Consider the following 72089-nt stretch of genomic DNA (forward strand, 5'->3'; position numbering starts at 1 on the left):
ATCACTTCTGGATGCTTTTTTACTTGTAAGGATACGGATTCCAAAACCTTCCTTTTTGGCAAATTCTTTGTAAAAAGTTTCAACATCATCAAGGGAGTCAAATTGCATTCCGACATATGGCTTGGATTTCAACTCACAATCACGAAAATCTTCAAGCGGTAACTCTTGCTCTGATGGTCTCGAATTGTTTGGAACATCATCACATTCCATTTGCGATTTAGTAACTATAAGAACCAATACAAATAATGAACACAAATAAAAAATACGCAAACATTTTAAATAAAAATGTTTAAAACGACAAAGATATAAAAATGTACACAACCATAATCAAACACTCAAATTGACTTGAAGTTGTAAATAATGACAAAGATATAAAAATGTACATAATCATAACCAAACACTTAAATTGACACTCAAATTCAATTTCAACTTTGAAAACATGAGATTTTTTAAATGATAAAAAAAAGAAAAATATTCCATCAGTCTAATTACTGATTTGGAACATGAAAACAAGATATTTCTACTAGATAGTATTTTTTATTTATTTTTGCTGTTTGTCCATTATTATATCATTATCGGCCACCTATATAAGTTCATGTCTCTTTCTCGCAAAAGAAAAAAGAATTAATATGTTCATGGCTAGCTTCAGTGATTTGTTTTGTTTATCAATTTCTTCAACTATTCAACACTGTAAGTCACAGTGTAAGTTTTTTTTAAGAGCACTCACAACTTGGGAATGTAACTAGGGAACTACCAACGATGTAAGTCAGTGTAAGTTTCTCTAAATTTACTACACATACAATGGTTTTATATTGAATATGTATTTTAAGTTCTAACAAATCTGTATTGCCACATGATTCTTTGTGAACCATTTACTGTGTTCCAGAAAAGAAAAAGAAAAAACAGAGCACACACAATAGAAAAGAAAGGAAAAATAGAAACAAAGTACTCACAATGGTGGAGCTTTAATGCAATTTGTACTTACAATAGAAATAGAGTCACAACACGTTAATGCAATTGGTGTCTTTTTTTTTTTTTTTTTTTTTTTTTTTTTTTTTTAAATTTCTGGCAGCAACCTGGAACAATGGTGGAGCAATGTAGAGAGTCAACCCAGATAAAGAATTACATTAAAAAAAAAAAAAGGAAAAACAGTTGACCTTGAGAGAGAAAGAAAGAGAACCAACCTGCAATTGCTATGAGCTAAAATAATGGTGACCCAAGAAACAGAGTACTCACACACACCACAGTGCTTGGTTTCCACTGTGACTTGGTTTTTTTTTTTTTGGAACAATGGTGGAGAGCGATTGTATCAAATAGAAACAAGCACTCACAACACGTTAATGGATTTTTTTTTTTTTTTTTTGGCGGCAACCTGGAACAATGGTGGAGGAGCATGTAGAGACTCAGACAAGACAAAGGATTGAACACAAAGTAGAGAGAAGAGAGTCAACGTTTTCTTTTGTTGGGTTTAGGGATAGTGAATGCAATAAATAAGGGAATTAATGAGATACTTGTAAGAATTTAGCATTAATGAGGATAATTTTTTAACCGTTGATTTACTTAAATCTAATGCTTAAAAAAGTGTAACTCTTTAGAGTACACCAGGTGTAACTTTAAATTTGATTTCTTTGGTTCATTCCGTTTTTATTTATTTATTTAATAAAACGTTGTTTTCTTTGTGATTTTATGTATATATATATATATATATATATGAGATATATATATTAGGCTTTTTAAATCAAACCCACACGTGATTCCATATTGTTTTCAAAGTATGATATATTTCTTTTATTGTACATTAGCATAGATTATGGTTGATCGTGTAGTCATTCAGCAGGGAAACTTTTAATGTGGGAGAAAAAAAGTTTAAAAGGTAAAAGTTGAGAGGTTTAAATTTCTTTTTTATCTAATGTTTGAGATTAAAAGTAAACTTTCAATTTCAACTCTTAGGGAAATTTCATGGGTACAAAGTCTTGTTGGTTATTGGCTTGCATCAAATCTCAACCCATGTATATACGCATCAAAATTAATTGAAGTTTACCACTCTTAATTATGGTTTATTTATGATGTGCGCTCTAATTTTTTTAAAAAAATTGCAACCTACACCCAAATTCAACATTTGAAGTGAATTCATCATCATCCAAATGAGTTCATATATACCATATTAATGAGCAAATTAATCTCAAATTAATGTACTGGTTGCAATATTTTTTAAGTTTAAGTTCTCATTATAATTTCTCCCATGGGTTAGAGTAGGTAACTATATACAAATTAATTAATTTAGATACTGATTTGAATGACGGTCCATTCGATCCAAGTCTGTCAACTTATGTTCACTTTGGTCAATTTCTGTCTAGTTCTTTCCATTTTGGTCAATTTGATTCAATTTGGTTTCATTTAGTTCATTTGGTTCAATTTGGTGCATTACAATCCATTTTGATGCACTTGAGAATGGAAAAAGATGTTTCTCAAAAAAAAAAAAAAAAAGAAGGAAAAAGATGAGTTAGAGTTGAAATTACCTATTCTAAATCTAAATTTATTAAGAAATATAGATGACAAAATGTAATATTATTATTGTAGGGTCAATTTTTGTTGCCTAAGCCCAAAGGATATGGGTTAAAGCCCAACGAACCCAGAACAATGAATTTATAGAGAGTGGATCGAAAGAGCTGGGCTGGATATGAAGCACAGAACAGTTGGCTAGGTTACGTGCAGTGATGATAACATGAACTGAAACTTAGATAACTCTATGAATGAATGTCCGAAGAGGCGTTTTATTGAATGAACCGTGATCACAATATTCAGAGTTACAGTAAAGCTTTTCTCTCTTGATAAGAATGAACTTTGTCAGTGATGTTTGTCGGACGGAGCTAATCCCTTCTCCTTCCCTGTTGTACACACCGGTGTGGTGCCTGCCACAACGCCTCCGATGCCAAAGTTAGAATATAGGATTTTCTTTGTAGGAAAAGTAAAATGAACAAAAGCGAGTAGAGTAAGCAATCTCTCTTTCTTCTTTTGCTTCGTATTCTCCTCTGACCTGCCCAATTATTACTTTTGAATCGTTCTGGACTATTAGGTTCTTGGCCCAAGCTCTCTTCCAAGCCTCAAACCTGTTAAAATCCCTTCATATTCAGCTTCGTTGTTGGTCGCCGGGAATCGTAGCTGTACCCCGTACTTCAGTACCTCACCCTCGGGAGTGGTTATGACAACCCCTACTCCTCCCCTTTTCTGTGTAGACGAACCGTCAGTCTGCACCATCCATAATTCACCCCCGGTGGCAGGACTCGGCTCGTCTGGACAAGTAAACTCGGCGATGAAGTCAGCTAGAGCTTGTGCTTTGATGGCCGTCCTAGGATGGTATTCCACGTCGAATTGGCTGAGTTCGATCGCCCATTGGACCATCCGCCCTGCTGCTTCGGGCCTGCTCATAGACTTCTTGATGGGTTGGTCCGTCATTACCACTATTGGGTTTGCCTGGAAGTATTGCCTGAGCTTGCGCGAAGCTACTATCAACGCAAACGTGATTTTCTCGATCTTTGGGTACTTGAATTCAGCCCCTCAGAAGGCTTGACTAACATAGTAGACGGGGAGCTGTTTTCTGTTTTCTTCTCGTATTAAGGCTGCACTGACGGCCGTGGAGGAAACGGCCAGGTATAAATAAAGGTTTTCACCTTCTTTGGACGGGCTCAAGAGCGGTGGGTTGCTGAGGTAGCGCTTCAGCTCTTGGAAAGCCGTTTCACATTCGTCAGTCCATTCGAATGCCTGCTTCAAGGTCTTGAAGAATGGCAAGCACTTGTCGGTTGCTCTGGACACGAACCTGTTAAGCGCTGCAATCCGTCCTGTCAGCTTCTGGACTTCCTTGACGGACCTAGGTGATGCCATATTGAGTATGGCATGTACCTTTTCAGGATTTGCTTCTATTCCTCTCTGGGACACCATGAATCCGAGGAATTTTCCGGAGGCGACACCGAAGACACACTTACCGGGGTTCAACTTCATTTGGTATCGCTTAAGGGTGTCGAATGTCTCCTTAAGGTCGTCCAGATGCTCCAGTTCTTCCCTGCTCTTGACGAGCATGTCGTCGAAGTAAACTTCCACATTCCTGCCTATTTGTTTGACGAACATTCTGTTTACTAACCTTTGATAGGTTGCTCCGGCGTTCTTCAGACCAAAGGGCATTACCTTATAGCAGTAGAGTCCCTGACTGGTGATGAATGCGGTCTTGTCCTGATCCTCGTCAGCCATCTTTATCTGGTTGTATCCTGAGAATGCATCCATGAATGTTAACAATTTATGCCCGGCCGTAGAATCAACTAGTTGATCTATCCTTGGGAGCGGGAAGCTGTCCTTTGGGCAGGCCTTGTTCAAGTCTGTGAAATCCACGCACATTCTCCATTTTCCGTTTGCTTTCTTTACCAGGACGACATTGGCCAGCCAGTCTGGATAGTATACTTCTCTGATAAAGCCTGCGGTCAGGAGTTTGTTTACCTCGTCAGCAATTGCTTGGTCCCTTTCTGGCGCGAAGGTTCTTCGTCTCTGCTTGACGGCTCTTTTTTCGGGGTCTACATTCAGTTTGTGTTGAATAACTTCTGAGGATATACCTGGCATGTCGTCATGATTCCAGGTAAAAACATCCAAGTTCTCCCTGAGAAATTGAATGAGTCTCGTCCTCATTTCAGGACTTAACATCGTCCCTATTCTGGTTGTTTTCGTTGTCTCCCCTTCGATCAATTCCACCACTTCCAGTGCTTCCGCTTTTTCTTCCTCTTCTTCTTCTACGACCCACGTGTGGTTCTCCTTAGCTGCTAGGACAGCTTGATAACATTCTCGAGCTAGAACTTGGTCTCCTTTTACCTCACCAACACCGTCATCTGTTGGAAATTTCACCTTCAAGCAGTACGTGGATGTGGATGCCTTCCACTTGTTGAGTGCTGGCCTTCCGATGATGACATTATATGATGACGGACTATCAACTACTAAAAAGTCTACCTGACGAGTTAATTGTTTTGGGTCCGTCCCTACTGTGACCGTCAGCGTCACTATTCCTCTAGGATACACCCTGTCACCGCTGAAACTGACGAGCGGAGAGTCAAATGGACGAAGTCTGTTGGGATCCAGATTCAACTGTTGAAATGCGGAAAAGTAAATGATATCAGCAGAGCTACCATTGTCCACGAGGACCCTCCTTGTGTTGAACCCTTCTATAGTGAGCGTTATAACCAAGGTATTGTGTGGCTGTTTACTCCTCGGGGTCACTTTCGTTGAAGGTCATATCCTGACAGTTCGTCTCTGCTTTGACAGATGTGACACGTGGACGCTATTCACTTGTCGTTGATGTGTTCTCTTGAGCGACTTGAATGAGCCCCCAGTGGTAGGTCCCCCGGCGATCGTCTGTATTTCCCAACTATGTTTTGAGGTGGCTTGTGACTGACGACCGTCGTTTCTGGAGGAGGACCCTGTTGGCATTTGTTTTCTTCTCCGAATTTGCTGTGTTCCCCCTTCTTTACGAATTTCTGCAGCTTCCCCCTCCGTATCAACTCTTCTATCTGCTCTTTGAGATCCCTACAATCTTCAGTGTAGTGGCCGTGATCTTTGTGGAATCGGCAGTATTTACTTTTGTCGCGAACGTTGGGAGATGAGTGTAGTGGTCGGGCCACTTAAGATAATGCTCGTCCTTAATCTGCGCTAAAATTTTGTCAACAGGCATGACAAGAGGGGTGAATTTCACCGTTCTTGGATTTTTGTCGTCCTTCCTTCTGACTCCGTCACTGATTCGACGATCTGGACGGTCTCGCTTCTGCCCTCTGCGATCATCTTCTTTTCTTTCTTTGTCCCTTGGTCTATCTTCGTCCTTGATAGCAGCTAATGCATCTTCGGCGTTCATGTATTTCTGTGCCTTGAGGAGCATTTCAGCCATCGTTTTTGGGGGGTTCTTTGCGAGTGAGCTGACGAGATCCCTGGACCTCAACCCTGCCTTGAAGGTCGTCAGCTGCACCATATCGTCGGCTTCGTCTACTTCCAGTGTTTCCCTCGTGAAACGTTGTACATATGACCTCAAGGTTTCTTTTTCTCCCTGCCTGACGGTGAGCAAGTGGTCAGCGGTCCTCTTGGTCGTTGCCCTCCAATAAAGTGGCGTAGGAAAGCGTTGCTCAACTGCTCGAACGTATCGATTGACGATGTTGGCAACTTTGTGAACCACTCTCGGGCAGCCCCCCTGAGTGTAGTAGGGAAGGAGCGACAAAGATTTCGTCTGGGGCTGTTAAAGTCCCAGGTCGTCTTGAAGGTGTTTAGATGATCTTGAGGTCCTTCAGCCCGTCGAAGGGCTCGAGCTGAGGTAACCGAAATTTCGACGGCACTGGGCAGTCGAGAACCACTGTTGTAATGGTGAATCCGTTGCCCGGACCATCCGGTCCACATCCGCTCTGTTTTCTCTTTGATGGCGATTTCTTAGTTCGTCCATCTCTTTCCTCATCTCCCGAAGGATATCTGAATTTTGCTCGACGGGAGTGTTAGGCCTTCGATGGTCACTTCTTCTGTTGCTATCTCCCTCATCTTCCTGATTTCCCTTCGAACGATTATCCTCTTGCTGAAGTCGTGATCTCAATTCTTGGTTTTGCTTAGTTAGTTCTTCAACGGTGGCTGCAAGGGTTTGAACTTGCTGAGCCAGGGTTGCAGCGTCCTGATTAGACTCCATCTTGGAAAGAACAAGAACAGGGAACTACTATTTCGAGTCTGAACACGAAAACAATGTCGATTCCCACAGACGGCGCCAAACTGATAAGAATGAACTTGTCAGTGATGTTCGTCGGACGGAGCTAATCCCTTCTCCTTCCCTGTTGTACACACCGGTGTGGTGCCTGCCACAACGCCTCCGATGCCAAAGTTAGAATATAGGATTTTCTTTGTAGGAAAAGTAAAATGAACAAAAAATGAGTAAAATAAGCAATCTCTCTTTCTTCCTTCTTTCGTGGGAGTGTATGGGTTTTATATCTACTCTCATCGTTCCTAGCCGTTGGAGGAGTTATGGAGGTCTTAATGCTCCATTGAGCAACGCCTCAAACCTGAGTAATGAGGTATCAATGTCTTCAAACGGTTCGCACAGCTGGAAGTATAGCTGTTCAGTCGACTGCATTAAAGGGACTGAAGATCCTCGTCAGTACCATGATCTTCTGCGCTGCTCGTCCTGTGGATTTTCTCGTCCGTACCAGGACGATCATTCTCATAGATGGATTCGTCAATGCTTATTTACCTCGTCACTGAAAATTCTACTTCCCTCTGTTATAGCACCTGTAGATGAACCAAGGTCTATTTCTTGGTTATGTCTGCTAAGTGTTTGACAAAAGACCTCTAAGAGAAACTGGTGTTACTCGGTATTTTTGCATCTATGTTAGTTTACAAGCCTGTATAGGTGTTGGGATAATAGTGGTCATCATGAGAGGTAAGGTATTTCGTAGTTACCTAACCACACAATTCCTTAACTAATATTTATTTTTGCAACGTAGTAAATTATATGTTTTATTTTTGCAACATAGTAAACTCTCACATGCTTTGTTTATAAATAATTCTTTATCATAAATATTCACATGATATGTTATATGTAAATAAATAATCACGTGTGTGTATCTATATATTGGATAAAAAAAACTATAACTTTATTAAGAAAGATCATCTATATTGGCTAAGATTGTAGTATTGAGATGCAAAGGAACATCTTTCATCCACATTGAGAACTTGATAACATGTCTAGCAAGGTTATAACCAGTAGAGCAGTAAAGTTTTCAGCTAAACATTTTGCCTCATCAATCAAATGACCATAAGACACCAATGAGACATCCTTACTCTTCAACAGGGACGGAGCCACTGTTGGACTAGGGGAGCCATTGCCTCCCCTAATTTTTTTTTAAAAAAATATATTATTATATATATGTGTACTAATTTTAGCAATTTTATTCTATAAATTTACATTTTGTTCCTCTTAAACAAAATCATTGATTCTTGTAAGAGTAATACTATACTTATAAATTTTACAACTTTTTGATTAATATTGATTGTACAAAATCTTTTCCAAGTGTGGGCACAGCCAAAGGGCATGAATTATATTGATTGTACAAAATCTTTTCGAAGTGTCAAGTATCTAATTTTTTCTCTAAAACGTTAATACTAGAAATAAAATTAAAATGGATACTGTGGGGGGTAAAAACCCAAAACTACTTAGTGGGCATAGGGCCCCATGTTGAGGAGTACTGTATTTCCGAATAGTAATAATTGGTTGGGGCAGAGTCCATCTGAAGGCAAGAAGCCCGGAAGTGGAGGAGGAATATAGTCCGAAGAGGTTACTTTTTGTCCAAAGAGTCCTTACTCCTCAGATACGTTTAGTCTAGACCAAACAAGCATTGGGAGAGTCCGAATGACCTTCCCAACAATCCCAATGACAAAGATAAACTCTGGGCATGTTAGGGGATGATAAGGACAAAGAAATATCTCAAGGAAAAGTTGTTGCCACCGTATTTAATGCATTGTAGCATCTTTTCTGGCCGCATTTATGTGGAGAAGACTCCTGAGCAGTGCAACCACACCTACCGCCACTCCCAAAAGCTAGAGAAGATGCTTGATGTGACTCATACTCAAGTAGGTACGCAGATGAGGGACAAGTGGACGGCAAGGATGATAAGGGATAAGGCTATATAAAGAAGAAGAGCCCCTGAAAGGAGGGAGAGAAAGGGGAGAGAAAAAGAAGGAAACAAAAACTTTACTGTAGCTCTGAGTATTGTAATTACTGTTCATTCAATAAAACATCTCTTTGGACATTCTTTCATTGAGTTTTTCAGGCACTATTTCACGTTATTTCAATCTTAAATGCCTTAGCCAACTATTGTTTTATTCATAACCGGCCCAGCTCTTTCGCCCACTCTCTACAAATTCATTGTTCGGGGTTCGTTGGGCCTCTAATCCATACCTTTTGGGCTTGGGCTACAAAAACAGGCCCCACAGATACTATCCTTTGGATCAATGGTGTGGGGTGCTTAACACTTTCCCCACCCATAATCGAACTTCCGAGTCCAAAATCTTTGGTTCGAGACTTTGGTTTACTTTAATTAATCAATTACCCTTGAATTGGTTTTTAGTTAATTGTATATATAACTAAAAAAAATTAGACAAATAGGTGATCAATCACATCAATACAAAAGTAATAGTTAGTGGCAACTCGTAAAAATAAAATAAGAAAAAAAAGACTCACACATACACCTTACCCTAAAAACACAAGCATACAAGAGAGTCCGTTGCCAAGGACACAATATGCAACAAACTGAAAGCTCTTTTTAAGTAGTTTTTAGGCATCACCTTTATTTAATGTGGCTTAGCTAGACCAGAATATTTATTTCTATTTTTAAAGCACTTCTCTGAATTAATTTCGAATATGTGGCTACAAGTGAATTGTAACATTAGTTGTAATGGAACATAACTTGCATGATACCCTGTTATTGGATAAGTAAATATAAAAATATATGTGATCAATCCAAATTAGTATAATGTGTATCCAATAATTGACCGGAGTTTAGGAGTTAGGGCTAATATATATATATATATATATATTAGTTTTTTTTTTTTTGCTTGCAAATGCTCTGTCCGTGTATCTCTTTTTTCTTTTTGGTGTGGATTGTAAGCTTAGGCTGCCATAAACAACCCCACCTCTTTTGCACGTGATGTGAGTGTGAGATTTATTTAGTATTTTTTTCTTTTTATATCATCCTTATATTTTTGTTTGCACTATTTGTTTTTATAATTGACTTTTTTAATTTTGAAGGGCATTTTTTTGGTCCTACAAACTTATCCAAAATTTATATTCTTTAATAACTCTTGCTTCGACATTTTTTAAGTGACCATATTTTTTTGTTGTTGAAAATTTCATATTTCAAGAATTGCATGTGTGGCTGTTTGAGGCATTGATTTATAGAGTTCCTTTTGTGAGATCTTTTGCATTGTATTGTGGTGTTTGGTGGGTCAGAAAACACTTTAGTCAATGGTGATAATGGAAAGATTTAAAATTTTATTAGAGTTGGACTAGATGTTTCTTGACCAAAATCTTGGAGAAGAAGTCTAAGAATTTGTAATTAGTTCAAGATTTTAATAGTAAAATATGGGAGAAGAAAATTGTAATAGCATGATAGCAACCTTTGTCTTCTTGGGGAACAAGAAATTAAGTCACTTTTTTTGGGGAACAAGAAACAACATGATAGCAACATATGTGTTCAATGTTAGGAACATATGTCACTATTTTATGTAATTGACTAATCCTTTGACAAAACGCACTTTACTAATAATTTGGTAGATCTAGGATGTGTTTAATATTTCAAGGAACATTGTTTCAAGTTCAAGTGTTAAAGTCATGCAAGTCTGTCCAAGAATCAAGTCAGAAAGTGCAGGATTTTAAAACTCGACAGCTAGCATCTATCGAGATTTAAAGAGAGTTGTTTTAGCTCGAGGCTGGATAGCTGCTCGATAGATAGGGTATCTATCGAGGTTTATGAAGTTCAGTTTTTTAGGACTGTTTTTCATCCAATCCGTGAGTATGTGTTTAGACTTTCTTTTCTCACAACTCCAAACATATATAAAGATTATTTTAATGGCCGTAAAAGATGACACAAGTTGCACAAGAAAATTCCACAAGTGTGAAGAAGAGTGTGACCGAAAACATAGTTTGCCCTAGTTCTTTAAGAAGCTGTTGTGTTTGTACACCGTAGGGTTTTGTGACTAAGCAATTTTATGATCTTCATTGTCTGGATGAACTGAAAAACTTTGTAGCCAACATCCTTCTCAAGTTGTAGGTTAGTATAAGGTATTGAGATTTCTTTACTTGTAATCACTTGTTTTAATAATAGTGGATTCTTGAGAGTGGTGACTTTAAAATCACCTGGTGGGGTTTTTGCCTTGGAGGTTTTCCCCGTTGGTAAACAAATCACCATGTCAATTTATTTTCCGTTGCATACTTAGTTTAATTGGTGATTTGTTTGTGCTACCACGTGCTTTGTATGTTAATTTGATTAATTAATAAATTTGGCTAATTAATCAATTAATTCATCACAAGGGGTTAATACGTTTTTAGCCTATCAAACACCTTAAGCAATTGGCTTGAGTCTTCAATGGCTTTCTAACTTTCCTTGTCTTTGGACCCGAAGATGATGTAGAAGCTTGGCACAATCTGATAACGCAAAATGCTTTTGTTAGCGTTTGCACACAAAAGCTACATAATTGGTATAAGTATATCAAATCAACAAAGAGGAGGATACAATTTTTCATTTTTTTAAAAAAATTTAATTTAATTTTTATTGAATTAGTTAACCAAGAGGCAAGGCTTTCGTCCAATGTTTTAGTGCACTGAATTGGATACAAGATCAATGCTTGAATATTAATTTTGAACATATGTCATGTTCATATCGTGTTTAGTGCACCGGAGCACTAGAATTGAGAGAGAGAACTCACCTTTTGATCATAATAGTTGGCCCAAAAGCGGAGTTTTGCCCTTTGGTAAGGATCCTCAGGCAATAGTTTTTGGGTGGTATTCCAGCACTCTTCTATGTATTCAAGGATAATGAGTGACTCAGCAATGGATTTCCCATTGTGAACAAGCACAGGTACTTTCTTGTGCACTGGATTCGGCCTAAGAAATAACTCACTTTTGTTTGTCAAATCTTCCTCCACGTACTCATAGGGTATGCCTTTTATTTGGGGGCTAGCTCAACTCTAGTGCAGATCATGCGTTGGCCCATGTTCCAAACAGGACAATTTCACCTTCCTTCTCTTCCTCCATTCTCTCTCTCTAAACAGGACAATTTCACCTTCCTTCTCCTCCTCCATTCTCTCTCTCTCTCTCTCTCTCTCTCTCTCTCTCTCTCTCAGTTGGCTTTCTTTTAGATTGTGAAAAGCCTTAATTTAAAGAGTTCATATGAGAAATTTCATTCAATCATCTTTATCTTTTAGGTCAACTAGTCGCTAACCCGTGCGATACACGAAAAAATTACTGAAAATGAAATCTAATGAATGCAATTATGCAAAATACAATTTAAATTAAAAGACAAATATTAGTAAATGTCATTATCCTTTGCTGTTCATTATCCTTAGCTGTTTGTATTGTATCTAGAGTTTCATATCTAAGTTACTACAATACTACTTGCAGCCACTAAAGCTCACAATATAAGTATATTATATAAGGCCAAAACTTATATTATCTTCAAGCTCCCCTTAGCCTTACAGAGTCCCTAACAAAATTTCTTTTGTATTGAATTTGATTTCAAAGGACTTATTCAAAATTATTTGAATTAAACCTCACAAATTAGAAGAAAAAAAAAATAAAAAACATTACAACATTGTAGCTGATTAATATACAAATAAACTACCAATTTAACATGATAAATTACTATTAGTAATTTAGAAAGCCAAAATTAACAAAATTAAAGCTGTTACCCACTTAACCTAAACCTTTTCATATTCTAAAGTTGTCAAACAACTATTGATATAAAATATTATGTAATTACTTTAATACCGCAAGTTGTTCATGCTGTAAAAAATTTGAGAGAATAATATAGCAAGCATCTTAAACTCTTTCTTGCTTGGATCCTACAAAACAATATATATATATATATATATATATAGAGCGATGGAGACAAAAAATGCCTTTAAAGAGACAACCAATTACGATAGTGTTGGTGGCAAAGTAAAAGATTAAAAAAAAAAAAAAAACTGAAGAAGCAAGTGGTTTGGCTAGCATACCAGCTAGTTAATTTATAACAAAAGACATAAAAATCTTACAATCAAATAGAATCCAAAAGTAAATAAATACGTGTGGTAAAATCAGATAAATAAAAGGTTTGTCAAGATGATCAAGCTTGGCAATGAAGAAGATGCAACAGCTATTGATAAGGGTAATCTCTATCTTAAACTTGTGATAATGATGAAGATGCAACAACTACTAATTATGCAGATCTAGCTTAATCTTATTTTGATTCAACTACAACAAAATGACGATAATTACCATAAAAAATTATATAAAAAAACAGTTTTTTATGATATAGCCAAGAGTACAATCAAAGCTAATAGAAGAAATTTTAAATCGATTTCAATGATGAAGAAGTGATTCACTTAAATGAGGAGACTAAGAAAAAGGAGAAGTATTGTGTTCTGAATATAGTATTGAATTTTAAACTCTATAATTCAATTTGCTAAGGTATTTTAGTAGTTAGCAAATTGAATTTCTTTAGGCACGGATTACATTATTTAATTGAATTTCTGCAGGCATGATAGTACTAAAACTCTATCATTCAATTTTCTAACTACTAAACTCTACCACACGGATACTACAAAAACTCTATCACACGGATTACACAATATAAACCAATAATGTTACTGTCTCAAACATTTAAAAAAAAAAAAAAAACAAATCAATTTTAAACGTAGAAACAAACAATCATCTATCAATACAAATACCCAACCTAAATACATATAAACTCATATATGACCCACAACACAAAAGAGGTAGTAACAAAATTAAAAAAGAAAAAAAATCAATAAAAAAGAAAAAACGCTATTAATTAAAAAGAAAAAAAAAATCAATAAAAGGAATAAACACTATTAATCTAATCCTTACATTGAACTATTATGCAAGCAACTACAAGAATAGAGGTCAAGAGCAACTGAGATTTAGAGATACCTAAACTAAATCATCCAGCTTTTCAGTATTAATATAGTGTGAGGAGAGGAAGAGATGAAGGAGTTAGAAAGCCAAAGTCTAGTGTTAGGAAGCTGAAGGGTTGCCGTTTGAGATTGTAACCGTTGAACACGAAGGGTTGCTATTTATAATTGTAACCATGGAACACAAAGGGTTGTCATATAGAATTGTAACCGTGGAAGACAAAGGGTTGGTAATTATTTTCTTTTTATTAGTATTTTTAAATTAAGAAAACTTATTTTAATTGTAGGACAAATTCAGGAAAAAGAATTGTAATGACATGGCAGCTGATGTGGCTCAACCTGAACATAGCAACATTAAATGCTACGTTTCAGCTTTTAGTAATATATAGATATAGACTAGTTTTTTCTACTTGGTTGAGGAAGCTGACCAAAAAATTGATGAGGTTGACCCATTAGAGATCTAGGATCCATGTGTTATACAGTTTTTATAATTAGAAAAAGAAGCAGGAAAAATGTATAGGCTTACGCAAGATTATTGGCCTTCAGCATCACAATTGTTATAGTAGTAAAGATGAGCCAGGATATAATGTGAATGCAGTGGAAGTAAACTAAGGCCTTCGTCCAAGCTATTAACTGAGTCTACAGTTTCCACTCAGCCATATGGAGTGCTCTTGACTAGGAATGTTTATTTATTTTTGGATCACGCACGTTCATATAGGTATTTAGTAGGGGAGGGGATAGATATGGAGTACTACCCAAAAAAAAATGTCATTATTACTAAACTGTCAATTGAAATACACCACAAGCTCGAAGAGTTAAAACTTAAACTATATCGTAACAATGAAATGCCGATGTCAAGAATTTACCTAATTTAGCAGCTCATACTTTAGCTAAATGGTATTTTAACTGTAATGTTTTTGGCTCTTTTGATTTGAGTGGCTACACCTCCTGTTTGAGTTTGTTATCAAGAATGAGGCTTGTTCCTCTATAGTGTTTTACTTTTTCTCTTGTTAATAAAGTCTTTTATTTATTAAAAAAAAATTATACAATAAAAAGTGGCTTTTTTACATATCCATTATTCGATAAGCACCATAGGATATTCATTACCCTCTCATTTAAGTAACTAGTATATTAAGATTTCCTTTAGCCTAAGGACCAAACAAGGATATTGGCCCAAATACTTTTCTCTCATCTTATCAACCAACTTGTCATGAGGTGGGAGCATTTCCTTCATCAATGGATGGTTTTTTAGAGCTTTCACCCATGCCATGATTAATGGGTTTTTTCAGGGCTAAAAACCACAGCAACAACCTCATGAAAAGCTTCGTAGTTGCATAAAGTTGTGCCCACAACAATATCAAGATATCCCAAGGTCTTGCCTTCAAAGAAAGGAATTCTTCTGGAAAATCCTTACTGATTCCTTCTTCAAACACCTTTAGCAACTCGTTGAATTCTTTGATTGCTTTTTCTCTCTCTACGCCTCTGGACATGATGGGTAAGAGTCTTGCCATAATCTACTAACAAGTATGTCATTAGTATTTACTTAACATCATAAAGAGTGCCCAATTTTTCAATAAATAATAGTTGAAGTTATACAAGCTAGGCTCCTTTTTGTGTATATATATATATATATATATACACTCTTATTGTTGTGTAAATCCCACAATTATACAAGTGTGTAAGACCTACACATTATGTGAGAAATTATGCATACATATAATTGATATGTGAGATACTTTCCCCTTTAGGAGGACTTGAGACTTTCTATTCTTATATTGAGTATGCTCAGAACACAGAGAGGGGTGAGAGAAGANCGGTCCATTCGATCCAAGTCTGTCAACTTATGTTCACTTTGGTCAATTTCTGTCTAGTTCTTTCCATTTTGGTCAATTTGATTCAATTTGGTTTCATTTAGTTCATTTGGTTCAATTTGGTGCATTACAATCCATTTTGATGCACTTGAGAATGGAAAAAGATGTTTCTCAAAAAAAAAAAAAAAAAGAAGGAAAAAGATGAGTTAGAGTTGAAATTACCTATTCTAAATCTAAATTTATTAAGAAATATAGATGACAAAATGTAATATTATTATTGTAGGGTCAATTTTTGTTGCCTAAGCCCAAAGGATATGGGTTAAAGGCCCAACGAACCCAGAACAATGAATTTATAGAGAGTGGATCGAAAGAGCTGGGCTGGATATGAAGCACAGAACAGTTGGCTAGGTTACGTGCAGTGATGATAACATGAACTGAAACTTAGATAACTCTATGAATGAATGTCCGAAGAGGCGTTTTATTGAATGAACCGTGATCACAATATTCAGAGTTACAGTAAAGCTTTTCTCTCTTGATAAGAATGAACTTTGTCAGTGATGTTTGTCGGACGGAGCTAATCCCTTCTCCTTCCCTGTTGTACACACCGGTGTGGTGCCTGCCACAACGCCTCCGATGCCAAAGTTAGAATATAGGATTTTCTTTGTAGGAAAAGTAAAATGAACAAAAAGCGAGTAGAGTAAGCAATCTCTCTTTCTTCTTTTGCTTCGTATTCTCCTCTGACCTGCCCAATTATTACTTTTGAATCGTTCTGGACTATTAGGTTCTTGGCCCCAAGCTCTCTTCCAAGCCTCAAACCTGTTAAAATCCCTTCATATTCAGCTTCGTTGTTGGTCGCCGGGAATCGTAGCTGTACCCCGTACTTCAGTACCTCACCCTCGGGAGTGGTTATGACAACCCCTACTCCTCCCTTTTCTGTGTAGACGAACCGTCAGTCTGCACCATCCATAATTCACCCCCGGTGGCAGGACTCGGCTCGTCTGGACAAGTAAACTCGGCGATGAAGTCAGCTAGAGCTTGTGCTTTGATGGCCGTCCTAGGATGGTATTCCACGTCGAATTGGCTGAGTTCGATCGCCCATTGGACCATCCGCCCTGCTGCTTCGGGCCTGCTCATAGACTTCTTGATGGGTTGGTCCGTCATTACCACTATTGGGTTTGCCTGGAAGTATTGCCTGAGCTTGCGCGAAGCTACTATCAACGCAAACGTGATTTTCTCGATCTTTGGGTACTTGAATTCAGCCCCTCAGAAGGCTTGACTAACATAGTAGACGGGGAGCTGTTTTCTGTTTTCTTCTCGTATTAAGGCTGCACTGACGGCCGTGGAGGAAACGGCCAGGTATAAATAAAGGTTTTCACCTTCTTTGGACGGGCTCAAGAGCGGTGGGTTGCTGAGGTAGCGCTTCAGCTCTTGGAAAGCCGTTTCACATTCGTCAGTCCATTCGAATGCCTGCTTCAAGGTCTTGAAGAATGGCAAGCACTTGTCGGTTGCTCTGGACACGAACCTGTTAAGCGCTGCAATCCGTCCTGTCAGCTTCTGGACTTCCTTGACGGACCTAGGTGATGCCATATTGAGTATGGCATGTACCTTTTCAGGATTTGCTTCTATTCCTCTCTGGGACACCATGAATCCGAGGAATTTTCCGGAGGCGACACCGAAGACACACTTACCGGGGTTCAACTTCATTTGGTATCGCTTAAGGGTGTCGAATGTCTCCTTAAGGTCGTCCAGATGCTCCAGTTCTTCCCTGCTCTTGACGAGCATGTCGTCGAAGTAAACTTCCACATTCCTGCCTATTTGTTTGACGAACATTCTGTTTACTAACCTTTGATAGGTTGCTCCGGCGTTCTTCAGACCAAAGGGCATTACCTTATAGCAGTAGAGTCCCTGACTGGTGATGAATGCGGTCTTGTCCTGATCCTCGTCAGCCATCTTTATCTGGTTGTATCCTGAGAATGCATCCATGAATGTTAACAATTTATGCCCGGCCGTAGAATCAACTAGTTGATCTATCCTTGGGAGCGGGAAGCTGTCCTTTGGGCAGGCCTTGTTCAAGTCTGTGAAATCCACGCACATTCTCCATTTTCCGTTTGCTTTCTTTACCAGGACGACATTGGCCAGCCAGTCTGGATAGTATACTTCTCTGATAAAGCCTGCGGTCAGGAGTTTGTTTACCTCGTCAGCAATTGCTTGGTCCCTTTCTGGCGCGAAGGTTCTTCGTCTCTGCTTGACGGCTCTTTTTTCGGGGTCTACATTCAGTTTGTGTTGAATAACTTCTGAGGATATACCTGGCATGTCGTCATGATTCCAGGTAAAAACATCCAAGTTCTCCCTGAGAAATTGAATGAGTCTCGTCCTCATTTCAGGACTTAACATCTCCCTATTCTGGTTGTTTTCGTTGTCTCCCCTTCGATCAATTCCACCACTTCCAGTGCTTCCGCTTTTTCTTCCTCTTCTTCTTCTACGACCCACGTGTGGTTCTCCTTAGCTGCTAGGACAGCTTGATAACATTCTCGAGCTAGAACTTGGTCTCCTTTTACCTCACCAACACCGTCATCTGTTGGAAATTTCACCTTCAAGCAGTACGTGGATGTGGATGCCTTCCACTTGTTGAGTGCTGGCCTTCCGATGATGACATTATATGATGACGGACTATCAACTACTAAAAAGTCTACCTGACGAGTTAATTGTTTTGGGTCCGTCCCTACTGTGACCGTCAGCGTCACTATTCCTCGAGGATACACCCTGTCACCGCTGAAACTGACGAGCGGAGAGTCAAATGGACGAAGTCTGTTGGGATCCAGATTCAACTGTTGAAATGCGGAAAAGTAAATGATATCAGCAGAGCTACCATTGTCCACGAGGACCCTCCTTGTGTTGAACCCTTCTATAGTGAGCGTTATAACCAAGGGGTCATTGTGTGGCTGTTTTACTCCTCGGGAGTCACTTTCGTTGAAGGTCATATCCTGAACAGTTCGTCTCTGCTTTGACAGATGTGACACATGGACGCTGTTCACTTGTCGTTGATGTGTTCTCTTGAGCGACTTGAATGAGCCCCCAGTGGTAGGTCCCCCGGCGATCGTCTGTATTTCTCCAACTATGTTTTGAGGTGCTTGTGACTGACGACCGTCGTTTCTGGAGGAGGACCCCTGTTGGCATTTGTTTTCTTCTCCGAATTTGCTGTGTTCCCCCTTCTTTACGAATTTCTGCAGCTTCCCCCTCCGTATCAACTCTTCTATCTGCTCTTTGAGATCCCTACAATCTTCAGTGTAATGGCCGTGATCTTTGTGGAATCGGCAGTATTTACTTTTGTCGCGAACGTTGGGAGATGAGTGTAGGGGTCGCGGCCACTTAAGATAATGCTCGTCCTTAATCTGCGCTAAAATTTTGTCAACAGGCATGACAAGAGGGGTGAATTTCACCGTTCTTGGATTTTTGTCGTCCTTCCTTCTGACTCCGTCACTGATTCGACGATCTGGACGGTCTCGCTTCTGCCCTCTGCGATCATCTTCTTTTCTTTCTTTGTCCCTTGGTCTATCTTCGTCCTTGATAGCAGCTAATGCATCTTCGGCGTTCATGTATTTCTGTGCCTTGAGGAGCATTTCAGCCATCGTTTTTGGGGGTTCTTTGCGAGTGAGCTGACGAGATCCCTGGACCTCAACCCTGCCTTGAAGGTCGTCAGCTGCACCATATCGTCGGCTTCGTCTACTTCCAGTGTTTCCCTCGTGAAACGTTGTACATATGACCTCAAGGTTTCTTTTTCTCCCTGCCTGACGGTAAGCAAGTGGTCAGCGGTCCTCTTTGGTCGTTGCCCTCCAATAAAGTGGCGTAGGAAAGCGTTGCTCAACTGCTCGAACGTATCGATTGACGATGTTGGCAACTTTGTGAACCACTCTCGGGCAGCCCCCCTGAGTGTAGTAGGGAAGGAGCGACATAAGATTTCGTCTGGGGGCTGTTAAAGTCCCAGGGTCGTCTTGAAGGTGTTTAGATGATCTTGAGGGTCCTTCAGCCCGTCGAAGGGCTCGAGCTGAGGTAACCGAAATTTCGACGGCACTGGGCAGTCGAGAACCACTGTTGTAAATGGTGAATCCGTTGCCCGGACCATCCGGTCCACATTCCGCTCTGTTTTCTCTTTGATGGCATTTCTTAGTTCGTCCATCTCTTTCCTCATCTCCCGAAGGATATCTGAATTTTGTTCGACGGGAGTGTTAGGCCTTCGATGGTCACTTCTTCTGTTGCTATCTCCCTCATCTTCCTGATTTCCCTTCGAACGATTATCCTCTTGCTGAAGTCGTGATCTCAATTCTTGGTTTTGCTTAGTTAGTTCTTCAACGGTGGCTGCAAGGGTTTGAACTTGCTGAGCCAGGGTTGCAGCGTCCTGATTAGACTCCATCTTGGAAAGAAAAAGAACAGGGAACTACTATTTCGAGTCTGAACACGAAAACAATGTCGTTCCCCACAGACGGCGCCAAACTGATAAGAATGATGATGGGATTAGCTCCGTCCGACGAACATCACTGACAAAGTTCATTCTTATCATCTCTCTTTCTCTTTCTTTTTTCCGATCCCCTATTATCAGGGACCCTTCTTCTTTATATAGCATCCCTTCCTATCATCTCCATCGTCCACTTGTTCTTCATCCACGCATCCACTCGAGTGCATGTCACATCGTGTGTCTACTTTAGTTCTTTGTGAGTGGCGGTAGCTGAGGTTGCACTGTTCAGGGGTCTTCTCCACATAAATGCGGCCAGAAAAGCTGTTGCAGCGCATTAAATACGGTGGTACCAGCTTTTTCTTCAGATATCTTTTAGTTCTGATCATTTTCGGATCCACCCAGGGTCTGTCATTGCCGTTGGGACCATTGGGAAGATTGGTCGGACCCTCCACACGCTCGTTTGATCAAGGCTCGTCATAGCCGAGGAGCAAGACATCCTCGGACCAATGGTGACCTCTTCGGACGATACTCCCCTTCTGCTTCTGGGCTTCCTGCTCTAGATGGGCTGCCCCAACCACCTATTAATCCTCGGAAATGCAATAATCCTTAACAGGCGGTTCCGGGCCTGTTAGGTAGCTTTGGGCTTTTTCCCCCCACAATTATTTTTAATAGTTTAATTTAATGATTTTTTGTATTATCTTCCTTTATATATGTGTGTGTGTATATATGGGGGATAAGTATGAGTCACTCAAACTTAAGTTGCATACAATGCAACTTTTTAGCTATAAAAAAATCCTCATTGAATGAAAAGGTAATATCCAAGTTTATAGATATGGAAAGCATAATATCAAAGTGTATTGAGCAATTTTTGGACCTATTGAACCATATTTAGATTCAGGTATAAAAAAATTATTGAAATAATTAATGAGTTTGCAATACAAATGATGAATTGGTATAAAAAAATGTTTTAATTTTCGGTGTTTGTTTTAATTAGTATATATTTGTTGCTTCATATTGGAGTTTAATTATGCAGTTTTATATTGAATTTCGAAAGTTCTCTTTGAAATAATTTTGTGTCCTTTATTTAGTTTTTTCCTGATGTTATTGTATTATATATTTATAAAGCAAGACTTAGGCACAGTATTTAAATGTTGTTTTTTAGATTTCTCTCTTAAAATTCTATCATGTGATTTTTTTCTCATGAATAGAAGTGTATTTTTTTTTTAAAGTCAAGTAGCTATATAGCAAAATCTAAAGAGGGGAACTTAAGGAACAACACCTAAGATACTGTATATAAGTTTTGTCCATATTTATATATTATTTGTGTTTGGTTTATATAGTTTCCTATGTAGTTTAAGAGTTATCATAGTTGTCATATTATAGTTACTAAACATGTATGGATATGGATATATGATTTGTGGCAAGTTCTCTTTGAAATATTTTTGTGTCTTTTATTTAGTTTTTTTTTTTTTTTTTTTTATGTTATTGTATTACATATTGTTTGTGTTTGGTTTACTTAGTTTCCAATGTAGTTTAAGAGTTATCTTAGTTGTCATATTACAGTTACTAAACATATATGGATATGGATATATAATTTGTAGCAAGTTTTGAAGGTATTATGTAGTTGCATTTAAAATTGTTTCCTTACATGTATGATTCAAAAAATTAAAATTTCATTTTATATGAAGTTTGTAGAATAAAATGCTAAATAATATCCATTTGTTATCAATTTTTTTTTTTTTTTTTTTTACCATAAAGAGATGTATGATAATTTTATTCAAATCCCATAACACAAATATGCCTACAACACTAAAAGACACCATATTTTATTTTATAAAAAAAAAAAAAAATCCAAAAGAAGAATGAGCTAATAATTAAAAAAATACCCAAAAAAGTTCAATGATTATAATATGTATGCATTAATTTCCATAGAAATGGTACTCGATCAACTACTCGGTAATTATCATTAAATGCATAACAACTAAAAATTACAAATAATAATAATAAGGGTCCCATTAATATATGCCTTAAGAACATATATTAGTAAAACTCATATTACCAAAAAAGAAGGTGAATTGGCACATCTTTATGCACAAAATGTTTGGGATTTAGGGAGGAAAGGGTTCAAGCTACAAGATTAAAAGCATTTTGTAATTATCTATAACAAAAAATAATTACCAAAAAAAAATTCCAAAAAGAGAGATGACTCAACAAACCAATAAATTAAAAAAAAAAAAAAAACTACAAACTATTTAGTCAATTTCAATTCACATCGATCCATTTTGGTGCATTTACTTAAAAATGAGAAAATGCACGTTTGAGTTGAGAATACCAATTATAAATCCAAAGTTATTAAAACCTATAAATCTCAAACTCGTTCTAAATTCTATTAAATTTTAGAAATTTAATTTCAAATTTATTCAAAATATATTTATTAATGAATCCAAACTAATTTCAAACCCACTATATATTTATTTATTTTGGTTAATCAAAAAGAGACTAATTTAATTAAGTTCAAAAATATTATTGATCATATTCAAACCTTCAAGTAACTCCAGAGACCTGATATATATTGAGTAATATCAACCTATAAATATTTTTTGAAAATTCTATAATTATGTTTTTGTATACAAATTACAATTAAAAGAAGGAAAAATAAATTTACATAGCACAACACAATTTAAAGAAAAATCTTTCCACAATTCCTAATGATATTTTTAAAATTGATCCGAGACCGCTAAGTTTTTGTTCCTGTTTAACCTCCAAACATACAATAAAAATGCAAGGTGTGGAGCTGTTTCCTTCTTCCTACTCTTGCAGGAGTACTCTTTCCAAAGACCTTTTCCTTTCTCTCCCCAGTTCCAGTTCCAATTCCAATTCCTCCTCTTCCCTTCAATTCATCTCTCTCTCCAAACGCTCTCTTTCCCACCACATTTCACTTTTCTTAAACACTAAACAACAACAACGAAAAGAGAACGAGAACGAGGAGGAGGAGGAGGAGGAGGACGAGCCAAATGTTCCAATCGAAACTATAAATGTCAGTAACCATTTCTCATTTTAAAGTTATTTACTTTGTTAACGTGTGAATAAGGTAGTGGTTTATTGCTAATGTTGTGCCAAAAGCAAATTAACTTGTAATTGGATTTGGTGCTAAGAATGAGTAATTCTTGTCCAGTTGATAAATAAGTAATCTTTGCAAGACATTAAGGAGTACCCAGAAAGCTTAACATTGCATTTATTGAAATCAGTACACAAAGAAAACGGTTTTCTCTTGATCTGTGTCTAGGAAATGTAATAACAATCGAGATTGGGGTCACATGAATAAGAATTCTTTGGCAGACTTTGCAGGTTTTGAAAAGAGAATGTGAAATTCAAGTTCCCATATTCCATTTTTTATGGTTATTTGTGTGTGGGCGTGCGTGCAGTGTTGTCTATTACTAAATATATGGTTATGGAATGTCTAGTATGATTTTTGTACTTAACAGAATCTGTCCATATAATCAGGTTTATAGGATATGCATGGTGGACTTAAATTTCATTTTTCTTCACTTATGTGGTTCTGATATAGAGTGCACCTCACTTTTCTATTGATCAATTGGGTTTCACCACTTCCAATATCTGCTGTATCGGGAATGGAACTGGAGAGCTCCTTGATCTTGTTATTTCAGGACTTTAAAAAATTGAGGTTTTTATATTCAAAAATTGAATATCTACTCTTATAGAGTTTTTGTATCAGTACTGCAGGTGATGAAATTGGCAACCTACTTAACTGAGCTCTGTTGAGCTTGTTGATATTTTCTCAAGTCCTTTATTCTTCCTAATTAGGCAAAATTTGCACTTCTGGCCATTATCAAGCATACTGCACACATAAGCATGCTCATCTCTGGTGCTTTTAAACTATTGTTTATTTAATTTTTTTTGCTTATAAATAGGGCTTAGAGAATTGTGATGAAGAAGAAGAAGATTATGTTCCTGCCATTGCCATTGTTGGCCGACCAAATATTGGTAAAAGTAGCATTTTGAATGCACTGGTTGGAGAGGATAGAACAATTGTTAGCCCAATCAGTGGCACTACTCATGATGCCATTGATACTGAATTTTCTGGATCAGATGGCCAGGTTTAATACAGCATCAATCAATAACAATAATGTTTTGTTTTCTGTGACTATGCACCATTAAAATTTTACCTAGTGTTCCTATTGGAGTAAAAGAAAGTGATATTTTGGGATACCTTAGTACTATACATGCTCTGCCAAGAAAATGGTGCTCTCTGTAGACCCCCTCAAAGCCTCATACTATGACGGACCTTCAAGCCTTCCTGTTTTCAATAGTGTCTAGAATACTTGATCCTCACCTTGACTAGATGAAAAATTAGAATATAATAAATAAGAGATTTTCCATATATTAGAATTCACAATCTTAAAATGACCTATTTAATTAGTGATTCCAGTACCTTGTTCCCGTATCAGCTCTATTTCCTAGATAAGAGGCAACTGAAGCTTTTGCAGTCTGCTACCAAATTAAACAAATGAGGGAAAAGGTCCTTGAGGTAAAACTCTCCACACCATAAGTCTGACCAAAATCTAAACCGTGCCATCCCTAGTGACGAATTTAATATGTCTAGACTCCCGTCCTCTAATACTCTTTCATAAACTCATCCCATGTGACCCCCTAACTACCTTAGTTGTTTGGCCCCCATACTATTCCATATTTTGCATAAAGTACACACATCCAAAACCATTCGCTTTTAACTCCAAATCTTTATTGTTAGAATCCTGTGGTTAAATAATTAAATTTATTGTTTCCTAATAGCTTAACCTTTTGAGATAATCAATAATTTATTATAGTATCAAAGCAGGAGGTCTTGATTCAATCTCTGTTTCTTTTACTTTACATCCCATTTAAAATTCCACGTGTTGGGCCTTATTTATTAAAAGGTAGTTCATTTATTAAAAGGTAGTTTGAACCCGCATGTGAGAGGGAGTGTTAGAATTATGTGGTTAAATGATTAAATTTACTCATTTTCCAATAGCTTAAACTTTTGAGGTAATTGGTAATTTATCATTTATAACCACTTCCTGGATTTGGGCTTGATTAATGTGCTCTGTTTACTAATTTACATGTTGTATATAGGGTGAAAAGTTCAAGGCTTTTCTTTTGCCCTTAGGATAGCTTTATTTCCACTCTAATTATGAGTCAGTGTTCTTTGTCTATGCATACTGGTAGAATAATTTTTATGCAGAAATGAATTGGACCCCTAAAAGGGATATCTTAATTAGCTGTTAGTTGTTTTTGTTGGTTACGTAACTTAAACCGACTTACTTGAATCTCTGATATCTCCCTGAATTCTGGATTGTTGCATTAGTCCTTAAGTGCCACAATTTATAGATTTTCTCTGCCAGCTAAATTACAATAGCGGGTTCTTAAAATAACTTGCATGTTGAGTTATTCCTTGTGGTGGTAGATGAGTTGCTTGATGCTGATGAAGTATTTTGTATGGAACAGCTGTGGTTGTGTTACCTGTGGACAGCATTACGCATATGAGTTGAAGGTACTAATATATAAATGAAAGTTTGACAATCGTATTCAACAAATTCTACGCCTGATCAGCCTTTAATCACCCTAATGAATCTAGGGGACAATAAATTTTTTTCCAATATGAGCTTGTGCCAATAATTGATTGTGGAACTAACAAACATATTGATGAAAGTGATTTATTGCAACATGATCAAATCAATTGTAGTGATATAGTGAATGTTATTCTCATAATTGTAACTTTTCTTTGACAGTGTGTCATATAGAAATGGAGGTATAGGTGTTGTATCACAACTCTACTCTGTGCTTACCAGACTGCAGATTGGACTCATAGAAGACAAGATTGATTGGACTGCTAAGCTGAGGTAGGCACTTTCTGGCGAACATATATAGTTTGCAACCTCTACACTATAGAGGGCAGAAATTGTCAAGTTTGTTTTGGTACCTACTACTTAGTGATATTTGGAAAGTCATTCACTATGGAGTTGTTTCTAAGTTCTTCTATTGTGTGATCATGACTACTGAGAACGCCTCAAAATGTTTGTTTATTTAATTTTCTTATCTGCATTGTTTTTTCCTTTTCTGATTCTGCTCTGAAATGTGATATTGAAAAAGAAGAGAGACAGTTTTAAGAACTGCAGTGGACCTCATATCTGGTTTAAAATGCCAAACTTTTTTATCCTCAACAGTGGATCTTGTATCCACTTTAAGAACACCATAGAACTATAGAAGGAACATTCTACTTTTCTGCAAATCTACCACAAAAATATATCTTAAATCGATGGATCTAAATGGGATTTCTGCAGATGTTTTTCCATTAGGTGAATGATACTAGCAAGTAAAAAATAGTGGACTAACCATAGTCATTATGTTACTCTTTTACAAGATAAGATGGTCATAATCTCAAGTAAGAGCAGCTTGCTACGCAATGTCGTAGGCTTTGTTATTATTGGAGCTCACTTAGCTTGTTAAAAATAGTATTGTGTGCAATTTGATCTCATTCACTAGGTTGTTATCGGAGAAAACAAATGCTTCAAGTGGTACTTTGTTGTGTTTTCTTTCTATTTTTAGTATGGGGATTTTCATTATTTCTCCTTAGATATAAAATTGGAGTGGCGGCCTTGTTGCAAAAGCTTTGAACTTTGCTTCAGTGCAAGTTGTAATTTTATTTAAGCTGTTTCTATTAATGGCATCATGCTTAATGAGTTTGAATTGAAATGTTTTTGAAAGTCTAGTGTTTAATTTAAAATGTGATTTACCCATGTTAATATTGAGTAGCATTTTGTCTGCATTGTGGAAGACCAGATTTGTTTAGGTTGAAAATGAAGTGCATGAAAATCTCTGAGGAGCAAGGAAATCTTTGCATTGCTCTCTAAAAATTTGTTCAGGTTAGAAAAATTCAAGGGACAAGAAAATCTGTTCGAGGGCTACAAAGCCATTATCACCTTTACCCAACCAGGCAACAATCGTTCCCTGAGGTGGGACGTCAGAACCATGTGTACCAAATTTGTCTGGTTACTTATATCCTAAGGTGGCTCCCCACTTTGAATCAAACAAAATAAAATCTTATGCAAATGTGTAGCCGTGTGAAGTATTCCACCGGTCTCACCCAAAAGCCAGCTTCTTCACTCCATAAGTAAACAAGGATTTCTTGTGGCCATGCAGTTTATTCAATTAATTTAAGAATTGATGTCACGTTAAGATCTACAACCAATCCTATTGCTTTCTGGTGTTTTGAGTTTTGAGAGTTGAGTTTGCTTCTCCAAGAGGCTTCATCAATATGGGTGGGGTATTATATGGCCCTAGTGGTTCTCAAGACAGTTTAAATATCCTTATTATAAACTCAATAATTAATACAGGAAGGGTGATCAGAGACGACATAAAAAACGTAGTGGCAAAAATATCAACGTTGCGATCAGAAATGGCCCTGATAGCGTCAAGCTTTAGAAACAATGTAGGATAAAAATAAAAAAGCTTGTAACTGCACAACTTTTCCACTTCCACAAGCCATAAACAGATATATGAAAGAAATTATAGCCTACTAGGCAAGGATCATCATGTGAAGCAGAATTGAAGAGAGCACAATTAAGCCAATCTTCGCAAATTTATCAACATTAACCTCACATTACTAATTACATGACCAAAATTACCACCTTGTACAGTAGAAAAGCAAATATGAGGCTATCAACTCCCTAAGATATTTTAGTTCAATTATGGTCAATTCAAAGGTGCCTATCACAGAACATGCTTCTTCAATCTATCGATAATAAAGTACAGCTACAGTTACATGCACATTATGTCGTTCCTGCCATTACAAGACAACAGTTGTAGAGTATTCAATATACAGAACCATCGAAAGGACTTCCATTAGAGTGAAGTTAAGAATATTGACATAGTTACATGTTACATTAATGTATATACAGTCAGTCACATATCATACAAAGCAAAAGGAAGTTTAGTTCCATTTCTGTCAAAGATACCTCTTACAAGCTGAAGCATTTGGAGTTGAAGGCAATAAGAGGTTGATAGACTGGCGCTTGCCCAAAATAGGAGAGGACTCGACAGAGGGAAATGAACGATCAAGGAATTCCTTGTCCTCAAAAGATAGTTCCAAATTCTGCGTCCATAGCAGGGAGTCCACTGCATCTTCCTCTAACCCAAGTGCCATGCCCATTTGGATTATTCTGCAAAGCATGTCCATTTGATCCCTACTGTTAGATAGAACTGCTTCCGAGATAGCTTGTACAAAAGAAGCAATGAATTCTACATCTTTCTTTCCTTCATTCCAGGTTGATTTCTTGACTAGCAGTCTCTGTGAGTTCTTTTCCCAAAGCACTATTTTTTAAATTTCAACTTCTAACCTCCTTTTCTGCAAAAGTAACTGTAAGGCATACTGGACTGATATTTCTTCAGTGCCATAGACTGAAAGTTCCAGGAGAGATTTTGCAGTCTGTTGTTTTTCTTCCATTGGCATATTTGCATGGGCCAACACCAATTTGATCAAAGCTTTCCCAATCGGGATATCTGTCTTCTCAATTTTTTTATTTGCAGACATAGTACAGTGTAGGTCAAGCTGCACAGCTTCGGATATCTTTCTAACACCAAGACTAGCGCAAATCTCTAACAATTTAGCCTGAGATGATGAACGCATTGGTGGTAACCATGCAAATAGAGGCTTTTCACTAGCTTCAGTAAATGCCTGTTTCAACTGAAAATCATCAGTGATAAAAAGTTCTTCTTTCATCACAAACTGAACAGCTCCTGAAGTATTGGCTTGAGGTAGCATGGTGAACTGTCTTTTGAGGATACTTCTAGTGTCAGAATCCCAGTTTTCCCAGTTTTCTGATATTTGCTCCAGGAAGGAGCTTAGCTCAGCAGTCACTTGACGCGTAGCCTCCCAGCTATTCCAGATATCTAAATAATCATATGGGGAAGGAAATTCCCAAACCCCAAAAGCCCTCGACAGAAAAGATAGGAATTCCTTCTCATGGTACTTATTAAGAGCATCTAGACGAGCATCAAATAGATGATCCTGGTCATGAAATATATAGCGCCAATTTTCCACCCATTTTCCTTTACCAGCTTGTTGATATGGGATCCATAACTGAGAGTAATGGGTATCCTATATCTGTGGATTCCAATTGAATTTGTATAGGAATCTGTAGATTCTCCTGGCAGCAGAAGTTTGAATGTGAGACATAAGAGCGTGGGAAATCAGATGGCAAGCTTCCTCAATATCCACCTTCACCCCTATGGCTTTTAAATCTTCTTTTTCCAGAGAACTAACAGTTACATAGAACTTCTAATCAATGAAAGACCTATCATTTGGTGTCAAATAACATTCCCACTCTGGATTGAACAGGATACATTCTTGTGGGGACTTGTAGCCCATGTGTGTTTTTAGCCATCTGGCTCCTGTTAATTTGTCAAGCAAAATCTTAAATGTAGAGTGGTCAGTTGACTTGCAACTATTTCTGAGGGATGTGGCACACTGAAGCAGTCAGAGAGCACCTCTGGTGCTAAAGATGCTGGTTCTTTTGGCAACTTGAAACGTCTTGCAACAATATGAACCCCTTCACTAAAATTAGTCACAACACCGAGCATATTCAATTCACATTTATACGAGTGAATTCTGAGACCGTAGAAAGCCTCATCAACGAAAGGAAGGTCCACGACCTTGAAGACTGTTCCCCATTTTGGATTGAACAAAATAGATTCTGGGGCAGATTTATAGCCATGACAAGTCTTCAACCACTTCTCCCCTGACAAGCAGCTAATTTTATTGAGTAGTTGTGATTGCATTGTCTTACTCATGTAATTGATGCAGCTGAGTAAGGAGAACACATTGGCACAGGTTAAACTGCTTGAAGACAATGTTGACTTCAGTGCAAAGGAAAGCATGGTACATGCTCCATTTATATCTACAACCACCCCGATTGTCTCAAGTTCAGCCCTGTATGAGCCAATTCTTCTTCCATAATATTCTTTATCAGCAACAGGCAAATGAACAATATTTAATAGGTGGTCCCAATTAAGACCTGGCAGAAGGGGCTCTGAAGGGCATTTGAAACCAGAACTAGTTTTCATCCAGGGTTGGTCTTCTAATTTTCTGCACAAAACTATTACCTGCAAGCCCCAAATGTTGGATGCATCAAAGTAACAGAAAAACACTATTTTTTGTCAAAGTTGAAAGATCTTTTGGGAATTGAAGGTGCTCTGGTATCAGTTTATAAACATTTTTCGGATCAATGAGAACACCCAGCAACTTTATCTCCTCCTCATAACAATCAAGCTGGTTTTCATAATATCTTCTGTCAACAACATATAGATTTGTAATTTTTACAAAACTAGTTAACATATCAGGCATCAGATAGATAGTTCCTGGAGGAGTCAAATACCCCTGGTTAGTCTTCAACCATTTCCCCGCTTTCACAGTTTTTAATAGGTCTTGATCAAGCTTATTTTGGTCATTTCAGTTCTTTATAAAGCTAAGCAGCAAAATTGCACATTTTTTGCTCATAGCTGAGGAAGCAAGACACTTAAAGTGGTTATTGATAAGCTGATGCATAACTTCGGAGCCAATTTGCATTCCAATGAAAATCAACTCATCTCTGAATGATCTTATCCTGTTCATATAGTACTCTTCATCAATAGCTGATAAGACCTTTAGAGTCTTTCCCATCTCTAGAGGAATTGATATCTCAGTTCCATCACAAAGAAAGCACTGGGATGGAGAATTAAAGCCTGAATATGTTTTAATCCATTTCCCGTTCTGTATGCTTTCAATGAACCTTACAGGCAATGCACAATTTCTAGCCCCCAGATTCTGGATCTAGCCCAGAAGCAATAAAGCCTCATCACATGTTAGTTGACTAACTTCAAACTCCATGTCTTGAGGTATTATGTCCAGCAAATCAGAAGTTTTCTCATACTTTCAGAAAAAATGCAACATTTCATTTTCCGGAGTGCATTCTCTAGCAAATTCATAAGTTTTGGCATATACCACCCCTAATTCAACATACTTGCCATTATCATCTGTAAATGGATTAGATCCAAACAGTTTAATCCATTTTCTAACAGAAGATGGAACAAGAACATTGTTGCATGAATACATTTCCACATTCATCAACCACCGGCATGAAATGCAAAATTTTAGAAATCTCTCTCTCTGGAATGTACTTTTTCAACCATGTATGATATATGAAATGAGAAAACAAAATTGCTAGTCTTGGATCTTTCTTTGTTTTAAGAAAATATTCAAGTTCTGAACAATATTTAGAAACACTATAGTGACTACCAATTCCCCCTCTCTTATCAACCATTGCTTCAAGTTGCCTTCTCTCCCACACCCTACCAGAGCAGCCACCAAGGTATCAAAGAAGAAGAAAATGTCATCTGGGCAACCCATCACTTGGTTCCATTTATTTAGCCAGGCATGTTCTTGTGGCTCCCAAACAATATGGATTTTTAGATGTTTCCTTTTAATTTCTAGTAAATTGCATGACTTTATTTCTTCATTCCAAGTAATGTGTTTGAAAAGAGGTATACTATTGACGTTCCGTCGTGGCAAAATTCTCCAATTTGCAGCAAGAAAATCAAAAAGATCCACATACTCTTCTGTAGAAGTTCTACACGTGAGGTTGCAGGCTTGAATGCATTTCCCATACCATTAATTACAAGTACCTGCAGGAGGAACTCTAAGAAAGTCCCAGGCATCATCATATTCTCTGCAATCTACTGAATTGTGCAACAAAAACTTCCCCTGAGCAAAAATGCCACTGGAAAGGACAGTGTCCTTTAATGGGAGGGAGGATTTTTTTAAACTCAGGCAAGACTCTTATCACGTTAGTTGGCCTGCAAAAGACTATCGACTCGCCAACAAATGTCTCATAAGGAACAATACTTTCTTACTGCAACAATGTCATGATAAACTGCCTCACTGTGTTAAGCTCCTTGTAATGACATTCTTGGCAAGGCAAGAAATTAAGTACTTGAGCAGCAGAAAAGTATTTTTCTGTCAAAGTGGACTTCTTAAAAGTAGTAAAAGCACTACAAAAGGAGTGAGGCACATGGTACAAGATTCTGGAGTTCCACTTCTTGTCCAAGAGAATGGTTTCTCTAGAAGATGAAAGTACAAAGTCTACCTACATTATAAATGGGAAATTAGTAACCATTGCAGTAGTTAGGAAGGCAAATGCACCAGCGGAAGAAGTCCCCCGCTTTAGTCACTCACCAGATGGAAAAGCTAGAGATATCACCCATTCTTTTATATCTTTCCTTGCATCCACCATGTTATTAGGTCTTACAGGGAAAGCTTGTCTCTATACATAATAAGGGCATGTTTTTGCAGTCGTGTTTGCTTCCTCCTGAACTGAAAGATAGACAACATGACAGTCTACTCCCTGAGTCTTTAATGAGACAAGATTAGTCTCATTAGAGATAGAAACTGCAGAAATAGAGTCTGCAATGCAAGTTTCACTACTTCTTTCTCGTATTGACAATCGCTTGATCTTGTTCAAGAAGAGCAAGACTTCAGGATGAATTTCTGAAAGCTGTTTCTTTACAGCTTCCACTTTCTCAGGCTTTATAGGGAGAATAATCACGATATTCGGCAGAGCCTTGCCAGACCCATAAATGGCCAGTATGTTTGAATAACTGGGTTTTGTGGACACCCATTCTGGGACAATGTACCCATTGGCACAATCTGGATGGGGAATATCCCTAAATCATATTTGGTACCCATTACTAAATATATAAGGTGATGCACTGAAAAGAAACACTCTCTTGAATCCAATCCCTATAAGTTGCCAGAGTTAGAAAAACTTACATATGTTTTTACAAGGAATGTAATTGTTAGAAATACTGAAATCAATTGTATTGTATTTCATGATCAAAGTATATACATGTGTGCCTTTATATAGGAGGCATATGTGTAGTACAAGTAAATATGTGTGCAGTACAAGTAAATATGTATGCTATATAAGTAAATTAACTGGGCCTAAAGCCCACAATATAATACACGTTAACAGCCCCCTTCAAACTCAAGGTGGATGTGAGACTAGCTTGAAATTGTCAACCAAATCACGAAGGCGTCCCTTAGGATGTGACTTGGTGAAGATATCAGCAAGTTGATCTTTGGAGGAGACTGAGAAGAGCTTGAGAGCACCATGGACAAGATGATAACGGATAAAATGACAATCAATCTCGATGTGTTTAGTCCGTTCATGGAAAACATCATTGTGAGCAATATGAATGACACTCTAGTTGTCACAATAAAGGGGAGTAGCAGAGGATGTAAACATACCTAAATCCTTAAGAAGCCATCGTAGCTAAAGGAGCTCAGATGTGGTATTAACAAGGGCACGATATTTTGTTTCAGTATTGAAGTGGGCTACAAAAGTTTGTTTCTTACTTCGCCAAGAAATCAAAGAAGAATCAAGGAGAAAGCAATAACCCGTAATGGACCTGCGATCAGTGGGATCTCCTGCCCAATCAGCATCAGAGAATGCACAGAGTACAAGAGGAGACTGAGCTGAGAAGAAAAGGCTATGGAAGAGAGTGCCTTTCAAGTATCGAAGAATGCGCAGAACAGTGAGTTGATCGTGGAGTAGACAGATACTGGCTCACCTGATGAACAACATATGAAATGTCTAGATAAGTGACTATGAGATAAACTAGGTTGCCAACCAATCGCCTGTAAAGAGAGGGATTAGACAATGGTTTCCCCCCGGAGGTTGTCAGATGTGCATTAAGTTCAACTGGAGTGTTAACAGTCTTGCTATCAGTGAGTCCAGCTCAAGACAAAAGGTCAGATGCATACTTGGCTTGAGTAATATAAAGACCATCTGTGAAACGAGTGATTTCAAGACCTAAGAAATAGCTGAGATGTCCAAGATCTTTCATCTCAAATTGCGGACTAAGAAAATCCTTGAGTTCTTGAATGCCACTAAGGTCTTCACCAGTTATGATCATATCATCCACATATAGGAGAAGCAAAATGGTGCCTTTATCATTGCGACGAAGAAATAAGGCAGAATCATAAGGACTGGCAATGTAACCCAAGCGAAAGATGGTGGAGCTGAACTTGGCAAACCAAGCTCGTGGAGCTTGTTTAAGGCCATAAAGTGCACATCGAAGGCGACAAACCTTGTTTAGTTTAACAGAAAGACCAGGAGGAGGTTGTATATAGACTTCTTCACTCAGATCCCCATTAAGGAAGACATTTTTAACATCCATCTGAAATAGGTCCTATTTACTAGCAGCACCAACAGTTAAGAGGGCACGAATAGATGAGATACGAGCAACTGGAGCAAATGTTTCTTCATAATCAATCCCATACTCCTGTGTAAAACCTTTTGCAACAAGACGAGCCTTGTAGCGCTCAATGGACCCATCAGAGCAAGTTTTGATCTATAAATCCACTTACAACCAGCCACAGACTATCCAGGAGGGAGAGTGACCAAATCCCAAGTATGGTTTTTGGTTAATGTATCAAGTTTCTCTTTCATTGCAACCTGCCATAAAGGGTTAGTGAAGGCCTCACGATAGGTTTGAGGCTCGTGGAGTGTAGTAAGAGCAGTGTAATAATGATTGTCAAGTAAATGTATAGGAATGGATCTTACTCGGGTTGAGTGGCGAGGTGGGATGTCTTGTGAAGGATTTTCAGGCGGAGCAGGAGCAGGAGACCCAGGCTTAAGGTGGGGTAGCTCGTCATCAACATGTTCATCTTCAACCTGTCTAAGAGAAGCATCAAAAATATCTAGAGGTTGGATAGAGAAGTCCAAAGGAGGATTAAGAGTATCTGTAGAAGGAACATGAGACTCATTTGGAAAGATTTCTAAAATAGATGAGTTAGTCAGGGAAGAACGAAAGTGAGAGAGTTCAACAAACAAACGGTGTTCCCAAAAGACAACATTATGGGAAACACGAAGACGATGAGAGACAGGATCATAGCACCGATACCCTTTTTAAGTTTCGCCATAACTAAGGAAACAACAAAGACTGGATTGAGGCTCAAGTTTGTTATGCTCATGAGGCTTAAGAAGAACGAAACAAGAAGAGCCGAAGGAGCGAAGGTAATGATAGTCAGGGGGTGACCCAAAAAGACGCTCATATGGAGTCTGATTATGGATGACAGTGCTTGGAATGCGATTAATAGCATGAACAACATGAAGAGCGACTTCACCCTAAAATGGGGCAGGAACTTTGGCAGAAAGAAGAAGAGCACGAATAGTGTCAAGAATATGACAAAGTTTTCTTTCAGCTTGACCATTTTGCTGAGAGGTACCTGGACAAGTTAGATTATGTATAGTGCCATAGGAATGTAACAGATCTTGAAAAGCATATTGAGTATATTTAAGAGCATTATCAAATCGAAAAGTTTTGATACGTTTGGAGAATTGTGTTTCAACCATTTTGGCAAAGTTACTATATATTGGTAAGATTTCAGAACAAGATTTCATAGGAAAGATCTAACTATAACGAGAATAATCATCAATAAAAATAACAAAATATTAAGATCCACCAATACTAGTAACAGGAGAAGGTCCCCAAACATCAGAATGAATTAACTCAAAAATACTATTAGAGATAGATTCACTGTTATTGAAAGGTAAAACTGGCTGTTTTCCTAACTAGCATGAAGTACAATCAAAATTGTCTTTGGATACAGAACCTAACAGACTCTTAGAAGCTAACTGTTGTACCCGAGAAGATGGTGCATGACTAAGACGAGAATGCCAAAGTGTGAGAGAAGGTAAGGAAGAAACCACAACAGCTGCAGCAACAACAGAAACAGGAGTAACAGGTGAAAGATGAAGATTGTCCATGGGAAACATACGCCCAACTCTAGGACCGGTCCCAAGCTCTTGCCTCATCCTCGGATCCTGCATAATACACCCAGAATAGTAAATAATAAGGCAATATCCTAGTTCAACTGATTGCCCCACAAAGCATAAATGATAGGATAGGTCAGGTACATGGAAGACCTCAGGAACAGAGAGGTTGAAGATCGAAACAAAACCTAGAATATTTCCATGCATGGTGGAACCATTAGCTATATGGATATTAAGAGGATGTAGTGTAGGGTCAAGTTTGGAGAATAAGGATGAGTGAGGTGTCATGTGATTGCAACGGGCAGAATCAAAAAGCCAAATTTAAGACTCATCGAGTAAAATTGAGAGAGCAGTGAAAAGAGATGCATTACTAGCCATACGAATAGCCTAAGCTATGATATCCTGCAGTTTAGTGAGGGAGAGGTTGATAGTGGATCCAGAAGACTGGGACTTAGCTGAAATGAAGGGCATTGGCGGAGTAGGCTCAGTATTAGTAACAATATCAGTAGAATTGTTGCGATGGTAACAAGTCTCAATGGTGTGGCTAGGATGCTTGTAATAGTTGCAGAACTTTTTGTTGGCTTGCTTGCAACGATTGCTAGAGCCAGAGGAATCACCTGATTGCTGAGGATGCTTTATTAGAGGAGCAGAAGGAGTAATAGCCAGAACATTGAACTTATTCTGGGCTTGAAAGGTTGCAAGGTGAGCTTTTTCCTTAACCAACTCGTTTACAGCAGTATCAAGCGAAGGAGGAGGACTGCAATTAAGAAGTTGACCTCGGATGGGCTCAAAATCCCATGGTTTTGAAACCTGGACAAGACCGTACAGTCCGAACGGAAAAACCGCGAACCTCTGAGTTTTGCGGTTTTTTTAGCTTCAAAAACTGTTCTATGGAAAAAAGTAGGGACCCGTGCGAACCGTGGTCGGATCGTACGGTTCTGAGAACCGTGATCGGTTTTTGAGGTTCGAATGGTTCCCTTTTTTCGGCAAAGTTTTGGCCAATACTTCAGCAGTTCTTTAGGTTTTTTAAGATCTGGAACCAAATGAAAGGGAGAGAAATAAAAATAAAAAACAGAGAAGAAGAAGAAGCAGAGGAAGAAGAAGACAACGAAGAAGAAGGAGAAAAGTAAAAATGAAGAAATCAACCCTCACAAGTCACAACAAGCAGCCTTCATCATGTGAACCCAAGCATGTGACTAACTTCCAGATGACTAACCCAAGCATCTTACTCTTCTTCTTTGTTTCGTCCTCACCTCCAGATGCTAACTTCTCTTTTGCTTTTTTTTTTTTTTTGGCTTTCTTTTGTACTTGTTATTAAGTATTCAAGCCATTGAGATACTTCAGGAGCCGGTGCTTGCTTTTGTATTGATTTTTAGTTTTATGAACCCAAGCATGTGACTACATTGGAAATGACAAAGGATGGTGGAAAATTGAATGGTTGGAGTTGGGAGTGTCAGAATATTTACAACCACATACCATATATATAGTCAAGTAAAATATGTAGGCTTGAATAGGCTTTGAAGATGATTGACAGCTTGCTTTCTGTCAACCACTCTTTTTAAATTTCATTGGGCTCCTTCTTTAATCAATTTTGTAAAGCTTTAAGTCTTTATCCGGCCACTCCTCCAGCTAGGGGTGGCAAAATCTGACACGACTCGCGAACCCGACACGACTAACCTGTTTATAAACAGGTCATGGGTTGAGGCTAAATGGGTTCGGGTCATATTCGGGTCGACATGGCTGACCCGTTTAATAAACGGGTCATGTTTGTGTTCAACATGTGAACCCGTTTGACCTGTTTAGATAATAAAGGTATTAAATTTTGTTATTATTGCTTAATTTTGTTGTTGTAATTATATGTTTATTATTATATTTATGGTTGTAATTGTATTTTAATTTTAGATATATAGAAATTAATAATAGATTATTTAGATCATGTATGACCTATTAATCAAACAAGTTATTAAACGGGTTATTTATATTAATTTTTACATGACTTATTAATTAAATAGGTTAAACGTGTCGGATTGGGTCAACCTATTTAATAAACAGGTCGGGTTAGGGTTGAGGATTCTTGACACGTTTACTAAACAGATCGGGTTCGGGTCAACCCATATAGCAGAGTACTTATGGCTCGACACGACATGAACCCGACCCTCAAACACGAATTGACACCCCTACCTCCAGCAGTCCAGCTTTTGTTTATTTTTTTATTTTAAAAATTTTCTTAAAGAGTTGAATATTCAAATGGGCTTGGGCATAAAACAATTGATTGGATGGTCTAATGGGCTTAAGTATAACTTGAGATAATTTAGACATAAACTCTTATAAAAAGATTTAAAAAAGTAAAATATTGAGTTTTATCAAACAATATTTATGTTTGCTTAAGATTTCATATTTTTTATTTGCCTTATGGAAGTTGTGATATAAAAAGACATTTGAAAATTAGATCTTTATATTTATTTAGACTATTTTATTTCATTTTTCTACTTATATTAATTTAATACTTTAATTCATATTTTTAATAATTATTAAATTAATTATGACGTCATCACGATTCGACCTTGGTTCGACCTCAAAAACCTTGAACCTCTCCCTTTTACTGTTCAATGAACGGTTCAGGTCTGAAAACCATGCAAAATCCTTGTGAAGTGACATCAGGAATTCATAAAGACGAAATTCATCTCTAATGGTAGCATATTGTTGTGCATCCTTTGAGCATGCCCAAGTTGGATCAGAAAGGTTAATTTGGTCCCAAATGAAGTGAAGTTGATCATAGTAGTCATTGATGGATTGCCCTGGTTCTTGCCTGAGTTAATGCAATTCAACCACTAACTGATATTTCATGGATCCGTGAGTAGTGGAGTACCTTTTGGACAACATATCCCATGCTGATTTTGCATCATCAAAGCCGCCCAACAGATTAGAAATGAAGGGAATGGAAGTGTTTCAAATCCATATGAGGATCACGTGGTTATGATTATCCCATTCAATCATGCGACTGAGGAAGATAGCATCTTCTTCACTTGCCCCCTTGACAGGAATAGTGATTGCACCAGTGCAATAATGCTAGAGCACGCGACCTTTAAGAAAACTGTGCATAGCTTGAGACCAAAATAAGTAATTCTTATTCCCCTCCAATACAGTATTGATGGGGCGAGGAAGAAAAATATCTTTTTTATCCATTTAGAGACACAAAATGCAAAAACAGATTGCAAAAATGAAATCTATGCGAAAAATTGGGTAAGGAGAACTTGGACTACAAAAAGTCAACGGTTCCTCAAGTCAACAGAGATGACGTCAGCAAGATGACGTGGCGCTGACATTAGCAGATGACTAGATGCTGACGTAAGCTAGGGCTGATATGGCTCTGATGACGTCACGGGTGACGTCAGCCTAAACCTGATGATGGCACGTGGGGCGAGTGAGTTTTGACGCAGAATCTTTGGGTGGCGCATGAGGGCTTCGATGGCTACGAGGCTTCCACCAAGGTGTAGATCGGTGCAGGACGATCTCAGTGATACTCTAGAAATGAAATCAGAGCAATATTGATGGCAGTGATGACATGTGCAGTGGTCTGTGCGGTGTAAGACTCCTTAACGGCAGCGGTTGCAGGTCCAGAACCCAAAAACAATGGTTGGAAGACGTCGGAGGTTTGGCAGCAAAAGGCTGCGGCAACTGTTATGACGGTGGAAGTGATGTTGAGAAGGGAGTAACACCAATAAAGACAGGACTACTAAAAAGTTTAAAGCAGTGGCTCTGATACCGTGTTAGAAATATTGAAATCAATTGTATTGTATTTCATGATCAAAGTATATACATAAGTGTCTTTATATAGGAGACATATGTGTGTAGTACAAATAAATATGTCTGTTATACAAGTAAATTAATTGGGCCTAAAGCCCACAATATAATACACGTTAACAATAATTAACAAAAACAATGTCGTGAATAGTTTATAGATCAAAGCAATTTTTCCTCAAGACCTGTATAAATCCTGTTGCAAGTGTACCATAGGCCTTAGCCATGTCAGAAAACTAGATTTCTTGACTCTACATCTTATTACCATTTGTGGATTAAGTCCAATATCATGACAAATAGAGATAAATAGATAATGATACAACGTCGGACTATACATTTACATTATTTTACTGCCATTTCCCAGGTTTAAGGGTGACATATCAGTGTTATGGAATCATAACTTGTCAGGAGGATTTATATGACAACATCCTCACCTCGGTCTCTTAACTCATGAATTTCTAATGCTCTAACGTATGCAATTGGTGCCATCAGCTTAGGTAAGGATGTTATCTAAACAAAGGGATTAAGTGCTTTAGAAATATGTCTCTTTCGAGATACAATAATTATCTCATGCATATCATTTTTCTCACATCACGTGGCTACCTTATCCTTATGAATCAGGATACACCTCAGCCACTAGTTCAAACTTCAAAACAAAATGGACCTGATCTGCTTCTAAATTATTTCTGAACTCCCTTTACTTTCTACTAGTGGCAAAGTTAGGATTTTAAGGCGAGAATTTCGGTCTAAGGGGGTAAGATTAAAAAGGAAAAAAAAAAACTTATAAAATATTCATATTAATAACTAAATAAATAAAAAATTTCAAACAAATGTAATTGTCATACAAAATCTAATATAAATGTAAAGTGTAATTTATTTTTTCATACCTAGTTCAATTTACTCAACAACCATCGTCGTTTTTTCAAAATTGCTATATGATTTCTTCATTCCCAATATTCTTAAAAATATTTACCCTGATGCAAGTTTGTTTATAATTGGATCAGCACTCATTATTATGCTCAAGTTTCTTCATTATATCAATTAACTAAAAGTGTATATTTACGTATATTAAAATAAAGAAATAAAAATAATCAATTCATAATTATTAAGAATTAAAGTATTAAATTAATCCAAATACCTATAAGTTTAAACATCTAATTTGATTAATTTGATTCCTTAAAATAAATTGTATACCCACAATTAATATTGTTAAGAATATAGCAATATACCCACAAAATTGTATGCACATCTCACATCCTTTCTCATAAACTCAAAAGAAAAAAAAAAAAAAAAGTAGAATTCACATTTCTTTCTCCATTTTTCTAAGTTTAAAATTTAGGTTTATATATAGCGAATTCAGAATTTGAAACAATTAAAAAGTTAAGAGATGGTAGAGAAAGGAAGATAGTGGAGACTTTAGGGTTTTAGTACAACTACAAACTATTTTACAACATTTTTACATACTATTGTTGTGACAAATTTTTATTTGTTATCATCTACGTCCACCACTGACAGCACTTACCAATAGCCATTCAACACATCAACCATTTGTAAAAAAATATAGTAAAATAATTTGTAACTCTAACATTTTCCAAAATGTAAAAGGATTGAAAAGTATAGATAGGGTTTGGTGTGGTCAGGGAAGCTAGCTTATTTGTTATTACTTATTACTCTCTCTCGATCTCCCTCCTTTAGTGTCAGATGATGGCTTCATTATTATTATTACTAGTCGCAGACCTACGTAATGCGTAAGAATATATGATTACTTTGTAATTGTGGTATGATGTATAATTTGTTCTCTCTAAAAATCAAAAAATTTCTAAAATTATTTTTCATCTATCCATCTTTATATATATATATATATATATATATCATTTTAGTATTTGTTGTGTTTGATTGAATTTTTTTTTTGAGGCAGTCCATATTTTTCTAAATTATATTATGGTACGTTGTGCTTTCCTTTTTTTTTCTTACAACTAAACTCTTTAAGTTTAAAATATATTATTCAAATTTCTCATTTCTTAAATGAGATATTGTAATAATCAAAACTCATCACAAAATTACACTTGATATTACTTAAATAGTTGAGAAACACATTCAAATACATAGCAAGATTGTATTTTGATATAAATTCTAATTTTCACTTTCAAAATAACTAAGTATTATGTCAAAGAAAAATCAAACAAAAGCTATAAGATGGAGAGAAAAAGCTTGTGATGGAGAACTCAAAAACACATACTAAATCGGATATTAACCCAAAATAGTATTATAAAAAAATACGATGATTCATTAACCTAAAGTTAAGTTGCAAGAAAGAATAAATAATTGAGAAAGAGAATAATCACTTTTTTCGGGAGAGACCTGAATTAGATAAATTTATAGAAAATAATATAAGAAGAAGAATAGTCAAAATAAAAGATATAGTCACACCAAATTATCCAAGTCATGTTATGTAATTGAATAATATTATATTCTTATATACTATCTGTGGGGGTAAAAACCCAAAATTGTGTATTCGGCCTAATGCCCTATTTGAAGACTAAGGTATGTTCGAAGAGGAGAAAATGATTAAGAAGGATCCCAAGTGAGAGAGATATACTTGGAAATGATCAAGGGATATAGTCCGAAAAGAACATCAGTAGTTCGAAGAGTGTGTTCTCCTCGGATATAAAAAATCTCGGTCAAGCAAATACCTGGGAGTTTCGAGTGACCTTCCTAACGACTCCAATGATAAGGATAAACTTCAAGCATGTATGGAGATGATAAGAACAGAGAAATATTTAAAGGAAAAGCTGCTACCATTGCATTAAATGTACTGCAACAACTTTTCTTGCCACATTAATGTGGAGAAGACCTCTGAACAGTACAAACTCAACTACCACCACTCATGGAGAACCGACGAAGGTACCTGATGGAACGGGTACTCAAGTGAACATTTAGATGAAGACAAGTGCACGATTAAGATAGTCTAAAAGAACACTATATAAATGTAAGGGACCTCTTACAGAGAGGGGGGGGGGGAAAAAGTCTATGATAATTCTAAGAGTGATATATACAAAAGTTTGTCTCTTCGGACATGAATTCATTTAAGTTTCAAGTTTGTTCTTACATTGATTCATCAGTAAAACCTTTGTTGAACGTTGTTTAATTCATAACCAGCCCAGCTCTTTCACCCACTCTCTACAAATTCATTGTATTGGGCTTATTGGGCTCATACTCCAAATCTTTTGGACTTGGGCTACAAATCTGGACCCTATAATTGGCACCATCTATGGGGAGAGCTTGAACGAAAGTGGAAGCAACATTTGATAATGGCTGAACTAGGGCAACAACTAGCAGAATTTAGGGCATCCCAAAACGTTGATCCTTTTCTTAACTTGGAGCAGAGGCATGATCGTGAAGGTAGTATACACCCTACACATACTGATCGAAGCCAGTCACATGTTGGGAGTAACGTGTCTCATGCAGAGAAGAACAAAAACATGCACTTGGAGATTGACCAGCTGAAAAGGGAGTTGCGCCATGCAAAGAGGAGGCGGACTTCCTCTTCATACTCTGATGATAATTCTAACGACGAACAAGACATCACTTATAAACAAAGATCTCAAACACCGGTCAGTGAATCCTTTTCCTATGAAGAAGAACATTATCATAAGAAGCAACCTCGAAGTCCATCACGTGGAGGCATAGGGAACGATGCTATGAGCAAGGCTTTGAATCAAATCTTTAGGTCACCCTTTACACGCAGGATTAAAGAAGCAAGACTTCCTCGTCATTTTCATCAACCAACTTTTACCATCTATAATGATAGAACAGACCCCGTGGAGCACGTGAGCCATTTCAACCAAAGGATGGCTGTACATTCGAAGGATGAAGCTTTGATGTGCAAGGTTTTCCCTTCCACCTTGGGACCAGTTGCGATGAGATGGTTTAACAGTCTGAAAGCAGATTCCATTAGTTCCTTCAAAGAACTCACTCAAGCATTTAGCTCCCGTTTTGTCACCTGCCGGAGAGTGGCTTGGCCTTTAATTTCACTGCTATCCTAGAGCATGCAAGAAGGTGAGACTTTGAAAACATACTCAGATAGGTACTGGGAGATGTTTAACGAGATGGAAAGCGACTTTGATGAAGTGGCCCTTAATACATTTAAGCTCGGCCTACTTGCCGACCATGGTTTAAGAAAGTCTTTGACTGGAAAACTTGTCACCAATGTGCGTAACCTGATGGATAGGATTGATAAGAATAAAAGAGTCGAAGATGATCAATAGCAAGGGAAAGGCAAGGATAAGGCTATCCCTTAAGAGAGGAGGGTTTTCAGATCGGACCATTACAATAACAATAAACAATGAAGAGATTTTGTTGGACAATCTGGATCGGCGAATCATCAAGCAGTCAACGCAGTATTCCTAGAGCCAGTGCATCAAGTTTTGGAGAAGATAAAAAATGAACCATTCTTCAAACGACCGAACACGATGGTGGGGAATCCTAAGAGACATAATCGCAAGCTCTACTACCAGTATCACCAGGATCATGGGCATACCACAGACGACTATAAAAGTCTTTGGGATTTGGAGCAGCTTGTCCGTAAGGGTAAATTAAAATAATTCTTACATCATTCCAGTGGCTGAGGAGGTCAGGCAAGCTCAGAGTCTCGAAGGGATAATTCTTCAAGACCCCCTTTGGGAACTATCAATGTCATCTTCGCCGCACCAGGGAGAACAAGATCTTGGCCATCTAGGGTAATGTCGGTAGCCCGGTCACCCACAGATGATAATCATGATCCGAAAAGACCTAAAATGGGTATTCCACCAATTCTTGGATTCTCGGATGAAGATAAAATGGGAACCATCCAACCTCATGACGATACTTTGGTAATCACCCTCAGAATTAGGGGATATGATGTGAAGAGAGTAATGGTAGACCAAGGCAGCACAGCCGAGATAATGTACCCTGATTTATACAAAGGGCTGAACTTAAAACCTGACAACCTAACGCCATACAGTTCTCCCCTGGTGAGCTTCGAAGGAAGAGTTGTTATCCTAAAAGGCCAAATACGATTACTTGTGCAAACTGGTATGGAAGTAGTAGAGGTAGATTTCATTGTCGTAGACGCGTATTCACCCTATACTGCAATTGTGGCTAGACCTTGGCTTCATACGCTAGGGGCTGTCTCCTCTACTCTGCATCAGAAAGTTAAATATCCATCTGAGGGACAAGTTAGTGAAATCCGGGGAGATCAATTCGTGGCCAGACAATGCTTGGTGGCTGCCATCCGTCATAAGCCCGAAACTGAGTCCTCGGCCTAGGCCGAAAGGGATTTATAGCAATTAAAACTTCGGGTATCGTGTATCAAAGATTCAGCCAAGGGTGCCAGGTGCGAAGATTTGATAAAAGTTGCTATCGGAGACAATCCAGAAAAGTTTTTTCAGGTCGGATTTCAGTTAACTTTGCAGGAGAAAGAAGAGCTAATAGAGTTCCTTAATAGAAACATTGATGTATTCACTTGGAACACTTACGAAGCCCCAAGGGTGGATCTAGAATTCATATGTCACCATCTGAAGGTCAACCCATTGGTCACCCCTAAGAAGCAGCCTCATCGGCGCCCATCCAAGGAGCATGCTGATGCAGTAAGAGAAGAAGTAATAAAGCTCAAACAAGCTGGAGCTATTAAAGAAGCTTTTTTATCCTGAGTGGCTAGCAAATACTGTGGTGGTGAAGAAGAAGAATGGGAAGTGACGAGTATGTATAGACTTCACTGACTTAAATAAAGCTTGTCCTAAGGATCCATTTTCTATGCCAAAAATTGATCAGCTAGTAGATGCCACTGTTGGCCATCCTCGGATGAGTTTCCTGGATGCCTTCCAAGGTTATCACCAAATACCATTAGCCCTGGATGATCAGGAGAAGACTGCATTTGTCACCCCTATTGGGAATTACTACTATAAAGTGATGCCATTCGGCTTGAAAAACGCAAGATCTATATACCAAAGAATGATGACGAGGATGTTTGAGCCACAGCTGGGTAGCTGGGTAAAAGTATCGGGATTTAAATAGATGACATGGTGGTAAAAAGTAAGATTGTTTCTGAACATGTAAAGGACTTTGAAATTTTTTTTGAAGTCCTAAAAAGTTACAAGTTGCGTCTAAACGCTTCCAAATGCTCATTTGGTGTTGGATCAGGCAAATTATTGGGTTAAATGGTAACTCATAGGGGAATTGAGGTCAACCCAGATCAAATAAAAGCCATTAACAATTTACAACCTCCTCGGAATCCCAAAGAGGTCCAGAAATTGACTGGAATGGCTGTGGCTCTGAACTGATTTATCTCTCGGTCAGCAGATAGGTGTAGGCCTTTCTTCTCATTGATCAATAAGTGGAAGGGATTTGAGTGGACTGGAGAGTGTGCTTTGGCTTTTCAGCAACTTAAGGATTATTTAGCTCGGCCACCACTCATGTCTAGTCCTAAGCCAGATAAAGTCTTATTTGCCTACATTGTTGTGGCTCCTTATGCTGTAAGTTTCGTATTGATACGAGTGGACCAAGGTGGACAAAGGTTAGTTTACTACGTGAGTAAATCATTGCATGAAGCTGAAATTTGATATCTACCACTGGAGAAAGCCATCCTGGCAGTAGTTCTTGGTACACGGAAGCTGCCTCACTATTTCCAAGCACATACAGTGGTTGTTTTTACCCAACTTTCACTCAAGACCATATTTAGAAGTGCTAACTACACGGGGAGAATAGCTAAATAGGGCACTGTCCTAGAGGCTTTTGACATCAAATATTTGCTCTGTACCTCCACAAAGGGGCAGGTCCTCGCAGATTTAGTAGTCGAGTTCACTGAGCCCTCGTTAGAAGAATTAATACCAGCACAGAACATGGATAAAAAATCGGTTGGCGTAATCTCTCAGAAAGGCCCATCACCCTGGGAGGTGTATGTAGACAGTGCAGCAAATCAGAAGGGTTCTGGAGTGGGGCTAGTGTTAATATCTCCAGAAAGGATTGTTATTGAGAAGTCACTAAGACTAAGTTTTACGGCCACAAGTAATGAGGCTGAATATGAAGCTCTACTGATGGGAATGGCTATGGTTCAAAGAATGGGAGGAAAGTTAGTTGAGATATTCTCGGATTCAAAGTTAGTTGTTGGTCAAGTACAAGGTGAGTTTGAGGCGAAAGATGAAAGAATGCAGGGATACTTGAGCCGAGTTAAATGTCTACAATCGGAGTTCGAATCTTTTAATTTGCTGCACATCCCCAAAAATGGTAATACACATGCTGATTCTTTGGCCACGCTTGCTACCTCCTCGGCGCAAGATTTGCCGAGAATTATCCTCGTCGAGGACTTACCGGGGCCTACGGAAGCAAGAAGAGAAGCAATCCGAGTTTATCAAATCAGAGCCAAGCCCAGCTGGATAGATCCTATAATCAAAATTTTAAAAGAGGATATACTACTTAGAGACAGGCTGGAAGCTGACAAAATCTAGAGGAGGGCAACTAGATTCTGGCTATCCGAGAACCAGAAGTTGTACAATTGCTCCTATTCAGGGCCGTACTTGCTGTGCATGCATCCTGAAGCAGCTGAATCACTCCTTGAAGAGTTGTATGAAGAAATCTGTGATAGCCATACTGGAGGTAGATCCTTGGCTCATAGAGCCATTACTCAAGACTATTGGTGGCCAAACATGCAAAATGAGGCTCATGAGTATGTTAAGAAATGCGATCAATGTCAGCGGTTTGCTCCAAATATTCATTAACTAGGGGGAACACTTAATCCACTATCCAGCCCATGGGCATTCACTCAATGGTGCTTAGATATTGTGGGTCCATTCCCTAAGGCTGCAGGAAACAAGAAATATCTTTTGGTCAGCACAGATTATTTCACCAAATGGATTGAAGCTGAACCTTTAGCCAACATCAGGGATGTAGATGTGAAGAAATTTTTCTGAAAAATTATTGTCACTCAGTTTGGGATCCCTCATACCCTCATCTCGGACAACGGTCTTCAGTTTGATAGCAAAGCATTCAGGAAGTATTGTAGTGAACTGGGAATAATAAACAGATACTCCACCCCTACTTATCCTCAAGGGAATGGACAAGCAAAGGCTATTAACAAGGTCATAGTAAATGGATTAAAGAAGAGACTAGACGATACGAAGGGTAAATGGGTGGAGGAATTTCCACACGTACTTTGGACATACAGAACTACACCTCATAGGTCTACTGGAGAGACCCCCTTTTCAATGTCCTATGGAGCTGCAGCTATCATATCTTTGGAGACTGGGTTCCCAACATTGAGAACTAGTTCGTTCAGTCCGACCGGTAATAGTGAGCTGCTAGAGAAGAGTTTGGATCTAATTAATGAAAAGAGGGAAAATGCAATGGTCCGATTAGCACATTACCAACAAAAGCTTAGGCAAGGCTATGATGCCAACGTAAAGTTAAGGCCTCTAGAACTTGGTGATTTGGTGCTCAAAAAAGTTATGGGCACTGCGAAGAATCCAGCTTAGGAAGTTAGGATCTAATTGGGAAGGGCCATATCGTATTACCTCAAGGGCTGGCATTGGGGCGTATTTTTTGGAAGACTTAGATAGTCATGTAATACCATGCCCTTGGAATGTAAACAACCTCAAAAGGTACAACTAATAATCGAATCTTTTCTTTAATCAATATGCCAATTTGTTATATAAAGTTTTTGAATAAGTGTTTAAACTTGAATCCAATCATGCCTGAAGTCCTCGGACTAGATGATATGGGTTAGTTAACACTCATTCACAATTCTCTTAAGTGTTTAAACTTAAATCCAATCATGCCTGAAGTCCTCAGACCAGATGATATGGGTTAGTTAACACTCATTCACAGTTCTCCTAACTGTTTAAACTTAAAATCAATCATGCTTGAAGTCCTCGGATCAGATGATATGGGTTAGTTAACACTCCCTTACAGTTCTCTTAAATATGTAAACTTAAATCCAATCATGCCTGAAGTCCTCGGACCAGATGGTATGGGTTAGTTGACACTCCCTTACAATTCTCTTAAGTGTTTAAACTTAAATCCAATCATGCCTGAAGTCCTCGAACCAGATGATATGGGTTAGTTAACACTCATTCATAATTCTCCTAAGTGTTTAAACTTAAATCCAATCATGCCTAAAGTCCTCGAACTAGATGATATGACTTAGTTAGCACTCCTCTACTGATGGTATGGGTTAGTTGACACTCCCTTACAATTCTCTTAAGTGTTTAAACTTAAATCCAATCATGCCTGACGTCCTCGAACCAGATGATATGGGTTAGTTAACACTCATTCATAATTCTCATAAGTGTTTAAACTTAAATCCAATCATGCCTGAAGTCCTCGGACTAGATGATATGGATTAGTTAACACTCCACTACTGATTTTCATAAGTGATTCTTATGTTAATGAACATAAGAATCAATGCCCTGCTATGCTAAAACCAATTTAAGCAGGGCATTGATTCTTATGTTCATTAACAATTCTTATGCGATTCATTTATTCATTATTCATACAAGCTATTCGTATCACAAGTAGGACATTATTGTTATATTTGCGCAAGTCACAGTAGTTATCAATCGAGCGCTATTATCAACAACAATAAATGTCTCAGTACGTGCAATGAAGATATAGAAGATAAAAGAAAGACAATTTCATTGATTAAAAAGTACTTAGCAATTCCTTACAAAAAAAAAAAATACAGTTATGGAATAAAACCCCTAAATACTTAAGTCTTCTTCTTCAGATCTTTACTTTTTTTCTGAACATCCTTAGATTGCTTACCCATACCACCAGCCTGACCAGACTCTTTGGTTGCTTCAACAGGAGCAGGAAGGGTCTCGTCGACTAGAGGCTGCTCCAAGACTTCTGGGAGTTCGCAAATGTCAGGGTGGTAGTAAATACTCCTAGATTGCCTCAAGTCAGACTCTGGAGGGACCCCAGCAGCGTCGAGGGCTTTACCCAAGTTATATCACAGTATTCTTTGTAGACCTTTGCGAACTCCTCAGTAAGTCTGACTTGGGTCTGCTCCACCCCGAGCTTATAGGCTGCCTGCCTTTCGACCTCGACTGCCTCTTTGGCCAACTGAGCACTATTCTTGACCAATTGGGTAGCTTCCTTGGCATTCTGCAGCTCAGCACGAAGACCTTTGACTAACTCTCTCTCTGTCTCTAGGTTGATCTCAGTCATGCGCAACTGCTTGTGTTGGTCTTCGGCCTGCTTTTAAGCGGTCTTCAGGCCAGCATCAAGATTATTCCTTTGGCTGGTTATTTCTTTCAGTTGCTCGGATAGCCGAGAGTAATCTTCCTTCAGATTACCCAGAGACTTTTCACCCTCAGACCGAGTGTGGGCCTCGGCTTGGGCTTCATTATAAGTCCTTTATTCCACTCTTCGGCCACATAAACCTACTGGGTAATCTACATAGTAGAATTAAAATTTCAATATAAACCAAAGAAAAAGGAACGAATAAAAAAGATCAGCATCTTAATTGAAGAAGTAGATTAATTCACTTACCATGGCTAAATCCTTTTTAAGGGATAAGAAGAGTTCATATTAGCTGAAGCGCCTGTAAGACTCCATGTCCTTTGGAAGGAGAAGTGGTTGCTCCAGGGCTGCAGCAACTAAACCTGCCCTTCCCGCGTGATAATTTCTTAGGGAGGTATCCTAGGGGATGGGAGCACCGTCCAGTTCCAGCTTAGGGGACCAGGTGCGCATTCCTCGACGCACCTCAGCAACAAGAGAGTCATCTCTGCTATCAGTAGATGAAGCCCTTTTGCTCCGTTGGTCGTTGACCACTTTCTATTGTTTGGTTCCTTTTGGAGGCACCACCTCCCTTTCTTCATTATCTGTAAGGGGCCTCTTCTTCTTCGGATTTAACAATTGCTTTAAGCCGAGATCAGAAGGAACCTGAGGAGGTGGTGGAGGAAGATTAACAACTGGAAGAGCAGAGCTCAGTGTTAGGACATATGTGATTCACATGTTAGGAACATATGTCACTATTTTATGTAGTTGGCTAATCCTTTGACAAAACGCACCTTACTTGTATTTGGGTAGAGCTAGGATGTGTTTAATACTTCAAGAAACCTTGTTTCAAGTTCAAGTGTTAAAGCCATGCAAGTCTGTCCAAGAATCAAGTGAGAAAGTGCTGAATTTTAAAGCTCGATAGCTTCTCGACACCTCCTCGACACCTGGCTATCTGTCGAGATCTTCAGTTGATTTTTATCGCAATCTCGATAGCTTCTCGATAGCTGGTCAATCGATCGAGAAAGTTTCTGTCCCCTCGACACCTTCTCGATAGCTGTATCTGTTGAGATTCATTAAACCTCGACACCTGCTCGACACCTCCTCGATAGCTGCTATCTGTCGAGGTTACGAAAATTCAGATTTATATTTTTGGGCCAGGTTTATGTATTTGAGTAGGGTTTCTTTTCTCATAACCCTAGACCTATATAAGGCTTATTTTAGAGGCTGTCACATGAGAGAATACAAGGAGAACATATGCAAAAGGTGATTGATGCCTTATTCTCTCTGAAAGAAGTTACTGCGTCTTTGCGCCTTAGGATTTTGTAACCAAGTGCTTCTTGATCTTCATTGTTGATGAAGTGAAGAACTTTGCAGCCAAAATTCTTCTTCCTTAAGTTGGTGAGTGAGTCACGTACTAGGATTCGTGCAAAGGAGTTAGTCACGTATTGGGATCCGTGTAACATCAAAGGGTGACATTCATATATTGAAGAGTTCAGAGGTTCTGAAGCGGTAGAAGGTTTCTGCTGTGAGTTCATCTACGGGATTGTAGAGTCTAGGGACAAAGGTTTTGTACTAGATCTGAAACTTCTCTTTACTATAGTGGATTGCTTTTCGGGAAGGTTTCCCCTTAGGTTTTTACTGTGAAACTGGTTGGTTTAATTGGTTTTTCTGGGTCATCATATCTTATCTTATTTATTTTTTTCGCTGCATATGATTTTGATATGATATTGATGTTTGTTTGTTTTAACAAGGTTTATTAATAATAAATCTAATTAACAACTTGGATTTAAAACTTGTTAATTCTACCAACCGGGGTCTAAATTTCCCAACAAGTGGTATCAGAGCGGGTTCACTCCGATTGGATTAATTTCCTGAGTGTGATCCTTGACCCCCATTGTCATGGACCATGGACAATCTCTTTTGATTCCTCCTTTATTTGATGGAACTAATTATGCGTACTGAAAAGTTCGTATGAAAGTGTTTATGCAGGCTCTAGGTGAACAGGTATGGCAAGCCGTTGAAGTTGGCTGGATTAAGCCAAAGGAATCGCCGGTGGATTGGGATGATGCAACAATCATTGCGGCAAATTTCAACAGTAGGGCTTTGAATGCTTTGTTCTGTGGGGTGACCAATGAGGAATTCAAGAAAATATCATCCACAGAAGTTGCCAAGGAAGCATGGACCATTCTTGAGACCACTTATGAAGGTACCAAGGCAGTAAAGACTGTGAAGCTTCAACAACTCACTAGTAGTTTTGAAGAAATAAGGATGGAGGAGGATGAGACGTTTGATGAGTTTTATGCTAAACTCAAGGATATTGTGAATTCTGCTTTCAACCTTGGAGAATGTATTGCAGAATCCAAGATTGTTAGGAAAATCCTTAGGTCTTTACCTGAAAGATTCCATGCCAAGATCACTGCCATTGAAGAAGCAAAGGACATTGATCAAATTCCTTTGACTGAGCTTGTAGGAAACCTTCAAACCTATGAGATGGGATTAGGCTCAATGGGAAAAGGTGGAAAGAGTAAAAGCTTGGCTTTTAAGGGTATAGAGGAAGAGATTGAGGACTCTGAAGATGAAGATGGAAGTGAAGATGAGGATGAGGATCTAACCTTTATAACTGATGGGATTATCAAGCTTCTTCAGTTTAGGAAAAATGATAAGGGAAAACCTCCTAGGAAACCTAAATCTTCTAGGAAGGGCAAGAATGAGAAACCCCTCATCAAATGCCATGAGTGCAAAGGTTTTGGTCATATGAGGATAGAGTGTCTAAACTATCTCATAAAGGAAAGACCAAGAAGTCAAAAAATAAAGGGTTGGTTGCTACTTGGAGTGACACTGAGGATGACTCTTCTGATGAATTTGTGGATGAATATCGTCATGTTATGGCCTTTGCTGCCTCAACCGGTAAGGTGATTGTGGAGAGTGCTAGTGACAATGAGGATTCTTCTGATGATGAAGTACCCAAGAAGATGATCATTTAGGAAGCCTATGATAAGCTATGCACTAAATTTATAAAATCTGAGAAGACTTCTCATCTTGGTAGAAAAGAACTTAATGAGGTAAAAACTGAAAAAGCTGATCTGTTAGTCAAACTGGATGAGATTACAAGGTTAATTGAGACTCTTGTTGTGGAGAACGTTTCATTAGTAGAGAAGGTCAAGAATCTTGAGGTTGAGCTTAGTCAAACTAGAACTCAAATAGAGAGGATGTCTAGTGCAAAGCTTGATGAAGTATTAAGTGCTTAAAAGCCTAGTTCTGATAAGACTGGCTTAGGATATACTGTTTCCTCCAGCCCCTCCTTTTCCACGGCTTCTAAATCAAGGACTGTCTTTATGCCACAATCTGAGAAAGGTAATAAAAGTATGAAATCCAAAACTGTTCTGGTTAATTCTATATCCTTTGTTAAACCTCATGTTTGTCACCATTGTGGTGCTTCTGGACACATTCGTCCTTATTGCTTTAAGTTGTATCCTCATAAGCAATTGTCAAAACGGTCATAGGTTTCCTCTCAAAGACCTACACCTTTGTTTGGGGAGTTATTAAAAGTCTTGAGTTTTTTAACTCAATTTCAGGAGAATTCTAATTCTTCTATGTCCTTTAGTAGACATACTAGGACACGTGGCTTTTCATCTACACGGCCAAAGACTCGTGCTGTGTGGGTGAAAAAGGAGCCTAAGACTTAATTGTCTTTTCTGTTTGTCCTCTACTTTAATTCTTTCTATCTAAAGTAGGACTCTCTTTGCTTGATTTCTTATCTGCTTTTGGAATCATGCTTTCATGCATCTGCATTTTTCTATCATGCCTTCATGCATATGCATCCTTCTTTCATGCTCTCATATTGTTTGTTTTTGTTTGGTTGTTTAGGTTTTTTTGTTTTGTTTTCAAAATAAAAATAAAAATAAAAAGAAAAAAATCAGAAAAATACAAAAACAATATGTGTTTTGTGTACTTTGGTATTTATGTACCTTGGATGGCCATTGAAACAAAGTTTCTAAATTTTGTATCTTTTGTAGCTTAGATGAGCATCTCTATGCACAACTAAGCAAGTGAGTTTTGTGACTCTTGTTTGTGATGAGTAAGATTAAGTTATCTCTTAAAGCTTAACACTCATATCACTCTTTTTGACGAGTAGGATTAGAAAATCCTAAAAGAAAGGTATAAATAACCATCTCACCACTTTTGCCCGCCAATCATAATATGACACCTGTATGCTTCGGCATAGCAAAAGTGCAGTGTCAAAGACATTCGTATGCTTCGGTATAACAAAAGTGCGATGTCAAATGCTTAACATCTTGGGTATTTCTTTTCTCTCTTTTATATGCCCATGTATGATATGCTAAAATAAAAGAAAATATGCAAAGAAAATAAAAGCAAAAAGATCAAAAATGCTTTAAATATGGTTGCAAGCGTGTATTCTAGAAGATGTGGGAGTTATAGGATGTACCTCGAAGGTGATAGTCCCCATCAAACAGTTATGATTGTGTGTGAATTAAAGTTATTTTCTCATATCTCAGATCGTCATAACATGTATACACGTATGCAATGTTGCGATATTTTTCACACACAACATGCAATATTCTTTGCTACTTTTGATACATGTGCAGGTACAATGTGATTTGGCTTTCACAAGTGTTTACATGTGCTAATGTATACTCACTAAACTGTCTTGACTTGTTTTTGAAAAATAAAATTGGTTAGACTTGTTTAGTGTGTGTATGTGTTTTGGGATCTATGTGTTTAACATTTTTCTTGTTGAGAGATGTGTTTTTTTCATGTTTTGCATCCTTCTATTACCTTTTCATCCATTACATCTTGTTTCATTGCATTCTTGCATTTATATGGATTCTTTGTACCCCCTTGATCATTTTTGATCATCTTTATGTTTCTCGGGTGAAGTTTTCTAACTTCCTATACCCTTTGTCAATCATGACAAAAAAGGGAGAATATGTGGAGAATATGTGGTTTCTTTTTAAAGATTCTACATGTTAGGGGGAGAAATACATTCCTTTGTAAAAGGGATATGTGTTTCATCTTGTTAGGGGGAGTGCTTACTTCCTTCTTCTTATACCTTGGGTCTTGTGACCATGTTTGCATACATTGAACTTATCTTCTTTATATGTTGATGTGTGTTTTCTTTTACCTCTCTCTTCATGTGTTGTTTCTTCTCTATCTTTATACACATGTTTATTATACTTGTATGCAATCTATTATTTCTATTTCATACAAGATGCCTTGATGAGTTTTGTTTAAAGTGTTTCAGAAATACAGGTTGTAAAAGTCTACTTGCCATAAACTCTCTTCTTGCAAAGTTTTTCAAGAGTTTGTGTTAGGATACATTTTATTGTGTTTAACAAGTGAATATGAGTTAAGTGATTTATGACTTCTCCCATATGTTCATTTGTTTGTTGTGGTTTTGTCACGGATTGCCAAAGGGGGAGATTGTTAGGACATATGTGATTCACATGTTAGGAACATATGTCACTATTTTATATAGTTGGCTAATCCTTTGACAAAACGCACCTTACTTGTATTTGGGTAGAGCTAGGATGTGTTTAATACTTCAAGAAACCTTGTTTCAAGTTCAAGTGTTAAAGCCATGCAAGTCTGTCCAAGAATCAAGTGAGAAAGTGCTGAATTTTAAAGCTCGATAGCTTCACAACACCTCCTCGACACCTAGCTATCTGTAGAGATCTTCAGTTGATTTTTATCGCAATCTCGATAGCTTCTCGCTAGCTGATCGATCGATCGAGAAAGTTTCTGTCCCCTCGACACCTTCTCGACACCTTCTCGATAGCTGTATCTGTTGAGATTCATTAAATCTCGACACCTGCTCGACACCTCTTCGATAGCTGCTATCTGTCGAGGTTACGAAAATTCAGATTTATATTTTTGGGCCAGGCTTATGTATTTGAGTAGGGTTTCTTTTATCACAATCCTAGACCTATATAAGGCTTATTTTAGAGGCCGTCACATGAGAGAATACAAGGAGAACATATGCAAAAGGTGATCGATGCCTTATTCTCTCTGAAAGAAGCTACTGCGTCCAAGTGCTTCTTGATCTTCATTGTTGATGAAGTGAAGAACTTTGTAGCCAACATTCTTCTTCCTTAAGTTGGTGAGTGAGTCACGTACTAGGATTCGTGCAAAGGAGTTAGTCATGTATTGGGATCCGTGCAACATCAAAGGGTGGTGTTCATATATTGAAAAGTTCAGAGGTTCTAAAGCGGTAAAAGGTTTCTGCTGTGAGTTCATCTACGGGATTGTAGAGTCTAGGGACAAAGGTTTTGTACTAGATCTGAAACTTCTCTTTACTATAGTGGATTGCTTTTCGGGAAGGTTTCCCCCCAGGTTTTTACTGTGAAACTGGTTGGTTTCATTGGTTTTCCTGGGTCATCATATCTTGTATTATTTATTTTTTCCGCTGCATATGATTTTGACATGATATTGATGTTTGTTTGTTTTAACAAGGTTTATTAATAATAAATCTAATTAACAACTTGAATTTAAAACTTGTTAATTCTATCAACCGGAGTCTAAATTTCCCAACAATCAAGACAGGAGGGAGAACACTAGATTGTCTGTTAGTCTCTTCCTTGGCTTTCAAAACCTGAATGACCTGAACCCCTCCTGAAGCCTCTCCTTCAAACTTAAACTTGTCAATCTGCTCCTCAAGCGAAGAGGTTGAAGAAGCAATTCTTTCTCTTTCTGTAGTTGCTTCCAGGGCAACCTGTTGGACTGGCTGTACGAGTTGTGGCACACCTTGTGGATTCGGATGTGGTACAGGAGGAAGATCGAATGGCGCTATGAAATTGGGCCGAGAGACGTCTATTCGGTTAATTCGATAATCTCCTTGCATGATAGCGTTGCCGACCAGCTGAAAATCGGTCGATTGTGGTGTGAAACCAAGAATAAGAGGAACGAACCAGAGTTGGCTGTCTTCACTTACAAAAATTTCTGATCGAAGTAAGTAATTGAGCGCGGCGACGTTTGTGAGGTTAAGTCGAGGAGTAACGTGTTTCTTATCTGTTAACACCACAACAGAATTTAGTCAGAAACTCGAAAATAATGATACAAAGAGAAGAGAAATTGTTAAAAAATAATAATAATAATAAAAAAATAAAAAAACGAAGATCCTAAATCTATTGTTAGGAAACCTAAATCTAGGATGGCCCACCTGGCTCTCTTGGATGGGTTGGGCAATGAAGATCGTCATGCCACGCGCCCGAGACGATCAAATAATCGTCTATCATCCCTTTGTTAGACTTGGGAAGGCAGGAGACGAGCCGAACAATGTCGGATCGGGATTTAAGATAATATCCCACTCCCTTTTGGCTGTGGCACTCGTACATATGTACCACGTCAAGCCAAGTGAGTTCCAAGCTTAAATGATGGTTCAAATCATCAACTGCTCCTAAGATTCTAAAAACGTTAGGCGCACACTATTCGGGACTAAGCCTATGGTTTTGGAGATAATCTCTGGTAATGGGACCCATAGGGATAGTTATTCCCCCTTCTAGGAAGGCGATGATGGGGATTATAACCTCACCCACCTTTCGATCTGCTAGTAGTTTTTCTGGGGGACAGTATCTCAAATCTACATCTTAAGGTATGTGATATGTTGCCCTATCTCAGTTAAATAGAAGAGGAGAAATAATAGATGTGGTGACTAGGGAGTAAATATTTGAAGGCCGAGGAAGCTGGACGAAGAGAAGATGAAAGGTTTGAAGAAATGGGAACATACATGAACTAAATTGGAGAGTGATCTTCAAATTCGGAGGGGGATTCTTACGGATTCTTGGAAGAAATGAGGTTGATGATTTGAAAAACTTGTTAGATTTGAATGCTCGAGTTTGCTGGTGAGTAAGAAATCGCAAAGTAAAAGAGAGAGTCTTCTTTGAGGCTTTATATAGGGGCCAGAAAGTGGGTGGGAGTTATCCCACCCAAATCTTGAATAAAAATATCATCCGTTGGATCGATGGCCCACCGTTGGATGCAAATGACAAAGTGCCGCCTGGAGTAATTAATGGCGCTTCGTAAATACCAAAATGGCAGCAGCAATAATAAATCACCTAAATCTATGCTCACACGTATAAATACAGGTAATTCTACATTTTTAGTCTTTATTTCTGTAACAAATCAAAATCCTATTTTTTTTTCTCGGATGTAAGGGAAAAATTAAAATTTTGAGGGGCTATTGTGGGGGTAAAAGCCCAAAATTGTGTATTGGGCCTAAGGCCCTATTTGAAGACTAAGGTATGTCCGAAGAGGAGAAAATGATTAAGAAGGATCCTAAGTGAGAGAGATATACCTAGAAATGATTAAGGGATATAGTCCGAAAAAAGTATCAGTAGTCCGAAGAGTGTGTTCTCTTCGGATATAAAAAATCTCGGTTAAGCAAATACCTATGAGTTTCGAGTGACCTTCCTAATGACTCCAATGATAAGGATAAACTTCAAGCATGTATGGAGATGATAAGAACAGAGAAATATCTAAAGGAAAAACTGCTACCACCGCATTAAATGCACTGTAGGAACTTTTCTTACCGCATTAATGTGAAGAGGACCTCTGAACAGTACAAACTCAACTACCGCTACTCATGGAGAACCGATGAGGGTACCTGATGGGACAGGTACTCAAGTGAACGTTTAGATGAAGACAAGTGGACGATTAAGATAGTCTAAAAGAACACTATATAAATGTAAGGGACCTCTTACAGAGAGGGGGGGAAAAAGTCTATGATAATTCTAAGAGTGATATATACAAAAGTTTGTCTCTTCGGACATGAATTCTTTAAGTTTCAAGTTTGTTCTTACATTGATTAATTAGTAAAACCTTTGTTGAACGTTGTTTAATTCACAACCAACCCAGCTCTTTCACCCACTATCTACAAATTCATTGTATTGAGCTTATTGGGCTCATACTCCAAATCTTTTGGACTTAGGTTACAAATCTGGACCCTACATATGTATATCTCTTTTAATAGGTATTTGTGTATATTATAATACATGATAGAGAAAAAATCATAAACCAATTTGAGTTGCTTCAAAGTGAAATCAGTTCCTAGCCTTCCAAATAGACTATGCCACCGTTGCCCATTCAAATTTATAATGAATAAACTTTTTTATATATGTATATCTCTTTTAATAGGTATTTGTGTATATTATAATACATGATGGAGAAAAAATCATAAACCAGTTTGAGTTCCTTCAAAGTGAAATCAGTTTCTAGCCTTCCAAATAGACCATGCCATCGTTACCCATAAATTCAGATCTTTTCACAATTAGTTTTTCCACCATTTTCGAGATAAGAGATAGAAACTTTGTACAACCGCCCCACACTTTTGCAGCCTTCCATGTGCGAGTGCCCAAACATTACGCTCCAATGGACATTTCCACAGAATTTGACCAACTGTTTCACTGTCCTATCCACATACTATGCATTGCGGATCAAGCAGGACCTTTTGGCGAAAAAGGTTGGCTCAGGTAGGTAGAATATCTGAGCACGCCCGCCACACAAAATTACGGACTTTCGGAGGAATGTGCAGCTTCTATATATAGTTTATTCCATGAACTCTTGTCCTCCCTAGCTGTGGAGTGCTCCACAGTTTGAGGCTGGTATATCTGAAGAGCCACATGATACACTATTTTGACTGAGACAGTTTAGGACTTATTTTCATTTTAGGAAAGTGTATCTCTTGACCACATGTCGGCAAATTTGGATGTGGAGGATAGATATCATCCCTCGTTGACTGCGTAAACATGGCTTGTAGCATATGTATAATGGTTCCATTGCCTTGTGAGTAGGTTAGTAAGGGCACAAACCTTCATCGACTTATCTTCTACAGGTCTGAAAAGCGGGGGATGAGGGAGCCACTTGTGACTACTAACCCTTATAGTTTGGCATCAAAGTCTCTTACTGGTCTTTAAAGAGCTACAGAAGGTGATTTCTTTTGTGGTTTTCATGGGTTTTTTTTTTCTCTGGTGGGTTTCATCAAATCTGATGTTTTGTTTGATATCCTGAAGGTTGTTTGCATTTTTTTCCCCCGATGGTTTTATGGTTCTCTTTAATGTGTTTGTTTATTTATTATAATTTGGTTGCTTCCCAAAACGCTTTCACAAAATCCACACAGCCAAATAATCTTCCCCAAAACACATTAATCTTCAGTTCTCTCGGTCAATTTATCAAACACCCAGTAGCAAAAAAATACCTGAAAGACGGGCAGTGAACTGAGAGTCCGTAATCCGAAACTGGGGGAGAATGACTTAGAGAGCTCCGTAGTGACCACTAACTCTTCAACCGGTCCTTCTTCCTCTGAAACTCGAGCTTTGAATTAGAGACCCAAAACTGAGAACAAGCTATAGTTGAGGATGATGATGAAATTCCAGTCACCGTAGAGGAGGTTTCAACGACAGCGATGGCGACCAGGCGCCGGCGAACAATATTTCAAATCCTAATAGTGCGAAGTTGTTGTAGGGGTAAAAAAGTTATTTTAGTTTTGTGTCTAATCTGAACCAGTACCGACCTGCTTCAGGTATGATTTATGGTAAAATTATCGCGAGAAAAGGGAGTCAATATAACGTTTTGGTTTGTTCAAAAAATAATGAAATATTTTAGTACCAAGTTAATATCGGTGAACTGTTTCATGATTATCGTTAATACATGTATATCATGTATGCATTGAGTTAAAAGAATGTATATAGTTATTAAATTTATATCCAACATATGTGTTTAGTTCAATATAACCAATAAAAATGGCCCAAGTCTAACATATAATATCAGTCTAACATTATTTAAGACTTAAAAAAAAAATTAAATTTTTTATTTGATTAATTAAATTAAAATTTTTTATTAAATTTTTTAAAATCTTAGATAAATTTAATTAAATATAAGTACGGAAAAAAAAAGTTTTCAAAAACCAAAAAAATAGAAAGTAAAATTTCAAAGTTAAAACTTGTAAGGCCCACGTGATTGCCCTGGAAATAGAAGTGAGTTGGTGTGGATAATAACTCTACCCCTCCTCCCTCAGTCTTGGGTTGTGGGCAGAGAAGAGTGGACGTGGGGACTCGGAGAGAAAAAAAAAAGTAATGGCTTGGGTTGTGGGGGTTGCTTCTTGGGTTGTGGGCAGAGAAGAGCAGAGCCGGAGACGAGCGAAGAAGAATGGAGAGAAAAAAAAAAAGCAACAGAGTGAATGAGAGGATGAGAGAAAAGAAGAAGAAGAAAGCCACGGAGAGAAGGACAAAGAAAAAGAAATGTGGGAGAGAGAGAAAGAATTAATATAAAAGGGGGTGGGTATAATAGTTTATTCAAAATATTCAATGCCTAATGAACAGTAGCCCATCAGGTTTGATGGGCTACTGTTCATAAGCCAAAAAAAAAGAAAAAAGGAAAATGCCTAATCTGCTGGAGCTCATTTTTTTGCTCAAATTCTCTATTATGGCTAGGATTTGAGGGATGCCTCTTTTGTTGGAGATGCTCTTAATACCGATGAACTGTTTCATGATTATTGTTAATACATGTATATCATGTATGCATTGAGTTAAAAGTATGTATATAGTTATTAAATTTATATCCAACATATGTGTTTAGTTCAATATAACCAATAAAAATGGCCCAAGTCCAACATATAATATCAGTCTAACATTATTTAAGACTTAAAAAAAAAAAAAATTTATTTGATTAATTAAATTAAAATTTTTATTAAATTTTTTAAAATCTTAGATAAATTTAATTAAATATAAGTACGGAAAAAAAAAAGTTTTCAAAAACCAAAAAAATAGAAAGTAAAATTTCAAAGTTAAAACTTGTAAGGCCCACGTGATTGCCCTGGAAATAGAAGTGAGTTGGTGTGGATAATAACTCTACCCCTCCTCCCTCAGTCACACCTTTTAACTTTCAACCATTTCTTATTCTTCTTATTTTTTCTTTTTGTTACTTTTTCTCCTCATCTCACTCTCCACTTATTCAACTGATCTCTCTTTCTTCCATAAAATAATGATCTGTCCAACCAAGTTTTAGTTCTGCTCAACCCAACTAAAGCAACGCCACTAGGTCCACCACCACGCCTCTATAAACCGTTGGTTCATGGTTTGTTTGTTTGTTTTTTTTTTTTTTTGTTTTTTGTTTTTTTTGGTTTAAATGAAAAAATTGCAGAAGAAATCATTTCGTACCGAAATACATTTTTCGTTCGAAATGGGCCAAAATGGCCGGCACCTTTCGAAATGGTCCGGTATTTAGAACGAGACAAAACAAGGGGTGTTTTTGTACCGAAGTGAGTTTTGGAACAGAAAATATCGGCTAGTACAAAACGGTATTGACTCCTCCAGGAGGAAATATTATTTTGTTTGTGAATCAATCATAAAATATAGAGAAATTCCATATTCATGATATTTTTATAATAAATTCTAGATTATTAGTGATAGATATAAACTAATCCTAAGTTACAGACACGAAAAACTCATTTATTTGGTTAAGAACAAAAATAAAATAGATATAAATTGACTTATATGTCTTTATTAAAAAAATTTGTATTCAATTAAAAAATAAACAAAAAAAAATCTCATCATGTTTAATAAAACAAAATCATGCCAAATTAAAAAATAAAAAATAAAAAGCAAAGAAATAAAAAATGAAAAACCCAACCATATCCAGTTAAAAAAGAAAAAAGAAATAACCAAAATATGGGCGGCATGAGGCAACATGTTACTGCCCAGAGATAGAAATAAAGACAAACATCCGAAGAAAAAGACAAAGCTTAACGTGACTAACAAACAAGAAAAAGACAAAAAGATTGACGGGAGCAAGAGGAAGATTGCAACGTGACTATAGTTAAAGAATGTGGTTAATTTTGTAAAAGCAATTGGCTGGAGCAATAACCAAGTTTTTTACTGTGTTTTCCTCTCGTTTTGGAGAGATTTTTTTTTGGTGAGTTAGAGAAGAAAATGCTTGGGTGTCACAAAAAAAATCATCTTATTTTTCTCTCCTAACTAAACAACTTAAAAATTTAAGAGGCCGTTTGGTAAAGTTGTTTGTATTTTTTTTTTTTAAATACGTGTGAGTGAAAAAATGTGTAAAAATACGTGTAATGTTGTTTAAAAACAGAAAACATATTGCTAAACTACTCCACCAAATGAGACCTTATTTTCTCTAATTTCTTTTTTATTTTTCCTATTTCACCTCCAACCAAATTTAGAAAACTCCATGTAAGTTTTTGTAAGGATTGGATTTGAGCACTTCTGCTACTGGATAAGCGAACTCAGGCCCAACTAGCCAAATACAATAAATTTATAGAGAGTGGGTTTAAAAACTAGGCTTTAGTAAGGGATACAACAACTAGATATGATTACGAGTTGATTTGAATAATAAGAACATGGGCTAAAATATGAAATTTTGTCCTCGGCCCTCATCTAAGGAGCTTGTAGTTCCTATTACTCCTTCGATGCTTGGTTACAAGTGTTTCAAAGACCATACAAATGGCTACTGTGTTTTCTGTTTCTCCTTTTTCTGATCCCCCTTCCTGGAGGATCTTTTACACTATATATCTCCTTTTAGTTGATCTTGGCCCTCAATTTGTTGACAATGTAGGTCACTACTCGAGTACTTATCCCATCAGCTGCCTTCCCAAACCTTCTGTAAGTTGCAGCAATCAAAGTAGCATTGTTCAAGGGTCATTTCCTCATTAATGCGGCCAGAACATTAGTTGTGGGCATTTGATGCGGAGATGATAGTTTCTCCTTGAATTGCTCCTCCACCATGCTCCCATGGCTGGTTCGTCGTACTCGTCTTTCTTTTTGGAATGCTCTAAGAGGCTGCCTTTAGTGGCGTGCCGCTCTTCCCTTTTATGATCTTGGTTGACTGAGGACAAGATTGTACTCGGCGATGTTCCTCGGTAATTTGGGCTTTTTGCGTTCATACTCGGACATTCCTTCCTCCTCAGCGTGGGCCTTGGGCTCAGTATAAAATGGGTTGGGGTTGCCAAATTCTTTGGCCCCACAATAGCCCCTCAAAATCCTGCTATCTTGCTTCTCAGACGAAGAGGAGGATTTTGATGTCCTCGGGTCTTTGTCATGGCTTGTCAAGTCTTGTCCTTCGTCAGTGCCAGAGCCTCTTCATCTGCCCAAGGCACGCTCCCGGTGCTTCGGTATACAGAGCGCGCCCTCATTAAATTCTGGCGGCTTTGTACTCCCCACGTTCAACGGTATGATGGTAATCTAACGATAGAGATTTCTTTAACTTTATAGGCGGGAAATCCGCATGGTTCTTTTTTATTGTAGGTATAAATACCCATTTGAACCAATTCGCCTCTTTACTTTTACACTCAAGAGTTCTTGTGCACATATCCTGAATTCGGTTAAATCTCCAACCAAACTCACATCTCTTTTCAGCATAAAAAGCCTATCCGAGGAGCTTTTCCTTATTTCTGTAAGTCTTCTTCTCCTTCTAATTCACGTTTTCTCTCTTTCTTTCATCCTTCCTTGAGTCATTTAGCTCTTCCTAGGGATGGATAGGTTTAAAAAGTTGGTTGAGTTTGAAGAGGCAATGGAGAAGTTCATGGCCGATTATAGGATACCTCATAATGTAGGTTTAAGATATTGTGAAGAAAGGGAGTGGCATTTTAGGAGGCAAAAGGGGGAAGTAGTGATTCCAATAATTGCCTTCCTGGAAGGCGGTATGAGAATCCCTATAGGCCCGGTGATGAGGGACTATCCTAGTCATTTCCGATTAGCTCCCACCCAGTACGCCTCCAACGTGTTTAGGATCCTGGGTTGTGTGGACGCTTTAAATGAGAAAATGGGGCTGAGGTTAACCCACCACGATGTAAACTAGTGTTACAACCTCCAACACATAAACAGTAAGTCCTATTATATGAAAACGAGGGACGATAAGGTTCGGCTTATTCAGTGCCTCCCTGAGTCCAGTAAGGGGTTAAATAAGGACTTTCTTATCGTGTCTGGAGAGTGGCACGACAACTTTCATTGCCCGATAGTGGAGGGGGTACTAGGTGGGGTATTCAGAGTAGGAGAAGGTTAATCTTTTGTGTTTTCACAGTTTGCATTGTTCGGTTGTTAATATTATTATGCTTTTTTTTTTTGTAGATCCACACGCTTTTGAACGACACTTCCACTTGGTCAACCGGGAGGACTTGCAAACCATCCTTAGGGCGGAGGTCTTTGTGAACGAAGCTAACAATCAAATCAGAGCCGTTCACAAGATTCTCAAGTATAATCCCTTACAGAAATTGTTCTCGACTCCGAAGTACGTGATCAGAGCCAAAGATCCTCAGCTTCACCAGATCACTATAGCAGAACACGAGTTCTTGCTTCCCGAAGGATCCCCCATCCCAGGTGTTCCATTGTTAGGCCCTTCTTCATCCCATCAAGCTGCAGAGGTCGAGGTAGAAAGTGCAGAGAGAGAAGAAGAAGTTGCTGATTTTGGTCAGTTCGAGGACGAATTTAGTGCTTTCGACCAAGTCAATCCATCCGAGGACCTCTCTGATGACTTAGACGACCCCAATTTGACCGAAGCGAATATCCTATCAGAAGGGAGTTCTTCTTAGGCCGAGATGGGTTTCAAGAGGAAACCTCAAACCAGCCTGTTCGACTTGATTGAGGGCTAGCCAGGGAAGGATGCGTCGGGGAAGCAACAATCCAAGCTTCCTCCTGCTCCCCCCAAGCTTCCTCCTCCCCCACCCAAGCCTCTGCCTGTGCAGTCCAGGTCATCCTCCGCTCAGTCGACCCTGCTTCCTCGGCTCGAGCCCACCGATCCAAAGAGAAAGAGGGCCTTCAAAGGCAAAGAGCCAATGGACAAAGGAAGATCTCGCTCCTCCCAGGTGGAAGATGAAGCCCGACGAGCTTCCAAGCAGTTGAAAATTGGGCACCAGGGCCAAGAAAAGGAGGTCGCCCTGTAGTCCGAGCCCCAGGTCTGGCTACTTGCCCCCATACTCCATGGGGAGCCCTTGATAGACAATGCCTCCCTCAGGGATTTTTGCGGGGGTGAAGGCACTTATGTGGCCAATGCTCTGGAGAGGTCCCTGCTACTTCTCACCGACATGGCTAAGTTGGGGGACATAAGGAGGTAGGAGGTTGTCCTTAGTCCCAAGAGTTACCTGGGCATGGTAAGACCCCTAACACTTGTGCCTCTGTTGATTTCTGTTCTTTGATTTTCAACTCATCGTGTACTTGTTTCGATGTGTAGACTATCTAGGCCACTTACAGGTTGGACGAGGAGGCCAATAACCAGAGCAGGGACCTGGATCTGGAGCATGACAAGCGTATGGATGCCCCGTAGACCCTTAAGAACTCCGAGGCTGATCTCAAGAAGGAAAGTGAGGATCTGAAAGAGATAACGAGGGCTAGAGATAGCACGGTATCTGGCCTAGCTGGCACTCAAAAACAAGCTGAGGACCAGACAAGGCACCTGTTGGAAACTGAGGATTAGCTGCAGATTGCCAATGAGCAGATCACTGATCTGAAGAAGAAGCTGACTAAGGCAGAGGGGGCTAAAAACGTCACCGAGTGGGCCAGGGACAAGGCCTTGAGGGCTAAGAAGGAGGCTGAATTCACCAGGATAAAGGCCGAGACCTCTAAGGAGAAGGCCGATGAGGAGGCTTTTGACTTGGGAGTGGCTGAGACCCAGGCCCTTCTCAAGTCTCAAGTACCTGGGGTATGCATGCTCTACTGTTCCTAGGTTTGGAATGAAGCCCTCAAACAGGCTAGGGTTGAGACTTCATCTGACCTTTGGAAGGTAGAGTGTATACTACCTTCCTGCCATCAAGGAGTCTGTGCCCTCTAACTCCGAGGCTGTGGTTGCTTCTGAGGAGGCTGAGGCTGCTTGACCTGAGGTTGCTTTGGTGATGACTACTCCTGATGAGCCAGTCGAGGAAGGTGAGCTTTCTGGGGCGTTAGAGAAAGAGATAACAGGTAACTAGGAAGCACTGCACGAGGTGGTGAAGCCTCAAGCCGACCCTCAAGCTCCTCCTACTGAAACGACATCGAACTTGGCCTCCTCTACTGCGCCCTCTGAAGTCACTCCCCCAGGCCAAGATTAGGTGGGCTACAAAAAGAACTTACGTTTATAACGCGAACCTCATATTCTTTAGGCTCATAGGTCATGGTAGTATGTGTTAACACGCCCATTTCTCGTGAACTTAATAACTTTAAAGAAATATCACAATGTCAATTTTAAAGGAAAAGTAATTAATGCTTTAAGTGATACCTTAGGTGAAATGACCTAAGCGTACCTCGAAATGCTTTAAGTGATGCTCATGGATGGGAAAGGCAAATGATCCGAGGAGTCACACAACACTCGAAATCTATTTAACACTCAAACTTTTGTTGAAAATAGTTAGCTTCCCAATGGGACGAGTCTAAGGACCATGCAAGACCTTGGTTCTGTCTAATACTCAGACTCTTCTTGAAGTAACTAATTTCCCCATAGGTTTGAGTCCGAGGACCATGCAAGACCTTAGTTCTGTCTAGTACTTAGATTTTTCTTGAAGTAACTAGTTTCCCCATAGGTATGAGTCTAAGGACCACGCAAGACCTTGGTTCTGTCTAGTACTTAGATTTTTCTTGAAGTAACTAGTTTCCCTATAGGTTGGAGTCCGAGGACCATGCAAGACTTTGGTTCTGTCTAGTACTAAGACTCTTCTTGAAGTAACTAGTTTCCTCATAGGTTTGAGTCCGAGAACCATGCAAGACCTTGGTTCTGTCTAGTACTCAGACTCTTCTTGAAGTAACTAGTTTTCCCATAGGTTTAAGTTCGAGGACCATGCAAGACATTTAGTTCTGTCTAGTACTTAGATCGCTACCAAAATACAAGACATATAATCATAATAGACATAAAATTTGAGATAAAGAAATGCTTTTATTAATAATAATACCTTCTCAAGTTATTTACATTCCAGGGATAAGGTACAGCTTTTCCATCTAAGTCTTCCAAGTAGTATGCATTTATTCTTGCTACTGAAGTAATTCGATATGGTCCTTTCCAGTTGGATCCTAGCTTTCCAAAGGATGGGTTCTTGGTGGCACCCACAAATTTCCTTAACACTAAGTCCCTTGATACTAGTGGTCTCAGCTTCACATTGGCATCATATCCCTACTTGAGTTTTTGGTGGTAGTAGGCCAGCTGGATCACTGCCCTTTCTCTTCGTTCATCGATCAAATCCAGGCTCTTCCCCAGTAGTTCATCGTTACTGCTTGGAGTGAAGAAGCTCGTCCTCAGCGTTGGGAAGCTTGCCTCTAGAGGGATGACAGCCTCTGCCCTATAAGTCATGGTGAAAGGTGTCTCCCCCGTTGACCATCGTGGTTTAGTTCGGTAGGTCTATAAGATGTGTGGCAACTCTTCTACCCACCTTCCCTTGGCGTCATCCAACCGCTTCTTAAGCCCGTTGACTATAACATTGTTGACAGCCTCAGCCTGCCCATTTCCCTGAGGCTAAGCTGGAGTTGAGTACTTGTTTGTGATCCCCAGTTCGCAGTAGTATCTTCTGAATGCTTTGCTGTTAGATTAGAATCCATTATCTGAAATGAGGGTATAAGGGACCCCAAATCATGTGACAATGTTCCTCTAGAGGAATTTCTTAGCATCCACGTCTCAAATATTGGCCAGTGGCTCAGCTTCGACCCATTTGGTAAAATAATCTGTGCCAACCAACAAATATCTCTTATTTCCTGCTACCGTGAGGAAAGGGCCTACAATATCCAGGCCCTACTGGGAAAACAGCCATGGACTGGACAAAGGGTTGAGGACCCCTCTTAGTTGATGAATATTTGGGGCAAACCTTTGGCATTGGTCACATTTCTTAGCATATTCCATGGCTTCCTTATGCATCCCTGGCCACCAATATCCCTGGGTAATGGCTTGGTGAGACAGGGATCTTTCTCCTGTGTGACTCCCACAAATCCCCTCGTGTAGCTTTTAAAGTAGTAATTCTGATGCTTCCTGGTGAATACATAATAAATATGGCCCAGGATAAGAGGGCTTGTACAATTTGTGGTCTTCGGACAACTAGAACCGAGGAGCGTTTCTTCGTATTTTCTCAGCTTCTGACTTTTCCTCAGGTAGAACATCGTCTTTAAGGAATCTCACCATAGGGTCCATCCAGCTAGGGCCCATACCAGCTTGATAGATAAGGACCACGCCTTTTACAACCTCATTTGCCCTATCCAGATGCTCGACAATAATAGTCTGAGGCAAGCCCCTTGCTAAGGATGTAGCAAGCATGGCCAACGAATCTACGTGGGTGTTTCCACTTCTAGAGACATGTGACAAGCTGAAAAGATCGAAGTCTGACTGCAAGCGTTTGACCTGGCTTAGGTACCCTTGCATCCTTGCGTCTCTAGCCTCCAACTCTCCCTTACTTGGCCTACTACTAGTATCGAGTCTGAGAACATCTCTACTGGCTTTCCTCCCATTTTTTGTACCATGGCCATTCCTTGTAACAAGGCCTCGTACTTGGCCTCATTGTTTGTGGCCGAGAATCCAAGTCTCAGGGATTTCTCTATGATGGTCTTTTAAGGAGAAACTAGGACCTAGCCCTTTATAGAGGTCTGAGGCATGTACTTGATGTCAAAAACTCCCAGAATTGTGTTCCATAGGGTAATCCTTCTAGTGTAATTAGCAGACCGAAGCACAGACTTCAGGGGTAGCTAGGTTATGACAACCACTGCGTGAGCTTGGAAATAATAGGGAAGCTTTCGCGTAGCATGGACCACAGCTAGTATGGTTTTCTCTAAAGGTAAGTATCTGACCTCAGCTTCATGTAGTGACTTGCTCGCGTAGTAGACTGACTTTTGAAGGCAATTATCATCTCGTATTAGCACCAAGCTCACAACATGAAGGGCTACAACAATATATGCATATAAGACTTCATCGGCCTCAGGGCTGGACATGATAGGTGGTCAGGATAGGTACTCCTTGAGTTGCTGGAAGGCCACAATACAATCCTCGGATCACTCAAATCCTCTCCACTTATTGATCAAGAGATAGAATCGTCTGCATCTATTCGCTGACCTGGAAATGAATCAATTCAAGGCTGCGATCATTCCGGTAAGCTTTTGGACCTCTTTGGCATTTTGCGGTGGTTTCAAATCATTAATAGTCTCGATCTAATCTGCGTTAACTTCAATTCCCCTATGAGTAACCATGTAGCCTAAAAACTTGTCTGATCTCACGCCAAATGAACACTTGGAAGCATTTAGGCGCAACTTGTGCTTCCTCAAGACATCAAAGGTGCTGCCGAGGTCTCCTAAATGCTCGGACACCACTTTACTCTTCCCCACCATATCATTGACATAGATTTCGATGTTCTTGCCCAGCTGTGACTCAAACATCCTCGTCATCATCCTTTGATAAGTGGACCCTGCGTTCTTCAGACCGAACGGCATTACCTTGTAATGGTAGTTCCCAATAGGTGTTACAAAGGCTGTATTCTCCTAATCCTCCAAGGCTAGTGGTATTTGATGATAGCCTTGAAAGGCATTTAAGAAGCTCGTCTGAGGATGGCCCGCAGTTGCATCCACCAGCTGGTCTATCTAAGGCATGGGGAACGGGTCTTTTGGGCATGCCTTATTTAGGTCTGTGAAATTTACACAAACCCGCCATTTTTCACTTTTCTTCTTGACCACCACGGTGTTGGCCAACCATTCGGGGTAAAAAACCTCTTCGATGGCTCTGCATGCTTAAGCTTCTTCACCTCGTCTCTAATCACATCAGCATGCTCTCTTGATGGGCGCCGAGGTGGCTACTTCTTGGGAGTTATGGATGGTTTGACATTGAGATGGTGACAAATAAAGGCTGGATCGATCCCTGGAGCATCATAGGCGTCTCATGCAAACACGTCTATATTTCTTTTGAGAAACTTAATTAACTCCTCATTCTCTTGAAGAGGCAGCTGAGCTCCGACCTGAAAGAACTTCTCTGGGTCATCACCAATGACCACATTTTCTAGATTTTCACATATTGCCCCATCGGCAGTGTTATCGGGAGGCGACACTGGGGCCTTTAATTGCTATAAGTCCTTTTTAGCAGAGGCCGAGGGCTCCATGTCGAACCGATGTGAAATGGTAGCCACTATACACTGCCTTGCTGTGGATTGGCAACCACAGACTTCGAGGACCTAATCCCTGGACTGGAATTTCACTTTCTAAAGCAAGGAGGAGGCGACAGCCCCCAAGGTATGGAGCCAAGGCCTACCGACGATGGCTGTATAAGGAGAGTAGGTGTCCACCACGATAAAGTTCACCCCTACTATCTTTGGGCCGGTCTGGATGGATAGCCTAATCACGGCCTTTGGAATAACAAGCTTCCTGTTGAAACTCATCAAAGGAGAGCTATAGGGCATCAAATCTTCTGGTCTTAACCTCAGCCCCTTGTAGAGGTCAGGGTACATAACTTTGGCCCTATTGCCGTCGTCCACCATCACTCTTTTTACATTGTAGTCCTCGATTATGAGAGTGATCACCAGTGCATCATCATGGGGCTGGGTGGTTTCAATCTTGTCTTCTTCTGAAAAGCTCAGGATTAGGTGAAACTTCATTCTGGCCCTCTTCGGCTCTAGTTGGGACTCCTCAGTAGGTAACTGAGCCACAGATAACACTCGTGATGGATGCGTGCCTATTCTTCCTAGCGCGGCCAAGATTACATTGATCGTCCCTACGGGTGGCCCTAGGGCAGTATCTCTCTAGGGTTCCTAATGGGTCTAACCCTGATGACCACTAGAGTGATGTAGAAGGTGCTTCAGCTTTCCTTCTCAGACCAGCTGGTCCAGATAGTTCTAGAGGTTCCTGCAGCTCTCCGTGGTATGTCCATGGTCTTGGTGGTATTGGCAATAAAAGTTCTGATTGCGCCTCGTGGACTCTCCCGCCATCTTATTCGGCCATTTAAAGTATGGCTCATTCTTGTTTTTCTCCAACACTCGGTGTACTGGTTCTTGGAATACAGCATTGACAGTCTGTATATTGGCTGCTCCGAATTGTCCTACGAAATCTCTCTTCGGGCGGTTGCTGTTATATCGGTCCGACCTGAAATCCCTCCTCTCCTGAGGGATAGCCTTCTCTTTTCCCTTGCCTTGTAGTTGGTCTACCTCTACTCGTTTATACTTATCGATCTGATCCATCAATTGGCGCACACTGGTGGCAGGCTTGCTAGTTAGAGACTTCCTTAAGTCGTGCTCGACGATGAAACTATTTTTGAAGGTGCTGATGGCGACAT

The 72089-nt window shown here is 38.8% G+C and overlaps 5 protein-coding genes across 8 annotated transcripts in view; 2 read left to right on the forward strand and 3 right to left on the reverse strand.

Moving 5' to 3' along the window:
* Positions 1-17884: 17884 nt before the first annotated feature.
* Positions 17885-19126, reverse strand: LOC136070986 (uncharacterized). The gene has a single exon (XM_065781705.1). The coding sequence runs from the start codon at positions 19124-19126 to the stop codon at positions 17885-17887; it is 1242 nt and encodes a 413-aa protein (XP_065637777.1).
* Positions 19127-22672: 3546 nt separating this feature from the next.
* Positions 22673-26145, forward strand: LOC112016073 (uncharacterized). Of its 4 annotated transcripts, none has more exons than XM_065781732.1 (4): positions 22673-22987; positions 23883-24068; positions 25415-25501; positions 25740-26145. In XM_065781732.1, the coding sequence occupies exons 1-4, from the start codon at positions 22730-22732 to the stop codon at positions 25749-25751; spliced, it is 543 nt and encodes a 180-aa protein (XP_065637804.1). In that variant the 5' UTR covers positions 22673-22729; the 3' UTR covers positions 25752-26145. The 4 variants fall into 4 exon arrangements, 3 of the variants coding, with proteins under 3 accessions (XP_065637804.1, XP_023904335.1, XP_065637806.1); XM_024048567.2 differs by having other exon boundaries at positions 25456-25501; positions 25740-26143; XR_010632275.1 differs by lacking the exon at positions 23883-24068 and having other exon boundaries at positions 25456-25501; positions 25740-26144.
* An 18217-nt stretch (positions 26146-44362) lies between these two features.
* On the forward strand, positions 44363-44926 carry LOC112016089 (uncharacterized). The gene has a single exon (XM_024048596.2). It carries the CDS (start codon positions 44363-44365, stop codon positions 44924-44926), a length of 564 nt encoding a protein of 187 aa, XP_023904364.2.
* A 26096-nt stretch (positions 44927-71022) lies between these two features.
* Positions 71023-71415, reverse strand: LOC111996319 (uncharacterized). Its single transcript, XM_024028279.2, has one exon. The coding sequence runs from the start codon at positions 71413-71415 to the stop codon at positions 71023-71025; it is 393 nt and encodes a 130-aa protein (XP_023884047.2).
* Positions 71416-71652: 237 nt separating this feature from the next.
* The window catches only part of LOC136070987 (uncharacterized), a 516-nt gene continuing 79 nt past the window's right edge, over positions 71653-72089 (reverse strand). The window contains exon 1 of the mRNA XM_065781707.1: positions 71653-72089. This exon is cut by the window's right edge and continues 79 nt beyond it. Within this exon, the coding sequence (XP_065637779.1) occupies positions 71653-72089 (437 nt within the window).

The sequence above is a fragment of the Quercus suber genome, unplaced genomic scaffold (assembly GCF_002906115.3).
Source record: "Quercus suber isolate HL8 unplaced genomic scaffold, Cork oak 2.0 scaffold_276, whole genome shotgun sequence".
Classification (NCBI taxonomy): domain Eukaryota; kingdom Viridiplantae; phylum Streptophyta; class Magnoliopsida; order Fagales; family Fagaceae; genus Quercus; species Quercus suber.

What these genes read in the sequence shown, in the direction of transcription:
- LOC136070986 (XM_065781705.1), bottom strand. Translation starts at nt 19,126, where the DNA reads ATGGCTGAAATGCTCCTCAAGGCACAGAAATACATGAACGCCGAAGAT.
- LOC112016073 (XM_065781732.1), top strand. Translation starts at nt 22,730, where the DNA reads ATGCAAGGTGTGGAGCTGTTTCCTTCTTCCTACTCTTGCAGGAGTACT. An exon ending in TTCCAATCGAAACTATAAAT is followed by an intron (nt 22,988 to 23,882) that starts GTCAGTAACCAT and finishes GCTTATAAATAG; the next exon opens with GGCTTAGAGAATTGTGATGA. An exon ending in TTTCTGGATCAGATGGCCAG is followed by an intron (nt 24,069 to 25,414) that starts GTTTAATACAGC and finishes TTGTGGTGGTAG; the next exon opens with ATGAGTTGCTTGATGCTGAT.
- LOC112016089 (XM_024048596.2), top strand. Translation starts at nt 44,363, where the DNA reads ATGTCGGTAGCCCGGTCACCCACAGATGATAATCATGATCCGAAAAGA.
- LOC111996319 (XM_024028279.2), bottom strand. Translation starts at nt 71,415, where the DNA reads ATGAAGTTTCACCTAATCCTGAGCTTTTCAGAAGAAGACAAGATTGAA.